Below are 72,089 nucleotides of genomic sequence, written 5' to 3' on the forward strand. Positions count from 1 at the left end.
AAAACGAAAATAGTATGGAGGTAGCACTACATTGTGGGGTGGAGTACCTACTCCTTTTTATTATACCGTCATAAAAGGCAATAGTATTTTCCCAACACGAAGAGGCGATGAACGGTGTAATAGTATTTTCACAGGTAAAATATGGCATTAGCATAGCTGAAGAATGGTGAAGTAACTATATTTTCCTATGTTGCCACCGAAAAAGACGGTAGTATTTCCTCGGGTAAAAGAAGTAACAAATTGTCTCAGTAGTATAGGCGACAAACAGTGGAGTAACTATATTTTTCCTAGGAGGTAGAAGGTAGTAGTATTTTCCCATGTAAACATAGGCAAATGGTAAGTACTTTTATTTCCGGACTTGGTACATAAGAAAGCAGTAGTATTTTTTCCGGCTGAAAGAGGCGGCGGGTAACTATATTATCCTGGGAGATAACGTAAAAAAGGAAGTATTATTTTCCTAGCTAAAGAGACATCGGACGACCGATTGTTTTTGTCGGAGTGGCTACAGAAGAAGGTCGTAGTATTTCTCTCGATTGAAAAAGACCGAAGAGTAGAGTGTGTCTCCCAGCTGAAAAAGAAAGAGGACGGTGGAGTGACTATATTTAGCGTAAATATATTTTTTCTAAGATGTTTAGAAGAAGGCGGTAGTATTTTTGTTGGGTAAAAGATGGCAGTACTATAAATGATAGACAGTGGAGCAAATATTTTTTTTCAAAGATAGCCTAAGTATATTTTTCCGAAGTTACCATATTAGAAGGTTGTAGCATTATCCCAAATAAAAGATGATAGAGTGTTTGTAAAGTAACAATATTTTTCCAAACACACCGTAGAAAATAACATTAGTATTTGCTAAAAATATAAGAGTCAACAAATGGTGCAATTTTTTTAATAAATGTTCATGTAGCAATTTTTACATGGTACTGTTCATGTAGAATGAACAGTAGGCTACCTACTCCTTTTTATTATACCGTCATAAAAGGCAATAGTATTTTCCCAACACGAAGAGGCGATGAACGGTGTAATAGTATTTTCACAGGTAAAATATGGCATTAGCATAGCTGAAGAACGGTGAAGTAACTATATTTTCCTATGTTGCCATCGAAAAAGACGGTAGTATTTCCTCGGGTAAAAGAAGTAACAAATTGTCTCAGTAGTATAGGCGACAAACAGTGGAGTAACTATATTTTTCCTAGGAGGTAGAAGGTAGTAGTATTTTCCCATGTAAACATAGGCAAATGGTAAGTACTTTTATTTCCGGACTTGGTACATAAGAAAGCAGTAGTATTTTTTCCGGCTGAAAGAGGCGGCGGGTAACTATATTATCCTGGGAGATAACGTAAAAAAGGAAGTATTATTTTCCTAGCTAAAGAGACATCGGACGACCGATTGTTTTTGTCGGAGTGGCTACAGAAGAAGGTCGTAGTATTTCTCTCGATTGAAAAAGACCGAAGAGTAGAGTGTGTCTCCCAGCTGAAAAAGAAAGAGGACGGTGGAGTGACTATATTTAGCGTAAATATATTTTTTCTAAGATGTTTAGAAGAAGGCGGTAGTATTTTTGTTAGGTAAAAGATGGCAGTACTATAAACGACAGACAGTGGAGCAATTTTTTTTTTCAAAGATAGCCTAAGTATATTTTTCCGAAGTTACCATATTAGAAGGTTGTAGCATTATCCCAAATAAAAGATGATAGAGCGTTTGTAAAGTAACAATATTTTTCCAAATACACCGTAGAAAATAACATTAGTATTTGCTAAAAATATAAGAGTCAACAAATGGTGCAATTTTTTTAATAAATGTTCATGTAGCAATTTTTACATGGTACTGTTCATGTAGCATGAACAGTAGGCAAATGGCTGAGAAGCCAGCAAACCCATCCAGCTTTTATATATAGTATAAATGTTCATGTAGCAATTTTTACATGGTACTGTTTATGTAGCATGAACAGTAGGCTACCTACTCCTTTTTATTATACCGTCATAAAAGGCAATAGTATTTTCCCAACATGAAGAGGCGATGAACGGTGTAATAGTATTTTTACAGGTAAAATATGGCATTAGCATAGCTGAAGAACGGTGAAGTAACTATATTTTCCTATGTTGCCACCGAAAAAGACGGTAGTATTTCCTCGGGTAAAAGAAGTAACAAATTGTCTCAGTAGTATAGGCGACAAACAGTGGAGTAACTATATTTTTCCTAGGAGGTAGAAGGTAGTAGTATTTTCCCATGTAAACATAGGCAAATGGTAAGTACTTTTATTTCCGGACTTGGTACATAAGAAAGCAGTAGTATTTTTTCCGGCTGAAAGAGGCGGCGGGTAACTATATTATCCTGGGAGATAACGTAAAAAAGGAAGTATTATTTTCCTAGCTAAAGAGACATCGGACGACCGATTGTTTTTGTCGGAGTGGCTACTGAAGAAGGTCGTAGTATTTCTCTCGATTGAAAAAGACCGAAGAGTAGAGTGTGTCTCCCAGCTGAAAAAGAAAGAGGACGGTGGAGTGACTATATTTTTCCAAAGGTAGCGTAAATATATTTTTTCTAAGATGTTTAGAAGAAGGCGGTAGTATTTTTGTTGGGTAAAAGATGGGACGGTGGAGTGACTATATTTTTCCAAAGGTAGCGTAAATATATTTTTTCTAAGATGTTTAGAAGAAGGCGGTAGTATTTTTGTTGGGTAAAAGATGGCAGTACTATAAACGACAGACAGTGGAGCAAATATTTTTTTTTCAAAGATAGCCTAAGTATATTTTTCCGAAGTTACCATATTAGAAGGTTGTAGCATTATCCCAAATAAAAGATGATAGAGCGTTTGTAAAGTAACAATATTTTTCCAAACGCACCGTAGAAAATAACATTAGTATTTGCTAAAAATATAAGAGTCAACAAATGGTGCAATTTTTTTAATAAATGTTCATGTAGCAATTTTTACATGGTACTGTTCATGTAGCATGAACAGTAGGCAAATGGCTGAGAAGCCAGCAAACCCATCCAGCTTTTATATATAGTATATAGTATATATTCACGCCAAGGAGGGCCTTTATCTTACTTATATGATGCACGAAGGCAAACACTTCATGTGGAATTTTACCAAGTACCTGGCAAGCAAAAGAAAAGAGGCCGATTGGGCCATGGGGCATCGGAGATCAATAACACAGAGCAAGGAGAAGCTTTACTAAATGAATTAAGACAATTAATCATACTACAGACATTACCGAGCACATCTGAGTCAATGAGAACAGAAGCACAGAGTGGTGAGGTCCGGATAAATTAAATGGGCGACAGGCGGACGACATCGCTAATGCATGGAGTGGTAACAGTGGTCCTTGATGACATGTTGAGATGGTGAGACGATCAGAAGCATGCGACCACAATCTCATCTTAGCACCCTTACATAAGCTAGATGACAGACATAATATGTGGCTTCCATTGCTCAGTGGTTGTGCTGCCTTTGAGATCTGGGTATATATAATTGTTAGTAGAACTGTGTAGATTGTAATAAATGGGAGTGCTGGAAGGGCAGGGGATGAGACACACGATTGGCATTATTGTTTCCATCGTCAGTTACTGGAGAGGAAAAGACGAAACGGACGCTGAGCAGACTATGATTACATTCAACAAATGGATTGAGGAAAAATCAAAGTTGACGCTGGGTGGTTCTTTTTCTAATCCTAAACGCTAGGTGGGCTGACGTGGAAGAATTGTGATGTGGAAGACTCGATGATGTGGACATCTTGCATGTTTAGAGAAATAGGTTAGTGGGGATGAACTTCTTAGTTATATAGGATACCACTGAAAGTTTTGGACTTAGAAAAATACCACCCAAAGGCTATTCCGTTGCTGCTTTCTACCATCACCGTCAACTCACCGTTTCTTTGCTCAAAATAACGTTTGAAGATATATAACAACACCATTTCAGCAGCCATTCATCTCCAATTTCAGCAGCATAACGCCTGTATTCCATCCTAATTTCCAGCAACGTTTCAACACCAAAATTTAGCAGCACTATAGTCAGATATAACAAGACATATGAACAGAACTTTCAGCACCACATTCGGATATATAAGAGCATTTGCACGGGGAGCCCAATAGCAATTTGAGGGTTGGTGGCAAAATTGGGCTCACACCGGCGCGTCCAATAAAGTGCCCGCCTTGTCGGCCCCATCACGCGGGGTGTCGAATGTCGGACTTCGTCCGTGGACCTGGTGGTACGACCACGACATCGACGGGCCGCTCGCCGCGTGCGGCCACGGCGTCGACTCGCCTCGCTGGCCGCTCCTCTTCACGCAGGCGCAATGCATGGCGGCGCCGCCTGCGCGCGCACCGACACGTGCGGTGTTAGGAGCTTCTCGATCTGGTTCGTCCGAGTCCGACTGAAAGTGCATGGAGCCCCCATGTGTGGTTTTGGTAATTAATGACAATCCCTATGGACTAATGTTTGCATTTGAGTTATATTTGTAGGAGTTGTCCATAGGCAATTCTTGAACCATATGTTGGCTTCAAAGTTGCAATAAGAAGAATTTGATGAAGGATATCAAGTGTCAAGTATGTCTTGAAGATGAAGATGAAGTGAGCCCTCAAGTTACTTCAAGACATCAACATGATGAAGAATGAAGAAATGAAGTGCAAGTTCAAGATGAGCCAACTCGAAGAGTTCATAAGCTTGAAGCTTGCCATGGAGAAATGAAGTGCAAGTTCAAGATGAGCCATCTCGAAGAGATCCTTTGCTTGAGTCTTGCCATCCATATGGTGATCATGGATATGTGAAGATGTGCCGAAGAAGAATCTCTCCCATGGTGGATTATGGGGGAGCAATCCACATGGTGGTCATGGTTATGTGAAGATGCGCCGAAGAAGAAGCTCTCCCATGGTGGATTATGGGGGAGCAATCCACAAGACTTCGTCAAGCAAGCACAAGCAAGAAAGGCGTTCCATCTTGTTGAGGTCAAGATCGTCGTCATCGAGCTCAAGTGGAATGCGCAAGTATAAGGTTTGCTCTTGATAGGGTTTCTTTCTCACCGGTCTCATAGTGTAGTTGGAGACTGGTTTATAGTTTAGTTGCCGTACTATCAAGAGGGCTCTCGAGTGAGTAACTCGATCGTATCGTTCGGAGAGAGCTCAAACCTTTGCATCCTTGCATCATCTTTCTTGGTTGTTATTGTAGGATAACGTTGCATAGAAAACAAAAAATTTCCTACCGCGAACACGCAATCCAAGCCAAGATGCAATCTAGAAGACGGTAGCAACGAGGGGATTATCGAGTCTCACCCTTGAAGAGATTCCAAAGCCTACAAGATGAGGCTCTTGTTGCTGCGGTAGACGTTCACTTGCCGCTTGCAAAAGCGCGTAGAAGATCTTGATCACGGCGCCACGAACGGGCAGCACCTCCGTACTCGGTCACACGTTCGGTTGTTGATGAAGACGACGTCCACCTCCCCGTTCCAGCGGGCAGCGGAAGTAGTAGCTCCTCTTGAATCCGGCAGCACGACGGCGTGGTGTCGGTGGTGGTGGAGAATCCCGGCGGAGCTTCGCTAAGCGTGCGGGGAAGAAGCAGTAGTGGGGCGGCTAGGGTTTGGGGAGAGGGGGGGCGCCGGCCATCTAGGTGGTGCGGCCACCTTGGTGTGTTGGGGTGGCCGGCCCCCTCCCCTTGGCCCTCATTATATAGGTGGAACACCCAAGAGTTGGTCTACAAGTCTTCGAATAAGACCCCAAACCAAAACCTTCCATATCACATGAAACCTACCCAAGCTAGGACTCCCACTAGAGGTGGGATTCCCACCCTTCCTTGGGAGGGGGTGGCCGGCCCCCTTTGGGGAGTCCACTTGGGACTTCTCCCCCTTTAGGGTTGGCCGGCCATGGAAGTGGAGTCCCTCCGGGACTCCGCCTTCCTTAGTGGTTTCTTCCGGACTTTTCTAGAACCTTCTAGAACCTTCCATAGAACCTTCCGGATCATTTTAAATCTTATAAAATGATTTCTTATATATGAATCTTATTCTCCGGACCATTCCGGGACTCCTCGTGATGTCCGGGATCTCATCCGGGACTCCGAACAAATATTCGAACTCCATTCCATATTCAAGTTCTACCATTTCAACATCCAACTTTAAGTGTGTCACCCTACGGTTCGTGAACTATGCGGACATGGTTGAGTACTCACTCCGACCAATAACCAATAGCGGGATCTGGAGATCCATAATGGCTCCCACATATTCAACGATGACTTTAGTGATCGAATGAACCATTCACATACGATACCAATTCCCTTTGTCACGCGATATTTTACTTGTCCGAGGTTTGATCATCGGTATCACTCTATACCTTGTTCAACCTCGTCTCCTGACAAGTACTCTTTACTCGTACCGTGGTATGTGGTCTCTTATGAACTTATTCATATGCTTGCAATACATTAGACGACATTCCACCGAGAGGGCCCAGAGTATATCTATCCGTCATCGGGATGGACAAATCCCACTGTTGATCCATATGCCTCAACTCATACTTTCCGGATACTTAATCCCACCTTTATAACCACCCATTTACGCAGTGGAGTTTGGTGTAATCAAAGTACCTTTCCGGTATAAGTGATTTACATGATCTCATGGTCATAAGGACTAGGTAACTATGTATCGAAAGCTTATAGCAAATAACTTAATGACGTGATCTTATGCTACGCTTAATTGGGTGTGTCCATTACATCATTCATACAATGATATAACCTTGTTATTAATAACATCCAATGTTCATGATTATGAAACTAATCATCCATTAATCAACAAGCTAGTTAAGAGGCATACTAGGGACTCTCTGTTGTTTATATATCACACATGTATCAATGTTTCGGTTAATACAATTATAGCATGGTATATAAACATTTATCATAAACATAAAGATATATAATAACCACTTTTATTATTGCCTCTTGGGCATATCTCCTTCAGTTATTTGGATCTTATCCATGTGATGATTTAGAGCTTGTGGTTATTCTCATGACAAGCTCTAGGCTCAGTTCTTTTGGCGGCTTCTCCGAGAAGCTGCCCTCCCCCCAGCTTCCTGGAGAAGCCGCACCAAAAATTTAGGGAGGCTTCCTGACTAGTCTAGCCTAGACCATTTCGGAAGCCTCTCAAAAATTTGGGGGCGGCTTCCCCAGGAAGCTGGGGGGAGGGCAGCTTCTCGGAGAAGCCGCCAAAAGAACTGAGCCCTAGTTCATCAAGAATGGTTTTTGCACGGGCAACTTGTTGCATTTTCAAGGTTGGAGGTTTTACCGGTATGTACTTTTTAGATAGGTCAAACCTTTCATCATTTGTTTCTATCCTCCCTTGTTGGACTATGATGGTTTCCTGCATGATCTTGTAGAGCTTGTTCCTAGCTTCAAAACAACCCCAAGATCATCAAAATCGGAGTCCGGATGCTAAAGTTATGCCCGTTTTAGTTTTGGTGTTTCTGCAGTTTTCTGGGGGGGCGGATAATCCGGCCCGAATGGCCAATTCTGGGCAAATATCCGGCCAAATATCCAGCCCAGTCCAGGGGCGATTTTTGGGGGGCGGATAATCCGGCCCGGGGGCGGATTTTCCGGCCTGGGAGGTCCCAAACGGTCATATTTCGTTGGGAGGGGGTATATAAGACCCCCTTCTTCTTCCTTGGGCTGGTTGGTTCACTTTCTCTCTCTCCCCTCCATTGTTGTCCTTCAAAGCTTGCCCTAGTTCTTGATTCCTCTCATGATTCTTGCATATTCTTGAGGGAAAAGAGAGAGGAGATCTAGATCTACATCTTGACCAATCAAATCCCTCTCTTTGTGAGGGGAATCCACTAGATCTAGATCTTGGAGAAATTTGGTGTTCCTCCTCTTATTTTTTTCTTCCTCTCTTATTCCCCCAATAGCTTTTGTAGCTTTGTTGGAATTTGAGAGAGAAGTACTTGAGCATCTTTGTGGTGTTCTTGCCATTGCATTTGGTGCATCGGTTTGAGTTTTCCACGGTGATTCGTGGAAGTGAAAGCAAGAAGGTTGTTACTCTTGGGTTCTTGGAACCCTAGACGGATTCTAGGCCTTTGTGGCATCTTTGTGGTGTTCTTGGGGACTCCAATTAAGTTGTGGAGAATCTTCAAGGGCAAGTCCTTTGTGGCATCTTAGTGGTGTTCTTGGGGACTCCAATTAAGTTGTGGAGAATCTTCAAGGGCAAGGCCTTTGTGGCATCTTAGTGGTGTTCTTGGGGACTCCAATTAAGTTGTGGAGATTCTTCAAGGGCAAGACCTTTGTGGCAATTTGTTGGGAGCCTCCAATTAAGTTGTGGAGATAGCCCCAAGCTTTGTGCGGGTTCGGTAACCTCCCTAAGGTTACATAGTTGTTCGAGGACATCCCTCTTGGTGGGAATTCTCGAGGAGAATACGGTGGCCCTCGTGCTTTTGGAGTGACTTGTCCTCCACACCGCTCCAACGGAGAGTAGCACTCGCAAGAGTGTGAACTTCGGGCTACATCGTTGTCTCCCGCGTGCCTCGGTTATCTCTATACCCGAGCTCCTTTCTTATGCACTTTACTTTGTGATAGCCATCGTGCTTGAAGTTATATATCTTGCTATCACATAAGTTGCTTGTATTGCTTAGCATAAGTTGTTGGTGCACATAGGTGAACCATAGTATATAGGCTTTGGGCTTGACAAAGTAAACGCTAGTTTTATTCCGCATTTGTTAAGCCCATCTCGTAAAAGTTTTAAACCGCCTATTCACCCCCCTCTAGGCGACATCCGTGTCCTTTCACCGACGGTCGGCAGCGCACCGCGCCATACGCGAGGCCATCCGGTGGCATCGTCATCTGCGACAACCCCCGAGGCAGCTCCTCTGCAGCGACGAGAAGGACAGCGCCAGTGAAGGAGGAACCTAGCACGCTTCCACGCGAGCGCCTCGACCTTTGCTGCCTCAAGGAGGAAGCCGTGCACCCGCCGCTAGAGGCACGCAGAAGTGGTGGGAAGTGGAGCTCGAGGCGCAGGTGGCCTACCGCGGCCCCGATGACCTGGAGGACGCGTCGGGGCAACACCTGCTCGTTGGCCGCTCCATCGACGAAGACTAGTGGACTACCGGCAGGTGACCTAGAGGGCCCGGGAGGCGGAGACGTGGTCCACCAAGGACTCTGGCAACTTTGTCGACCTCGCCGCCGCTGCTCCTTCTCCACCACCGGCGCCAAAAGAGGAGGAGGAGGACTGGGAGTTCTCCGGCGACGATGACGACGGCGGCGACAGCCTTCAACCTCTAGTTTAGTTTTTTGTATTACCCGTCTTAAACTCGCCAGAAAACTTATGAAATCCGTCGTCTTTTGCGTTTTTTGAATTTTTCATTTCTATTGCGGTCTCCATTTCGGGTGCGCCAGTGTGGATAAATCTTCCCCAAATGGAGCAAGGCGTGCCGGCGGCCCCGATGGTGATAGGGCACTGCCGGCGCCACTGTTGACGCCTATTTGGAGGTGTCGGCGGAGATGTTCTAACATCACCAAATTAGCAGCCCCGCAGCTAGATATATAACACATCTTGGACACAAAATTTAGCAAAAGTAACAGCTAAATGTTCGCAATTTGTCCAAGCCATCCTCAATGATCTACTCAGCAAAACTAACAGCAGAAGACCGCAGTTCATATAAATGTACTATCTAATCATCTGACGTTGATTCCTCCAGGTGAGGAGCCGCCGGGGAGGTACGCCACGGCGGATACGCGCGTCGCCTGGTGGTCTCCGTTCATCCTGGGCAGGGTGAGTTATGTGCGTGTGGGCTGCGTGTGTTGTGTGGTGGGATGGATTTAGTCTTTTTTCCTCTATATGTAACTTGACCGGTTTTTTCAGTTGACGTACAGTTGACGGTGGTGGTAGAAAGTAGTAACGAAGCAAGATTTGGATGGTAGTTTTCTAAGTCCAAAACTTTCAGTGGTATTTCCCTAAAGATCTGATCTTTTAATGGCATGAATCTAATTTTCCCTAAGGCTGGTGCCAATGCATCACCCCACTATAGCCTCGCCACGTCAGCTTTTCCCTCACTCTCACCCCACTCTCACCTCACTCTCACCCCACGGTGCCAGTGCACGGGCTATAGTGCCAGCTCTCACTTCTCTCTCCTCCCTACCACCTCCCTACCGCCTCCCTACCGCCCCCACTAGCACCGCTATCGCCTCCCTCTCGCCCCGCTCTCGCCTCCAACGCGGGCTATAGGCGGGCGGTACCACGCCCTTGTAAGGGTACATTGCCCCTATGTGTGGTTTTGGTAATTAATGACAACCCCTAGGGACTAATGTTTTTCATTGAGTTTATATGAAGGAATATTCCATAGGTACTACTTGTACTCCATGTGTTGGATTCAAGTATGGATGCCATGAAGATAAAGGTATTCCTTGTGTATTGGCATCAAGATCATCGGTATGAAGATATATATATATATGTGTGTGATATGATCAAGAAGAAGAAATGAAGATGGAGTTCTTATGTGGAACTCAATATTAGCCATGCTCTATCTTAAGTGAGTATGTGAAGATACAAGGTTGAGTTGGGCAAGTTCAAGATGAGCATCTCAAGTGAATCACATACTTGAAGCTTGCCGTCCATTTGGTAATAATGGACTAGTGAAGATGTGCATCAATGGAGCTTTCCCATCATAGTGTATGGGGGAGCATTTGTGAGTCTTCACGAAGCAACATTGGTCAAGTGAGGCATTCCGGCTTGAGTGAAGCTTGAAGAGTTATCATCAAGATCAAGCGGGATGCGCAAGGCAAAGGTATGGCCTTGCTAGGTTTTCCTTTTACCGGTCTCAAGGTGGATGTTGGGAGACCGGATTATATGATAGATAGCCGCACTATTAAGAGGGGCTTTCGGTTGAGTAACTTGATCACATCGTCTTAGAGAGCTCAATCCTTTGCATACTTTGCATATCCTTATTGCTTCTTGGTGTTTCTCTATGTGAGGTTCTTGAGCTTGTTGCTAGCTTTACAACAAGCCCAAGTTCATCGAAAAACGGAGTTCGCATGCATCTTCTATGGCGTTTTCGAGGTTGGGTAATTTTACTGGTTATTCATGATATAAGGTTCTACCTTTTATATTCATGATAAAATTCCCTTCTACAGATTCTTGAGTTTGCACTTTTTATAGGATAGCATTTGTCGTTATCTTCCAAACGAAATTAGTTTCATGTCAATCGGAGTTCGGGAGCAATAGTTATTAAAGAAAAAGGAAAAAGAGAAAATATAAAAGGAAAAAGAAAAAGTGGAGGAGGGGCCGCCGGTTGGCCGCCGGCTGCCGAGCCATGCGCGCCGGCCCAGCCGGCAGGTCAGGCGCCAACCGGACCGGGCGCCAACCGGGCCAGGCGCCGGCCCACCCGGCCGACCGGCCTCGGCCTCGGTCCGTGGCTGCCCGGCTGGCTCCCCATCCGGCCCGACCGGCGCCTCTGGCTGGCTTTGCCCCGCGCGGCCCATGCGGCTCGCACCGCCCACGCGCCCGCGCGCCTACGGGCTTTCCGCCGCCCAGCGGCTGCCACCGCCTCGTCCGGTCGGTGGGCAGGCCCGACAGGACGCTTTGACCGGCCTCCCCCAGCCAGGGCTCCGGTCAGTGAGCCTTTGGCCGGCTTGGCTGTGTTTTTAGCCCGTTTTTCTTCCATTTCTCTTGTCTTTTCCCCCCAACGGTTTTATTTGCTCCTCGCTATAAATAGACCTTTCTTCCACCTTGAGCAACTACTTCTTCCCTTTCTCTCACCTCCATTGTTGAATTTGAAGAAGTTGCTCTCTCTCTTGTTCCCCCCCATGATTCTTGCTCATACTTGAGGATTTGAGAGAGGAGATCTAGATCTACACTTCCACCAAACCAATTCTTCTCTAAGTGAGGGAATCTCTTGGGATCTAGATCTTGGAGTCTTTGGTTGACTTTCCCCTTGTTCTTCCTCTCCAATCTCATCCTAGCATTCGTTGCTTTGGTGGGATTTGAGTGTGAAGGACTTGAACACCTCCGGTGTTCTTGCTTTGCATCATTGCATAGTGTTGAGCTCTCCACCATGATTTGTTCGAGTGAGAGACCGTGAGCTTGTTACTCTTGGAGGGTGACCTCCTAGTTGGCTTGGTTGGTGTCTCGGTGATCTCTTCGTGGAAGATTGTGAAGGGGCCCGGGCTTCTCCTTCGTGGAGCTTGTGAAGTGGTTGTGGAGCTTGCCATCTCCGGAACGGAGGAAAAGCTAACCATAAGGAAAGGGCCATTATCCTTCGTGGGTGTGGTTCGGAGAATAGGGTGAGCCTTCGTGGCGCGGGGAATCCTTCGTGGGACCTCCACTCCTCCAAACGTGACGTACCTTGTTGCAAAGCAAGGGAACACGGGAATACATCCTCGTCTTCGCGTGCCTCGGTTATTTCTATACCCGAGCTCTCTTTCCTTGTGATAGCCATCGTGCTTGAAGTACATATACCTTGCTATCACTTGTGCTACATATATCTTGTGCCTATCTTGCTTAGCTCTAGTTGCTATTGTTACACTTAGTTGAGCTTAGCATATTTAGGGTTTGTGCTTGTAAACTAAACGATAGTTTAATTCCGCATTCTTACAAGACAAATCCGCAAGAGTTTTTAATTGCCTATTCACCCCCCTCTAGGCGACATCTCGATCTTTCAATTGGTATCAGAGCAAGGTCTCTCCTTGTTTAAGGCTTCACCGCCTTGAGAGTAAAGATGTCGGCTAGTATAGTGCACGATGACACAATTGTCTTTAATGGCACAAATTATCTTTTGTGGAGAAATTGCTTGCTTTGTCATCTTCGGACCTTGTGTCCACATATAGAGCAATTTCTAGATGTCGGTTTTTCTCCTCCGATGGATTCACAAAATCTATCTTTAGAGGATGAGAAAAACTTACATCTTGAAGCTCAAGTATCTAATGAGCTTTTATTTTCCTTGAGACCCGATTTTCGTAGGTTCTTGATATATATAAAGCGAAAATCGTCTCATGAGATGTGAATCAAGCTTAAGGAAATGTTTGGTGGATCCACTTCTAAAATGGTCGGTGGTGACTTCGAGGAGCTCTCTTCCCCTTCACATCATGAAGAGCTCCAAGTTGCTTCCACCTCCGGTCGTGATGAGTTATCATCTTCTTCCACTTCACCAACGTGTAGCAAGACACGAGGTAATGATATGGTGAGTGGTGAGGAAAATTGCAATGTTGATATTGTGCTCAATAGTGATGATTCTTCATCTCCATCCCATTGCAATGCTTCCTCTTTGGACTTAAACACATCTAGCATTGAAAATAATCTACATGCTTGTGTTGATAGTCCTTGCATATCATGTGTAAATTGCTTACATAGATCTCATGATGATATGCTTACCTTGTCTTGTTCCCATAATCAAAATGCTTCTATTCCCTCTAGTTGGTTGTTGACTAACAATGTAGAGGAAACCGAACACTCTATGGATCAAGACACGTTTTCAAATGAGGATTCAAGAATATCTTCATCTTCATTCTCCGGTTTGCACATGTGCCTTATGGCAAAAGGATCAAAGGTATCTCCTACTTTGACTCCTAACACATCCTCTAATGATGAGAATGATGATGATGAGAATGATGAAGAATATAATACCTTGGTGCATAATATGGCAATAGTATATGCTTCTCTTCATGGTAATAATGAAGCTCGTGCTAATCTAGAACACTCTATGGATACCTTGAATAAATATAGGGAAACCATAGTGGAGTTGGAGTCCCATGTTGAAAATGAGAAAATGAGATTCACTCTCCTCAAGCATGAGCTAAAAGATGAGAAGCATACTAATTTTATGCTTACACAAAAAATTGAATCCTATATGCATGAAAATGAGAAAACTATTATTTATGCTTGTGCTACTAACTCTAATTCTTGTGAAGCATCTACCTTAGAGGAGAATGTTGAGCTAAGGGCTCAACTTGAGTTGCTAACTAGCAATTATAGGGAATTGGAAGAAAGTCATAAAAAGCTCTCAAGCTCTCATGATGATCTTCTAATTTCCTATGATGGGCTAAAGTTAGCTCATGAGGCAAGTATCACTAAGGTAACATCTTGTGAGCCTCATATGGATGTTAGCACAATCTCTACTACAAATGTTATATTGCCATGTGCTAGTCCTTGTAATCCATCTAGTCAAACTAGTGATACACCTTGTGTTGGATTACTTGCTTTGCCTTGTTGCTCCAACAATGAAGCTTCTACTTCCTCTAGTACTTGTATTTCTACTAACCATGTAGAGGAAATCAAAGAGCTCGAGGCCCAAGTCCTTTCTTTGAAGAAAGACTTGGAAAAGCGTCATGAAGGGAAATCCGCACTTGACAAGATGCTAAGTGTGCAACAATCCCCCAATGACAAGAGTGGACTTGGATTCAACTCCAATAACAAGAACAAGTCCAAGAGCAAGAGCAACAAGAAGAAGGGCCAAGACAAAGTCAAGGATCCGGCCAAGTTGGTTTGCTTCAAGTGCAAGGTTGAAGGGCATCATGTTAGATCATGCCCATTGAAGAAGAAGAAGCACTTGAGTGAGAAACAACAAGGGAAACGGCCACAAGGTCAAGGTCAAGCTCATGCTCGACCTCAAGTTGAAGATAGGCCACTTCCCAAGAAGAATCAAGATATTGTTCCCCAAGAGAAGAAATCAATAAAGAAGAGAAAGGGGAACACTTGCTACTTATGTCGTGAGAAGGGGCACTTTGCTTCTTCTTGCTTAGGTGGTACCTTATCTAACCCTATAATTGTTGATAATGATTATTCTCTAGGGAAGGATAAGGATGGCAATGTGTTTGCCAAGTTTGTTGGAACTCAAAGTGGTTTCAAGAAAAGAACCATTTGGGTTGCCAAGCCTATTGTGACTAACCTCTTAGGACCCAACTTGGTTGGGGACCAACAATCTCAAACTTGATCGATAGGTACAAGTGGAGGGCATTGGAGACTTGGCTACTTCATGAAGAATTAAGGGATCTTCATACATTATATTTTTACCAAGCCAAGTCGTATGGATTATCATCTATATCTTATATCCAATGTTCCTCTTTGCGGTAACTTATACTTCAACTCTTCATGTTTATTGTAAGTTACTTGCCCCTTTGGATGTTTGGTTTTGTACCAAATATGTGTATGTATGTGTTGTGTCTTACTTGCCTATCTTGTGTATTCAAGTATGTTTGTTTGACTCATCATATACTTGTGTATTGTTTTGAGCCTAATGCATCTTAATGATATCTTATTTGGCTCTCTTTGAAGTGAATAATGGAACATCCCATTTTGGGGGAGTGATATGCTTTGTGCATCTCTCTTTCTTTAAAATATGTGTACATGAGTACCACCACTTAGTATTGATATTGCAAGATTATCTAGTCACAATGTGGTGTGTCATACTCATGAGAAATTCAAATTCTAAATATCCATTAATCATCTCTAGTTGAATTTTAGTTGCCTCTTATTTAGAAGAAATGTTTTATCACATTATGGGGGAGTAATATGTTTTGTACATATCACAAGCCTAGAAAATGTGAACATATGACGTTATGCCACTTAGAGTTGATGCTCTTAATTATCTTGTTCCTAGGTGGCATGTTTGCTCAAACAAGCTCCATTCCTAATAAAAATATTTTATTACTCATCTTGTGGGCTCTTGTTTGAATATGAAATTCTTGGTGCGGTTTTTTCTCAAATACATATCTCTATATCTTATTTGGGACACCGTTTGCTTCAAGTTATTCTAATCATTGCCGTGCGTGATTGTGTGAATAGTTGAAGTTATCAAGAATCTTCATCCGTGCATAGTGCTTAATTCTATATACTTATCCTATGCCTTTTATTGTGAAGTTGATCCTTACTATCATTGTCAATACTCCACCGGAAATTATTTCCAATATACTCATTGTCTTTGACAATTGATAACCTTGTATGTGGTTGAATTTTTGGATCATCTTCACCTTGGATTGTTTCTTACTTCCTTATTTTATTTCCAAGAAATCTTTATAGCTCCCATATGTCTTCCTTGTCCCTTTGAAAAATCTTTTGATAAATCCTCTTGATTCATATCAAGTGTTTGTTTTGGAATACATACCTTTTCTTTACGGTACATTGTGCCATTGTGAAAAGTGAGGGTTTGGTTTATTTGTTCGAACCTTGCTCTTTTGGGGAGTTTGCTATCTCATTCCTTCTTACATATTTTATTAGCTTGAATGAGATAAATCTTTGAGCATGTTTGCTTTATTTCATCCTTTATGCTCAATGGTTTCTTCTTAGTTCATTTGTTGAACTTTGTTGAACAAATCTTTTGAGATTTGCTTCTTAGATATAATTTGGACAACAAATTTATTTTGTAACACCTCTATGCCTTATTTAATTCTTTTGGTGTTTTGTCCAAAGTATATCTTTCTTGGATCTTTAAAAGTTTTGGTGCATGCTTATATGTAATTTGTTTATACTTGTAGCATGCTTGCTTTCTTTTGATCCATTATGTAGGATATACTCCATCAAATCCTAAATGGCTAAGATGTGCATGAAATTCAAATTTCATCTAAATATGCACATGTTTATATGGAGTGTGTCCTATATATTGTGGTTAGTCTAACCATATTGGACCCAATGAGTTTGGGGACCAAGATGTACTTGAATGATGTTTTAGGTACATTGGAGATGCAATGGAGGCTTGTCTCATCTATAAGGAAGGTGTTGTCACCATATAAAAATTGGAGTCAATTTAGGATGATCGATGAAGTCTTATCTACTACATCAAGCCATTGCTATCTCGGTAACAAGTATCTTATTCATGCACTCTCATATAGCATCCAACCTCTTGTAGGTTGTATCTTGGCATGATATTATTTATTTCGAAAATATTACGGTTCTTGAAAACCTTTTAAAGTAAAACTTCTTATTGGGCATTTGAGTAATTTGAGAAGATGCATATGATAGGTTATATATATATCATATTTTATGATTCACCTATCACAAATATGCCCTCTAGCAATTTATTGCATATCAATTCCTCAAAGAGCTCTTGTGTGCAATATTGATGTATTTGTGAAATAAATCCGTATTTGTGATACTTGTTGCATTTCTCAAAACACTCCAACTAGCTCTACTTCCCTTATTGTTAGTTGTGATGTTTTTGAGATCTAACTTGGTTGAAGCTCATTCATATACCATAAGTGAAAATTGGAGCCATAGGCTATATATGCTTCTTAAGCAAACATCCTTGGTATATTTTATGGCTTCATTTAGGATATCTAGTCTTACTTATTTTGTTAACCTCTTGTGTGTGCATGTTTCTTTATGGATCATTTTGTCCACTTTAGAAACTTATATACATAAGAGCGTTAATCCATCACCTTGATATCCTTGTCCTTTGCCAACCATCTTCTTATCCTTTTGATTTTAGTGTTATTGGTAAAGAAGATCTATGAGTGCTTGGTTTATTTGTTTTTCTTCATGCACTCATATCTCGTAATTGTTGGACTCAAGTTGTTCTTGATAAGCATATTCTCTTTATCTTAGTTGTGTTCTAAATGATATATAGGGAGTGAGGATTCCATGTTTGTGCATATTGTATTCAAATGCAAACATTATAAATTATGCACGAACCTTGGGGAGCTTTCTTATTTTATTTAGAGCACTATATCTCTCTTATCATGATATCTTTGTTTGTCCAATTGGATCCTTGATTGCTTGCTTTACTTGTTGAAGCTCATTTCACCATGTAAGCTTTATGCAATCTTTGATCCTCAATATAATTTGACTTCCTTCAAGTATTCATCATTGGATATGTGCACTTGATTCCACTCAAATTATGAGAAGTGCACACTTTGGGGAGGAACTCACATTATATTGGCCTTCTAAAATTTTCACCCATTTTGACAATCGATGCCAATGGGGGAGAAGTTTAGAGGGTTTAAGGGAATGGTTTTATACTTAAGTTTGGTTTGTGCTTAAGTGTTTTGTCCTCTCATGCATTTCATATTTATATGTCTTGCATGGTTGTATATATATAGTGGAAACTATCCCAAAGGTTAATCTTGACAATATATGCAATGAATTCATGTTCATCACACTTGCATACATTGTGGGGGAGTTTTCTCTATATATATTGGTTCTACTCACATCTCTTGCATTTGTTGTAGTTGTGTGAGTAGAGCCGGTTTTGATATGGGCTAGTAGCTTTGTGTTACTTGACTATATCAAATACAACCTCTTGTATACAACTTATTCTCGGATAAGTTGCGTACTTGTTTCTAATATTCATTATATAAACCATCTTATTGTGGTTGTCATCAATTACCAAAATGGGGGAGATTGTAAGGGTACATTGCCCCTATGTGTGGTTTTGGTAATTAATGACAACCCCTATGGACTAATGGTTTTCATTGAGTTTATATGAAGGAATATTCCATATGTACTACTTGTACTCCATGTGTTGGATTCAAGTATGGATGCCATGAAGATAAAGGTATTCCTTGTGTATTGGCATCAGGATCATCGGTATGAAGATATATATATGTGATATGATCAAGAAGAAGAAATGAAGATGGATTTCTTATGTGGAACTCAATATTAGCCATGCTCTGTCTTAAGTGAGTATGTGAAGATACAAGGTTGAGTTGGACAAGTTCAAGATGAGCATCTCAAGTGAATCACATACTTGAAGCTTGCCGTCCATTTGGTAATAATGGACTAGTGAAGATGTGCATCAATGGAGCTTTCCCATCATAGTGTATGGGGGAGCATTTGTGAGTCTTCACGAAGCAACATTGGTCAAGTGAGGCATTCCGGCTTGAGTGAAGCTTGAAGAGTTATCATCAAGATCAAGCGGGATGCGCAAGGCAAAGGTATGGCCTTGCTAGGTTTTCCTTTTACCGGTCTCAAGGTGGATGTTGGGAGACCGGATTATAGGATAGATAGCCGCACTATTAAGAGGGGCTTTCGGTTGAGTAACTTGATCACATCGTCTTAGAGAGCTCAATCCTTTGCATACTTTGCATATCCTTATTGCTTCTTGGTGTTTCTCTATGTGAGGTTCTTGAGCTTGTTGCTAGCTTTACAACAAGCCCAAGTTCATCGAAAACGGAGTTCGCATGCATCTTCTATGGCGTTTTCGAGGTTGGGTAATTTTACCGGTTATTCATGATATAAGGTTCTACCTTTTATATTCATGATAAAATTCCCTTCTACAGATTCTTGAGTTTGCACTTTTTATAGGATAGCATTTGTCGTTATCTTCCAAACGAAATTAGTTTCATGTCAATCGGAGTTCGGGAGCAATAGTTATTAAAGAAAAAGGAAAAAGAGAAAATATAAAAGGAAAAAGAAAAAGTGGAGGAGGGGCCGCCGGTTGGCCGCCGGCTGCACAGCCATGCGTCGGCCCGGCCCGGCCAGTCCGGCGCCAACCGGACCGGGCGCCAGCCGGGCTAGGCGCCGGCCCACCCGCCGACCGGCCTCGGCCTCGGTCCGTGGCTGCCCGACCGGCTCCCCATCCGCCCGACCGGCGCCTCCGGCTGGCTTTGCCCCGCGCGGCCCATGCGGCTCGCACCGCCCACGCGCCCGCGCGCCTCGGGCTTTCCGCCGCCCGGCGGCTGCCACCGCCTCGTCCGGTCGGTGGGCCGGCCCGACCGGACGCTGGCCAAACCTCCCCAGCCCGGGCTCGGTCGGCGGCTCTTGGCCGGCTGGGCTGTGTTTTTTAGCCCGTTTTTCTTCCATTTCTCTTGTCTTTTCCCCCCCAACGGTTTTATTTGCTCCTAGCTATAAATAGACCTTTCTTCCACCTTGAGCAACTACTTCTTCCCTTTCTCTCACCTCCATTGTTGCATTTGAAGAAGTTGCTCTCTCTCTTGTTTCCCCCCACGATTCTTGCTCATACTTGAGGATTTGAGAGAGGAGATCTAGATCTACACTTCCACCAAATCAATTCTTCTCTAAGTGAGGGAATCTCTTGGGATCTAGATCTTGGAGTCTTTGGTTGACTTTCCCCTTGTTCTTCCTCTCCAATCTCATCATAGCATTCGTTGCTTTGGTGGGATTTGAGTGTGAAGGACTTGAACACCTCCGGTGTTCTTGCTTTGCATCATTGCATAGTGTTGAGCTCTCCACCACGATTTGTTCGAGTGAGAGACCGTGAGCTTGTTACTCTTGGAGGGTGACCTCCTAGTTGGCTTGGTTGGTGTCCCGGTGATCTCTTCGTGGAAGATTGTGAAGGGGCCCGGGCTTCTCCTTCGTGGAGCTTGTGAAGTGGTTGTGGAGCTTGCCATCTCCGGAACGGAGGAAAAGCTAACCATAAGGAAAGGGCCATTATCCTTCGTGGGTGTGGTTCGGAGAATAGGGTGAGCCTTCGTGGCGCGGGGAATCCTTCGTGGGACCTCCACTCCTCCAAACGTGACGTACCTTGTTGCAAAGCAAGGGAACACGGGAATACATCCTCGTCTTCGCGTGCCTCGGTTATTTCTATACCCGAGCTCTCTTTCCTTGTGATAGCCATCGTGTTTGAAGTACATATATCTTGCTATCACTTGTGCTACATATATCTTGTGCCTATCTTGCTTAGCTCTAGTTGCTATTGTTACACTTAGTTGAGCTTAGCATATTTAGGGTTTGTGCTTGTAAACTAAACGATAGTTTAATTCCGCATTCTTACAAGACAAATCCGCAAGAGTTTTTAATTGCCTATTCACCCCCCTCTAGGCGACATCTCGATCTTTCAGCCGTAACGCCGGGCGCTCGCGCCACCGCCCGACGCTACCGTCTCGCCCCGCTCTCGCCTCCCTCTCGCCCGCGACGGGGCGGTAGCGCCCCTCCTAGCGCCCGCGTTGGCACCAGCCTAATAACAAACCCTCCCCGGCCGGCCCTGACCAAACCCTAGGGTTAAATACCACACGCACGTTTTGATCCCTCGCCTCTCTCCCTCCCCGGACGGACACACACACCCACCACCCTGCCCCATTCCCGAATACCTCGCGGCGCCAAAAGGAGAGACCATCGCTAGCTTGTGCTCTCTCCACCTGCAGCTGTCGCGCAGGCGGGGATTTGGTCCAGCCCCTCGCCAGTGGCCTGTTCCTCAGCCGTCACTGGCGACATGGATCTGCCCAACCTCGCCGTCGTTCTGCGCGGCGCACTGAGCCACGTCCCCGAGGAGCGCAAGGCCGCGGAGGAGAATCTCAACCAGGTGAGAGGCTGCACACCGCCTACTCCTCATTAAAACTACCGTCCCTTGGGAAATCCAAGCTCCAATTCGGTTATCGCCAGTCGCGCTTGAATTGCCATCCGTTTGGTGGGCAATGATCTGCCATAACCATAGAGCTGCTGCCTTTGTCGAGCCTGGTCTTCTTAGTTTATCCCCGGGTCTTGGAGTAGTGCCGATGGGCTCTGGTTTATTCTGACATGGTACAGTGCGTGCGGTGTCCAACTCGATAGGCAACTTATTTGAAAAGCTGACTCTTTTCGCGTACCCTGTTAGTGCCACAGTATTCTGATACTCTTATGTATTATTGTTTTAAATGCAAAATCTGTAACATTGGAGATATCTGTCACTCTTCTACTGTCTTTTTGAAATTGATGGAAATAGCAATATTTGGTTTATTCCTTCATGGTGCGATGCCAACATGTTAGCTTAATACTGTTCAATAAAGTAAACTATAACTAGTGAACGGTTCATACGCATTAATTGGCTGAAGTGCATGAAGATAAAATTTATCCTCACCAGTAGAAATTTCTCTGATTTCTGACTGTAATAGTAAATTTTATAACCAATCACCAGTTGTTCACAAGTTAGCTGGCACCCTGTGAGAGGGAGCTGTTATGGTTCTTCCTCAGATCGGCATGCTCTACATTTGGTGTTAAATTCAGTGTTTAGGCTTTCAAAGCTGTTGCCTAGGTGCCTTACAGAACTGGGTGAGGTGGAGGGCATAGACTCCTGGCCACGTAGGCATAGTTCCTTGAATGGCCTTGCCGCCACCCAGCTGATCCGAGGTCCCCATGCAATGCGGCCTTTCTTGCCACTAACTACTGCCACCAAAGACAAAAGCTTCCTTGCCTTGTACTTCCTTTTTAGACTTTGCAGAGTGCTTGTTTGAACTGAATGCACAATCTTGAGTTGGTTCACTTGTTGCAAAGAGTATTGTTTTTTTTTTTTTTGCGAGATGAAAGTAGTGTTTAATATCCACATGAAGGCTGGCTCGTTTGCTCCCTGTATTTACAAAGGAGCAGTCTACCTCAACTACTCGTAACTCTTGATTTTACTACTCTCAGTACAAATTAGAACTCAAGCTGGAGCCATGGGTACCAGGCTACCAGCACATACTTTTTTAATGTTTCTCGTAGTTTGTATGCACTTCCCCATGGTCTCCATTTTTCATTTGTTTTGATCACTCATGCTGATAGTTCTGCAATTCGTGCAGTTCCAGTTCACGCCACAGCATTTAGTTAGATTGTTACAGATCATTGTGGATGGAAGTTGTGATATGGCTGTACGACAGGTTGCAAGCATCCATTTCAAGAACTTTGTCGCCAAAAACTGGTCCCCTAACGATCCTGGTATGAGGTTGGTAGTTGACCATTGATTTTCTTATGCCTTTTAAGAACTTATGACTGCTGTTATTTGTTTGATAGATGAGTCCCAAAAAGTTTCCGTAAGTGACAAGGCCATGGTCCGTGAGAACATACTAGGATTTATTGTTCAAGTACCCCCTCTCCTAAGGTATTTAACACTATCATCTGACGTTTCTTATTTTGGTAATTGCATGCAAAGGATTTTGCTGTTTTAGTGGTTGCAAACTTGCAAGTGATGACACCTTCAGCACATTACTATCACTTCTTACCTATGTTTCATAGAAATCCTATTTTCCTTTTCTGAGTCTTCTTGCTGCACGAACATGACAACCCCATGATAACCCTTGATTTTGTTCCTTTTTGGCATGCACAATGAATTATCATAAACTGCATCACGATAACTTGAGAGTTGTTTTGGCCTAGGTAGCCAAGGTGCGCAGTCAATGTGAGGTACCTGATCACTGCCAGGACCCCTAGAAAGCATAACAGGGAAACATAAATGGGCAAGCAAATACATAAAGAGAGAAATGGTGGGACGTCCCAGCATCCCTCCAACGAAATATCTTGAAATCCCGTCTTGTTCTACTTTCTCAATCCGAGCTGCCACTGTCTCTATCTTTACCACCCTGCCAATGGTGCCACTATTTTGTGGTCGGCGAGGCTGATGGCTAAACGCAAAGGTTGACGGTGGCAGCTACAATGCCTTTTTAGAATCTTGATTTTCCTCTCTGGGGGCAGCAATTGGTGATGGGCACCCTCTGCGAGCTGCCTGGACGATTGTTGCCACAAGTATTTATAGGAATTAATTTGCTATCCATTTAATTCTGGTCCACAATGATGATATAGTTAGGATCATTTTCCTATTGCTGCGGTGTATGTAGAATCTAGTTAGGTTACATGATACTTGCTGGTTTGAGTAATGTTTCTCTGTTATGGACAAAATGCTTTTGATGTCATATCCAATGCAACATGTCCTGATGATACATGTTTAACTAATGCGCCCTTCCCGTACATCATAGATTGAAAGGGATGTGGAAAATTCAGTGTAATGCCTGATTTTGTTTCTCAAGGCAATTGGGTTTCACTGCGTAGTAGAAGTATCGTGCAAGCATTCTTGAATTAGGACACTCTGTTACCTACTTGCACATCTCCCTTAATGGATCTCGACTGTTGGAATTCTGTGCACTCTAGTGGTCAAAATACTACTTGTTTTCTTATATATGAAAGCACTTCCTTGACATGCTGAGGTTATTTTGTAGAGCTCAGCTTGGAGAAAGTATCAAAACAATAATACATGCAGACTATCCTGAGCAGTGGCCAAGTCTCCTTCATTGGGTTACACATAATCTAGAATCACAAAGTCAAATATTTGGAGCTTTATATGTGCTAAGGGTTCTTACCAGGAAATACGAGTAAGTGACTAATTATGCACATTGCTTTGTAATTACATTTATTTTTATTTGTATTTTCTCAGGTGAGCTAGACTTAGTCGGAATAAAACTGTTACTCCTTAGTTTGACTGCACAATTTTAATATACGTTTGTTCACTGATGCATCCAATCTTCATGTTATGTTGAAGGTTTAAATCTGAGGAAGACCGGATACCACTATACCACATTGTAGAAGAAACATTTCCTCGCTTGTTGGGCATATTTAGCAAACTTGTTCAGATCGTCAATCCTCCAATTGAAGTAGCTGACCTGATCAAGCTGATATGCAAAATATTTTGGTCTTCAATTTATGTATGCTATCAAACGTTTCTTATCAATTACTGTTCACTGTACTTGTTTAAATATGTAGCTGTTTTCATGGTTAATTTTTTTTCACAGTTGGAGATTCCAAAGCAACTCTTAGATCCCAATGTCTTTAATGCATGGATGATATTGTTTATAAATTTATTAGAGAGGCCAGTTCCAGTGGAAGGCCAACCTATAGATCCTGATATCAGGAAATCGTGGGGCTGGTGGAAAGTTAAGAAATGGACAATCCATATCTTGAACCGTTTGTACACCCGGTCAGTTTTCAATTAAGCTCCATTTTATCTTAGCAATCATTTTATTCATTTATCTTTCCGTTCACTGGTTACAGATTTGGTGACCTGAAGCTTCAGAAATCCGAGAGTAAAACATTTGCTCAGATGTTTCAAAAGAATTATGCCGGACAAATTTTGGGTTGTCACTTACAGCTTCTGAATGCAATTCGTACTGGCGATTATTTGCCAGATAGGGTTACCAATCTTATTCTTCAGTACCTCACCAACAGGTTTGTGTTCTGGAGATGTGGAAATTTCCATGTTAAGCAGTGGTTTGCGTCGGTAGCGTCTCACTTACTATGCTTCCTGTGCTTGATCCTTATCGTTGCACATGTTTATCTGCATGCAGACAATGCTGAATATTTATTTGCAGCGAGTTCAGCTCCATAAGTGCACGTGATATTCTCGCTCATTGTTTCGACTTTTTACTCGTTTTGTATATCTCAAGTACTGGATTAGATTTGCTTGAAATTTGGATGAAACATGTAGCTTTTGACCAGAGATCGTTTGGTTGATTTGACTAGATAGGCATTTGTTGACCTTTGTTTGGCATTGCCAAGAAAATGTGTCTGACAGTGTCCTCGAATGCTTACTTAGCTGGCGAGGCTAGTGATGCAAGGTCGAAAGCATAAAAAATTCACACAATTTAAAGCTTCTTCCCATAAGGTGATCAAGTTTTTTTCATATACATGTAAAATGGAACTTGTTACAAGAGTCACATTTTATCAATTAAGGCAAACTCTTCTGCAAGGAAACCCGGAAGAGTAAATTCTGCCTTGCTCTTAAAAGCTACCGTCGAAAGAACTAAACCTTGTAGGTACAGCTTTGCTAAGATGGCCTCTTTTGCTGGTCTGTTCATGCCTTGCCTTGGAAGATATTCTGAGGGTCATTTTTGTTGTGGTTTTGTGGTTTTCTAGGGCAGTTGACATGTCACCATTATTCTGCTGGATAACTGTAAAGTTTGCACAAGCCTGACTATTGTTGTCTATATCCTGCTTTTGATCTTTAGGTACTTGACTTGAATAATTTATTGTTTTATTGAAAGTCCTATTAAACTGTATTTTTTTTTGCAGTATTACAAAAAACAGTATGTATCAGATGATGCAGCCTCAGATCAACATCATTCTTTTTGAGATAATTTTTCCACTGATGTGCTTCAATGATAATGACCAGAAACTATGGGAGGAAGATCCTCATGAGTATGTTCGAAAAGGCTACGGTAAGCTTACATAAGCTTTTTATTTATGTATCAACTAGAGTTGCTATTTACTAGAGATGACTTATTGTTTTTTTTTCTCTCTGTTCACTAGCATAGTTGTCATGTCGCAGGGAGCTTAAGGGCCCTGAACTGGATATTAGGTTGTAGGGGTGTTTTAACAGGAATGTGGGGTCTGGCCCTCACAGCCTTCCTGCCATGAGGGTAGATCAGCAATTGGGGTGGGGAATAGAAGGGACGGAGGGAGGTTGACAATTCTAGCATGCCTATTGAATGGGGGCCAGACATCATCTAGCCGGCTTAGCACCAAATATTTGAGGATCAAGGAACTCTTAATACCAAGAGATCAATTCACGCTGTACCTTCCTAAGATAGATATATCTCTAGCCTCCTTTAGGAGTTAGTGTTGGCTACTGCTGCCGCTGTAGGCTGGCCCCTATGCTTGTAGGTCCTGCCTCACATCAGTGGCGAAGGACGGAAATAATCTGAGGTAGGGCGAACTCTTAGAAAATGATGCAAAAAGCAAAATAGTCTCGAGTCATTAATGCTATTCTCCCTCCGGTTCAAGGCTTAAGGCGTAATTTTTTTTTCCACAGGAATTAAGAAAGTTGTTAGAGCGTGCAATGTTTCCACCGTTGCCCCTCATCACGCATGTACCTCTCCTTAAATTTCTCTGCCCACAACTCCTCGTTTCTTGCCTTAATTTTCTCTCTCTCCCTTGGTTCCATACGAATAACTGACATGCAACCAATGAGCTCGCCTGGTCCTCCAACGACCTCCTGCATGCCTCTTCGTTACTCCCTCCCATTAATTTTGTTCTGCTGTTAAAAGCCTGGAGACGCATGCATAGCCAATTGAAGCGACATGCAACCGGTTTCAAAAAATAAAAGCTGCATGCATGTTTAAACACAGAGGGGTAAATTGGGAAAAACCGCACTAAGTCTGTACCCATGCCTTAAGCTCTGGTGAAAAATGAAAAAAAAAATATGCGCCTTAATCAATGGGACGGAGGGAGTATAATAGAACCACTAAGAGGAATAAAAATAGTTTTTTCTTATTATAAGTAGAACCTACAAACATATCGATAATGCCAACTCAATGGCAAAGCGTTACCTTTTCTTTTGAGAATATCATGTAATTCTATTGATCAAGACTTCTGAATATCCCTCGCTCAATGTGCAACTTGATCTTGATGATTTTTTAGCTGGAAATCCGTTTCAATTGTTATTGTTGCCACCGGTAAATGCAAAACTCAATGAGGTGATAATGTCGCTGGAGGAAACTTGATGTGCCTTTCAAATAACAAGAAATCTCTTAAGTCTCCAATGCTCAAGGTTATCTTGTAAGATCCATGATAAATATCTGTAAGACAAGCAATCTTACACACATTCAACCTAAAAAAATAGTCTATGTTTTGATACCTAGTCATGTTCTCATTTTGAGGTTAGTTTTTGCGCAATTTTCGCTAAAACCAAGCATAACTTTCTCATACATAGTCCGTTCTCAGAAAAAAACATGTGCATCTAAATGTATTCACCAAAAATCAAGGTAGAGCGGCTGCCCTTACCTTGCCCTACTGGGAGCTTCACCCCTGCCTCATAGTCACATGACAATAGGCTGTTCATCTGTTATTTATAATATTGTTTTTGTGGTACGTAGATATCATTGAAGATCTGTACAGTCCCCGAACAGCTGCTATGGATTTTGTGAGTGAATTGGTAAGAAAACGAGGAAAAAGCAATCTCCAAAAGTTTATCTTTTTCATCGTGGATATATTCAGGAGGTAAGTTTAGCCTGTTATGCATCATTTTCGTCCACTGCATACAATTCCTAACTGAGGAAACACTTAAGTACAGATATTATGAGGCCTCAGCTGAAGTCAAGCCATATCGCCAAAAAGATGGGGCACTTCTTGCTATTGGGACATTATGTGATAAGCTGAGGCAAACCGATCCATATAAAGCTGAGCTAGAGCGTATGCTTGTCCAACATGTCTTTCCTGAGTTCAGTAGCTGTGTTGGGCACTTGCGTGCAAAGGTAGTGTACCTTGAAGGTTAATTTTGCTTGTTTATTACTGTGGGTGCATTTCTGTGTGGTGAACGAGTACTTTTAAACATTAAGTTTTTTCAGTTGTGTTATGGGCCATTTTGAAGAAATATAAGTTGCTGAGTTATCCATGGACAATAACTCATGCTGCAAAAGATTGAACTCACTCATTCAGCTTAGAGTATGATATACACAATTTTGAAGTTTTCTTTTTCCATGGTGGATGCTAAATATGCAATATTCATAAGTTTCAGTGGTATATAATAGTAAAAAATAGGTCTAGTTTTGAGCTAAGTGCTCTCTCTCTCTCTCTCTCTCTCTCTCTCTCTCTCTCTCTCTCTCTCTCGGATCAACTATTTTCTCCATGTGGACTATCTGGATGCTTTAAGGTGGTTCTTGTGTGCTGGTGGAGCTTAAACCCACTTTTCTGTCTGTCCTTTGTGGCATTAATCTGACCTATTCTACCTAATAGGCAGCATGGGTTGCTGGGCAGTATGCCCATATTAACTTCTCTGACCAGGACAATTTTCGGAGAGCTATGCATTGCATTGTTGCTGGAATGTGTGATCCAGATCTTCCTGTCCGGGTTGATTCAGTGTTTGCACTTCGTTCTTTTGTTGAAGCATGCAAAGGTAAACTTTTTTATTCATTACGTACCTGAAACCTCCTTTCTAGTCTTGGGGGATTACTGCAGACAATTAACCAAAATTTTCCTATGCAGATCTCAATGAGATACGACCTATACTTCCTCAGCTCCTTGATGGTATGCATTTTTTAGAACTTGTTTAACCTTGCAATCTGAAGGTAGCTTAGTCTTGTGGCTCCTCACATAATTTGCAGAATTTTTCAAACTGATGAATGAAGTTGAGAATGAGGACCTTGTGTTCACACTTGAAACCATTGTTGATAAATTTGGTGAAGAGATGGCGCCGTATGCGCTAGGATTGTGCCAGAATTTGGTCTGTCAACCTTTCTTTAGTTTTAGCTTTATATCGGTGTGTGATTTCCTTAGTAAAACATGTTCTTATTATTTTGATAGGCTTCTGCCTTCTGGAAATGCATGGCTAGTTCAGAAGCTGATGATGAAGCTGATGATTCCGGTGCTTTGGCGGCTGTTGGATGTTTGCGTGCCATAAGCACAATTCTGGAGTCAGTCAGCAGTCTCCCACATCTCTTCACCCAAATTGAGCCAACTTTGTTGCCTATAATGCGCAGGATGCTGACTTCGGATGGTCAAGGTATTGTATTATTTGAGGATAGGAGTGTCTACAGATGCTACCATTAGTATCATTGTAGCCTGTAAATAATTTAATATCCAACTGCAACCTATTGAATAGCAAAAGTTTCTGGCATAAACAGAAAATGCCTTTTCTAGACTTTCTAGTGGATAATTTTGGTGGCAAAACATTGTTGTGGTGCATATATTTTTTAAGGGACGCTAATCACTGTAATTGAGGATCAATTAAATTAGTTCTTTTGATCAATATTAACAGAGAACTAGCCTGAACCCTGGAGCGTGGACGTGAACTGTAACTATGTTCGGTTGGAGGCCTATGCTTGGTTCCGCGGTGCCGCTGGTGCTATGGCGGATAGAGAACTGAAAATAAATTGCCAAGCCCTTGTCTGTACAGGCATTGGAACCATATTCCAACAAACCAATAACTAATTTAGATACGAAGGCAAAAATTAACTAAAAGGAAATCCCCAAGATAAATAAAGACATCAGTAAGATACCCCAGCCACTCCTGAGCCGGCGGTAGTTACTCCTGGCTCCCCTCTATGATCTCTAGACTGGCCCCATAGACCGGCACAAGTCTTCCAGCACACCTTGTCCTCACTTCTGTTCACCCTAGGAGTCTTCCGAGGAGGTCACACATCCCAATATTTCTCCGGCCAAGCATGTTTAACCGAAAGTCCATTTGGAGAGGAGCTTTTCTGGAAAAGAAGGTGCATCTTGTTAGTACGAGACTATGAGTAGTACATCAATCATTTTCAACCTTTGGCCAGGATGTCACTGCCTTGCTTAACATCAAAGATGTGGCTGTCGTACCCTGAGGCTTCTTTTCCCTTGCAGCCTGTCCTCCTATGGTGCATCGTCTGTTGCCATATTCCATTGTAAAAGTTTACTGTTAAGTCAAACAACCAGCCCACCATTGCCTTCCAGGAAATAAGTAATCAGCATGTGAAATTTTCTATCCAAAAACTTAAAAGCTCATGTATCGGAGTGCAACTATCTGTGACATATCTACATACTCTGTTGCCATATTCCATTGTAAAAGTTTACTGTTAGTTGAACAACCAGTCCACACCATTGCCTTCCTGGAAATAAGTAATCAGCTTGTGAAATTTTCTATCCAAAAACTTAAAAGATCATATATCGGAGTGCAACTATCTTGACAGTTCTGGAAGGGGGCACATGTATTTTATGATAGCTATATTGAGAATGATATACATTTATGTAAATTTGCAACGAGTAAACTAGTTGTACCCAGATTTGGCTACTTGGCTTGTCTAGGCATTTGAACTAAGATAATGTGTTCACCAGAGTTACATGGTCATGCGTGCTTATGCTGACATTTTTTTCGGAATAATTATTTCATATGATACATTTTTTTGTACACTTACTAGCCCCTATTTCTTCGCAGATGTTTATGAAGAAGTTCTGGAAATAGTCTCCTATATGACATTTTTTTCACCAATGATTTCGTTGGACATGTGGAGCTTGTGGCCCTTGATGATGGAAGCACTTAATGACTGGGCAATAGATTTCTTTGAGAGTATGTTACCTTTAGTACAAATATACATTTAATAGTTATTGTTACCGTTTAGAAGAACCCATTCATCTAGATTTTCAGATGCATTCGGTACGTGCTTTTGCATCACTGCCGTGTGTGTTTACTCATTATCTTTTTGTGACCAAAATGTTCTTCCGCAGCTGCTGCATATGTTTGCCACATGAAAAAGTTACATGCATTGGTTTACATTTGTTGAAGAAATATTTTTTTTGTGAAAATTTGCTACAGGACACCGTTATTTTCCGGTCTTCGCTAAAACACACCGTCGAAACATGTCTTTGCCCAGTAGCATTATAATTTTGGGGTATATTTGCTAAAAGACACCACATACCGAAAGTGGAAAGTTTTACCACTTTTAATCGTGAAATTACCCCACCCTTGGCATATGTGCCTAGAATCACTGGTTTAGCTCTAATTATAAGAAAACAAAACAACCACTAGTTTTTTCCCCATACGCCAGTACACCATAGCGACGAAGGACCCGCATCCATCAACGACGAGTCGTAGCAGGTGTCGCCGTCCTCCACTACGCCAGTCGCCAGGTTTTTTTTTCTGAGACAACCTGCTAGAACTTTATTGATCATTTAAAATGTTTACATGGAAGGAACACCAAGCCAAATGTGGCGGCCTACTCCATGCGATAGCATAGTTCTAGCTAGGTTGTGGGCTTCAAAATTTGAGACCCTACTTTCATACGAGAAATTACACTCCTGGAACTGAAGCGACCTGTTCTTGATTTCAGAGATAATGGATCCATGCTTCCTCATGCTCCCCTCTTGGATATCTGAGACAACCATCTTACAGTCTGATGCAACGAAAAACTTTGAACAATTAAGGTCATCTGCCAAAGCTTGTGCTTCACGGCATGCAAGAGCCTCCAAGATCACCGGATCTGTTATACCCCGAAAAACAACAGCTGATGCCCCTAGGTAATTCCCGTGTACATCTCGGCAAAACGCAGCTGCAACTCCGCGGGCTTCAGTTTTGGACACCGAAGCATCCACATTAAACTTCACTATATCTTTGGGAGGCGGGATCCACTGCGCTTTAGCACGTACTGTTGAAGCCTGAGTATTGGGGTTATGTTGTGGTTGTGCTAGGGATCGTAGTTCTCCCATGTAGGAGTTGATAATCCATGGGTAGATAATGGACTTTGGAATATATCCTCGTGGATTGCCTTCCTCCGTGCAGTCCAAATAGCCCACAAAGTTACTGTCATCCGAGTAAATTGATCTTGCGGTAATGACTCAAGCAAGTTGAACAGCCAATTTTTCGCATTCGGTTCCCCAACAGCCATCATGTGCTCTATCATCAGTTCATCCGAGAGTGCCCAGACACTTTTTGCCATATTACACTCTAGTAACGAGTGCCTCCATGAATCAACATCACCACATAGAGAACATCTGCTCGTGACTGACATATGCCGGTGTTCTAGCAAGTCAGCTGTTGGAAGGGAGTGTTGAGCTAACCTCCACAAGAAAACTCTGATCTTTGAGGGCACTGACGTTTTCCAAAGTGAGGACCACCCCTTCGATTCTGCCTCACAATTCGACGACCAGCATTGCCTTCAAAGTAATTTTGCCTATTGAATTTTGTATTGGCTAACATGCGATATGCCGACCTTGCTGAAAATATGCCGAAGTTGCATCTATCAACTCACTAAACATTGACGGTGGATTAGTTTTGAGCACCACAATTGGCTTCATTAAGTTATCTCGAGGCAGCCAATTGTCGGTCCATATATTCGTCTTGCTCCCGTCTCCTATGCGTCTCCTATGCGTCGGATTATCCCTGGACTAGAACATCTCTACCATCAAAATTGATCTCCATATCCAGTCGCCAGCTGCCATCCCGCTTCTCACTAGCGGTGAGCCCGCCTACCTTGTCCCCAATGAGCTTTCTCTCCCTGCGTCATCCCCACCTTGTGTCTGCAACATTGGCGATTGGCCGCAGGGACACAAGGTGCCGCGCTTCCCAGGAGGGATCCGTGCCCTTCACTGGCAATCTCGGCTGCTCTCACCGACACCCTTGGCCGTACTCACCCACACCCACACCCTCGTGCTCGACCAAGATCTGCTGGCGGCCACGGATGGCTTCCTGGCCTGGGTGCCTGAAGGGTAAGCTTCTGCCCAGATTTTTCCCAATTATATGTAAACTAATTGCCCAGATTCCTTCCCAGCAAAGTTTAAAATAGCGGGTGCTTCTTAGCGGTGATAATTTCTAGGCGCTAAGGAAGCTCTAGCTAAACTATAGCAGATCGAAGTCATTTAGCGTTTTTTTGCAAAACAAGAAAACTCCTAGAAAAAGTAGGCATCAAACATTCATATGATCAATAAATATGACATGAAATTCAACAATACAAACTTGTACTAAAACATCATGATGATTACAATGATAAAAGTAGTGCATAAATGCATATTACATAAGTAGATCTAACTTCTAAATTTAAATGTTAAAATATTTTGGCTTAGCGGATAAATAGCGCTACCTTTAGCCCATTTAGCGTTTTAGCGTGATTTAGCGAGCTATCAGCAGAGATTCTATTTAGCGCTAAAAGTGCTTATCTTTAGCGGGAGTGTTGTGAATCCAATATAGGGACGCTGTAGCGAAGAGATAGCGCGCTATTTATAACTTTGCTTCGCAGGGAAGAAAAAGGTTCAAGATACATACAGACTACTAGAGGCCAAGATTTTAATCACACAATAAAACTGTTCAAAACCGGACGGTATCGTCATTGTAAGAAAAGAAAATCAAACTTTCTTTTTTGGGTTATACCATGTGTTTTTACAAATGTGTCACCAAATTGTAGTGGTACTGGGCAAAGACAAATTTGGGTGGTTTGTTTCGGCAAAGACCGGAAAATGACGGTGTCTCCTAGCAAATTTTCCCTATCTTTTTTTGTTCTTAGATTCATAAATGTACTCTAGTAGCTAACGCACCTTTATATTATATGGAGTATTTTCCCTGTTTCATATGGTTGATGGCAAGGGCACATTGGGGTTTACCCTTGTTTGATGTGTGAACATGGTTCCTGAACTAAAGTTTGTTTTGCTAGAGCCTATGTTTTGTACATGCAATTTGGCTCTTACTTGCTTGGCTAGTTGGGTTTGTCACTTGCGTCCCTGAATCAACTGACCGCATATTTAGGTTCCTAAACTTCGACAAGGTGAGTCATGGTATGTCCACTGACCAAACCAGACTTAGTTAGCTTAGTGATGGATTGATACTTGGGACCAGTTTGGTTGCTCGCATGCCCGTTTCTCGCATCCAGCGGGCCGGAAATCGGCAGTTTAGTTAGTTGGGTTGCATGGAATATCTGCGTCGCACAAGTATTAAAGCAGCCCAAAAGTTGGCCCGTGAGGCACGCCTGATTCGGGCGTTTCTGGAAGGCTAGGCTCCAGCGGGCGCAACATGCCGCTCCTCTACACGCGTGAGAATAACCACGTGTGTGAAGTGCGGGAGATGGGACGTTTCCCCTTAACTCCTCACTCCACTCCCCTCACCGCTGAAACCCCCACTTGCTTGCCCCTTTCGGCGTTGACCTCCATGCCCGGCGTTCCTCCACCTCTGCTGCGGCGGCCCCTCTCCGTCCGCTAGAAGTTGGTGCAATAACTTTGGGCGGCTAACCAGCTTGACAAGCTGGCGACCGACAACGAGCACAATTTGGCAGGTAGTTTTTTTAGGGCGGTTATCAGCGGTTGATTTTGCATCTCGGCTGGAGTTCACATTACTAGTTTGGTGCAGGTGCGTGTAGATTTGATGTAGATTCGTCTAGATTCGAGTTCATCTGGACATTGTGGATTTGGCATTGCCACTCTATGCATGTCCGATTTGTGCACTGCACAAACTGGGAAATGCACTAATTGTGCATGATCTGTGCATGTTCTATACTAGTTGTACTTGTGAAATCCTTTTACAATGCACTATCTTTGCATTATTCTTGTACTACATTTGTTCTAGTACTGCATTGGCATGCTCTACTTGTACATTGCGCTGGCATGCTCTACTTGTGCATTGCATTTTTTTTTGTTCTAGTACTTGTACTGCATTTGTTCATTGGCATGCTCTACTTGTACATTGCACTGGCATGCTCTACTTGTAAATGCGCTGGCATGATCTACTTGTACATTGCGCTGGCATGATCCACTTGTACATTGCGCTGGCATGATCTAGTTGTGCATTGGCATGATCAACTTAACGTCTTGATACGGTGGGGAGGGGCTGGCATCGTCCACCTAGGTACCAGGACCAGCTAGCCTTGAATCATTGAATGAAGGCGCTGAAGCCAGTGGTGCTGGGCAGGGTACATGCAGCGGCTTTGCCATCGCAGACCCATGGCTGTCAGCCCAAGCTCGGGCACATCCCGAGAGCCCTCATTCCTCGCTGTTGCTAATGCAGCTGCGACGAGTGGGTGCAGGTCACCTATCATGGTGGCCAGATGGTGCTGGGGAGGAACTGGCCAGGGATCGTCCACAAGTACGATCTCCAGTACAACGACATGGTGGTGTTCAAGAGTCAAGCCTTCGTCCTGAAGATGAAGATCTACAAGACAACTCTACCGCCAGGATGTACACCTGCCCTGACCATTCCGATGTTTATCTGTCTTCGTCTATATGTAGCATTCCCTCCATCCCATACAAGATGTCTTAACTTTGTCTAAATTTGGATGTATCTGGAAAATATTTAGTATATAGATACATCCAAATTTAGACAAATCCAAGACATCCTTTATAGGACGGAGGGACTTATGAACTAATGTGGAGGCTTTTGATTAGGGCTTCAACCCCAGGGGCATCTTGATAGTTGTTTTTGATCAGGGGTGTTTCCCTCTAGCACATTTGAAGTAGGTAACCAGAACAAAGATTTGCGCATAGCCAATCACCTTAGTTTCCCTCTAGCACCAAATTAAACCACTTACGCGGTCAAACAAATGGGCCGAAACTGCACCAAAACACTAGTGGGCAATCAAATGAAATGCTGAAACAGGTCCAGGCTTAGAGCATCTCCAGTCGCGTCCCCAAACCGTCGCCCAAAGCGATTTAGGGCGCGCCGGACAAAAAAAACGTTCCCAGCCGCGTACCCCAAAGCCGTTTTTTGTCCGGTGCGGCCCGATACGGTGTCCGGCGCATCGAGCCTGTCCCCAGCCCACATGGGACGCTCCGGGCACGCCGGACACAACGAAAAGCGAGGCGAAGAGACGCGGGCCCGATGCGTCAGCGGCTCGTAAGCCTAAAACCCCGTCGCCCTACCTTTGGTCAAGCGACATTAATGGCGTCCCAGTTTTCCCAGGAGATGCAGGGACGCGTCTCGTCGTGCATGGCCGCGTGGAACGTCCGTGCCGGCGTTATTGCGTGCAACCACCTGCTGCCGCCACTGTACATTAAGAGGCCCTGCGGTTCGTCCCAATCTCTCGCCGCTCCCAAATCTTCTCCTCGCCGCCCCAAGATCTTCTCCTCGCCGTTCCAAGCAATGTCGTCGTCCTCACGCAAGATCGCCGCGGCAGCCTCACCGTGAAGGAGGCGTGGGCGCTGTACCACGCGGGATATCCCGTCCCGCCGGACATGCGCCTGCCAAGCAGCGGCGGCTGGAAGATGGCCGTGAACGGCATTGGTGTCCCGCCGCCGCGGAGCGCTGGAAGGACGCCATCAAGGCTCAGCGGGCTGAACTCAACGCCGAGGAGCGGGCCGATCCGACCTGGGCGGCCAAAAACAACGACGCCTGGTGGGGCACCTACTTCCAGGCCAAGTACGGCATGGAGATGCGCAACACCACCGGCCTCGTCGGTGGGCCGAATAGCTGGAACAGGGACGGGCGCGCCCTGTTCTGGGGCGTTCCGGGGCGCACCCTGCAGAGAGTCATCCACGGCATCCGCAACGGCGCTCCAAGGTTGGAGGCGCCGTCCTCACCGCCACCGTCTCCCGCAGCGCAATGGCAGCCGAGGAGGACGTACTCGTCCTCCTCCAACTCTTCCTCCTCAGGACCGATCGACGCCGTCCTCGTCATACCGCTCGGCGCCCTACACCGTCCCCAATCGCGTGGTGACGGAGGAGCCGGCGACGTCATTCCGAGGCGCGGCGGCAACGGCAGCCGGCGGCAGCAAGAGAGGCGCGGTGGCGCCCTCCTCATCCCGAAGCCGGAGGTGAAGGAGGAACCGGAGGAAGCGTCGAAGGCGCAGCTGCTGGCGGAGTACAAGCGGCAGCAGCGGCTCATCGCTAGTAGCGACGACACCGAGGACTGCCTAGGGCTACGAGCGACGTACTTGGCCTCGCTGAATGACAAGGACGCCTGGAGGGGCGACCTCGACACGGCGATCGCCATGTCCATCCGCGACTACGGCAAGCCGCTCGTGGACCTCACCGACGATGGCGAGGCAGGACCAAGCGGCCTGGTGAAGGACGAGCCCGTCGACGAGCCCGACAAGCGCGTCAAGCAGGAGGTCGTCACCGACGACATGTACAACTTCCACCAGTACTACGATGCCTCTGGCCGCCGCAAGTACTTCTAGATTAGGTTTAGTTGGGGTAGCACCGATTGAAGAGAAGCTGGTCCAACATCGTCTTAGATGGTTTGGACATATCCAACGGAGGCCTCCGGTGCATAGCGGATGGATAAAGCGTGATGAGAATGTTAAGAAGGGTCGTGGTAGACCAAACTTGACATGGGAGGAGTCCGTTAAGAGAGACCTGAAGGTTTGGAATATCGACAAAGATTTAGCCATGGATAGGGGTGCGTGGAAATTAGCTATCCACAAAGATTTAGCCATGGATAGGGGTGTGTGGAAGTTAGCTATCCACGTTCCGGAACCATGACTTGGCTTCGAGATCTTATGGGTTTCAACTCTAGCCTACCCCAACTTGTTTGGGACTGAAAGGCTTGGTTGTTGGTTGGCTTGTTCGAATCTATGTAATATATGCCAAGTTTGGATGAATTTAATTGAATCACGCTCAAGTTTAAAAGTTCTGAAATTTTGTTTGGGGGACGCAACTGGGGAGCGACGTCCCCCAAACGCGGCACGAACAAAACACGTCCCCCAAACGCTCAATCCGGCGCCATTTGGGGGGGGGGGGGGGGGGGGGCATATGCTGTGAACTAGCCCCAACAGGTGTACTAATGGACTAAGCAACCTGGACCGTCAGATGTAAAATTTGCAGTTTCCGGATTGGCAGCTATCACCCATGTGTAAATGTTACACGAAGGTCCTTATTTTGTTGTAAATTTTTGGAAAACCACAGTAGATCACGCACTCTCACTGTCCGTCTCCTGTTCCTTGCGAGAGATAGCCACCCCAGTTCTAACAAGCTCCACCGCCCCCGTCCCCAATGGCGGCCGCGCCGCCGCGGCCCAACATCCCAACCCAGATCCCTACAGATTTGGGCCACGCCATCGTTAGTGGCGCCATGGCAGGTGGTTGTCCCCGTGCCATACTGCCATCAATCATCGGCTAAGCTTGTGGAATGTTCAGATCTGCATACGATTGCATTTCGGCGACAATCGAGGACCGAGTTAATGGAAGGCAGTAGCTGCCCGCCGCCGTCAGCTGTTGGGTCTGTTCCTACAAGTCCACGAAAGTACTCTGTACCATGTACGAAATTGATTAGCTACAAATTAGCCCAGCATTTTTCCTGATGTGGAGGCTATCTGAACACAATTTCATTCGGAACATGATCTGGTACATAACCTCGTGTATGTGTGCTTTTGTCCAGAGACATGGAGCAGATCCGCTTCCATCAGGTATCAAGAATCGAGATTAACAGGGGTTGGAGACAGCGCCAATAACAGGAACGGATCTGCCTGGAGAGGAGACAAGGACGGGTTTTTTTCTTTCCCGAAAGGTGCCAGGATACGTTGAGAAGCAGGGTAATCCATGGGCTTTTTCGCAAAACTGACAGGGCTGATACTTCCGTGTTAATCAAGACGCTTGGTACAGAATCGGACGAGCAGGAGGTTGCCTAGTTCATTAGTACACCTGCTGTGGCTAGTTCACAGCATATGCCCCCCCATTTGGGGGACGGTTTGGGGGCCGCGACTGGAGATGCTCTTAGTTTCCACTCAAGCAGGAATGCAGGATCTGGCAGGCCAAAAGCCCGAAAAAGGGGAAAAACCCATGCGAGCAACCAAACTCACCCTTGGTTTCAGTGGCCCCAAAATCTTGGTGTGCAAGACCTATCTGTTTGTACCATTTATGTTTTGCTCTGTTGCTCTGTTGTTTTGTACTCCCTCCGGCCCAGATTAATGAGCGCAGCTCAGGAGTACACTTGTACTGGACATAGTATATGGATGTGCCAATTTATTTGGGCCGGAGGGAGTAGCTCTTTTCTTTCTTCTCTTGTTACTAACCCAATTGCCGGAGGGAAACATCTACTGGGCAACTACGAACAATTGCGTTGTGCTGTCCTATCGTCTCGCCGAGTTGTTGGCCCATGGCCCACATTTTAGCATCACATCGACTGGCTTAGCAACTGCATTAATTGCGCTCTCTCCAGCCAACTTGCCAAGTTTTATTGAGGAAAACCACAGATCTATGATTGCAACATTCTTTTGCGCTTCCACACTTAGTTACATCTTTCCTACCAATGTTATTTGTTCATACCCTATATACCAGGGTTGAAAATTCACATTGCGGTCTGTTAAGGTGGGCCCTTGCATGTGCTTTCATACTGATTCCCAATAATATGTAAAAAGTCTTGGTTGAAGTTTATTTCACTTCTCTGAGCCAAAAGTATGTTCCACCGTTCAGTATATTTCTTGTATACTTTCAAGTTGTTTAAAGGTTCCACAATCTGCAAATCAAAACCTTAAAAAAACCAGTTCATTTACGTACAGGAGAAATTCTTTGCAGCACTTCAGTAGACTCATTGTTTTTGATCTTTGCCAACAGATATTCTTGTTCCATTGGACAACTACATTTCACGAGGCAGTGTTCACTTTCTTGCATGCAAAGACCCTGATTACCAGCAAAGCTTGTGGAATGCACTATCATCTGTGAGTGGCTAAAAGCTGACTGTGAAGTGAATATGCAGGTGCATTGGTACTATCTTTTAATTATGATTGTCAATACTTGTAGATTATGATGGAGCCAAACATGGAAGATTCTGATATTGAGCCTGCTCCCAAGCTGATAGAAGTGCTTTTTCAGAACTGCAAAGGCCATGTAGATATATGGGTTGAGCCTTACCTCAGGCTCACAATTGATCGGTTGCGTCGAGCAGAGAAACCATATTTGAAATGTCTCCTCTTACAAGTGGTAAGGTGCTTTGTGAACACGTTCCCCCTGTTGCAAGATGTAACATTTTGATTGGTTAAGACAAGGCTTTGACCAGCAATTACTCAGTTAGTTTAGTCATGTGATACAAATTCACAATTGTAAGTAGTTTATTGCTGGTCAAAGCCTTGACTTAACTTATCAATGCCTTAAAGTTGTCATTATTTATTATTGGACCTTCTGAATTGATTATTGCTGTCATTTATTATTAGCAATGTTATTAAGTTGGTTTTCTTAACCTTAACCTTAACTGTACAACTTGTTTTTGTATAGCAGTTGGGTTAAGTGTTATTGGCAATGCCAACCGGTTCCTTAGCATTGTTGTCTTCTTAGAATTTTAAAGGTGTGACTGGACTGCTGGACTGTCGTGTGATTTCTTAAAGATTTGTCCGTATCATGGTTCAGTAATCCTCCCTCCGTTCCAAAACAATTGAGGTTAAGTTTGGTCAACTATAATCAAAGTCATAGTACAATATATTCTGTACAACATCAAATCTATATAGTACGGAATATATTGTATGATGAATCTCATAAAACTAAATTGGTGTTGCAGTTGATATATTTTTGTGCAAACTTGGTCAAACTTAAAATATTCTGACTTACGACAAACCTTTAACTTTAATGAGCAACTATTGCCGTACTCAGCTAAACTTACTCTTGAAGAAAAAAGCACGAGGGACACAATTTTTCTGTAGACATACTTGTGAGTCACTTCACATCTATGTATCACAGCAACCAATGTAATTCTTGTTGCTGTTCTATTAGTAACGAAAGTTCCAATATATATATCATCTCCTTACCAATATTCATCATAGGCTAGGGACCTTACTCTGTTTTTTGTGTTCTGTCCTGAGATATCATTTATTTTTGCATTTATGTTCTGAAAAATTAATTTGGAACTAGGGCTACAGGTAGCTCTATACTTCCAACATTAAATAGTATCATTTTGAGACCTCAAAAAATTCCGAAAAAATGCATGTACACATAAATGCTCTTTAAAGATCTTTTGCGGATATGTAGAACACATCTATATATATCCGTAGAATTTTTTTTTCTTACAAATGCTGTATTTGATTTTTTTTGGAAATACGAGCTACATATTGCCTGGGTTCAAAATCGCCGCTTTCATGCAAGATAGGATTTTACTCACCTAGGGCTGAACCTTATGTGCTCTATTTGTGTTACACGTGTGCCTAAGAACCTTCATGTGCTACTTGCAGATTGCTAATGCGCTCTACTATAACCCTTCATTGGCACTTGCAATTTTACATAAACTTGGAGTTGCAACAGAAATATTTAACCTTTGGTTTGGTATGTTAAAAGAAGTAAAGAAGAGTGGTATTCGAGCAAATTTCAGAAGGTATGATTTCCCCCTAATTTTTAAGGTATTATTTCTTACTTGCTGCTCTTGGGTAAACTGATACTGTTGTATTCGTGTATTTGCAGGGAGCATGATAAGAAGGTTTGCTGCCTTGGGCTGACTTCACTTATCGGCCTTCCAGTAGATCATATTCCAGCAGAAGTTCTAGATCGCATTTTCAAGGCAACACTTGAGCTGCTTGCTTCTTACAAGGATCAAGTTGCAGGTGGAGTTAGCGTCTGTTTTAGTGCATCTTGTTTATCTGGGTGATTGCCTTGGGATATTGTTCTTGAGTACTTCAGAATTGACTGTTGTAGATATTTGGAGGATGTCCTTCTAGGTTGTAACGGGCTTACACATAATATGTGTAGGCTTCAACTTCCCTGGATTATTTTTGTGATTTTTGATATTTTTTCATAAGCAGAATCAAAGAAGCAAAATGATGATGCTGGTGACGATATGGATGGCTTTGATGCTGATGAAGATGACAATGACGATGAAGAAGTTGAATCTGATAAGGAGATGGGTGTTGATGATGAAGATGGTGATGATATAAACAGTCTTCATCTTCAGAAACTAGCTACAGAGGTCTGCTGCACAATCTTTGATTACTAAAATGCCCGCTTGGCATGTATAGTTAAAAATACTTGACCAGACTGGCAATTAGATGTGAAAAAGCTGGAATCATTGACTGGGTGTCAAGCTTTGTGCATGACTTTTCGTCTAGTCAAACCATCTGCTTATATATGCTAAACTGGCAGTTGATCGTTTGCACTCCCTTTTAACGAAAATACTGTGGGGACTCGAGATGTGGGATATGCTGGAAAGGCTCTCCCACAGTCTACATGACCAACTTACGCAAGTTGGTCAGCTCAATTGTTGAACTGAGTTACCGCCCTGGTCATGTGGTTTTCAATGCCATGATTGACTGGGCTCTCAAAATCATTCTTTAATTTCTTAGTATCATTTATGTGAATATTCCTTTTCCTTTTCAGATTGGTGGTTTACAAACAAGTGTCAGATCGTAATATTTTCTTGATATATTGTCTGGTCAAATTCTGAGATTTTCAAATCTTGCTGATGATGCAGGCAAAAGGTTTCCAGGCAGCTGAGTCAGATGATGAGTCAGATGATGATTTCAGTGATGACGAGGAGCTGCAATCGCCTATTGATGAGGTGGATCCGTTCATTTTATTTGTTGACAGTGTCAAAGGTAGAGTTGACATCTTGCTGTAAAGTGCTCCTTTTTGTACCTAGAAATGTCGGCTGAATATCCTCACGTTGCAACAGGTTTGCAAGCATCTGATCCATCCAGGTTCCAGAACCTCATGCAAACTCTTGATTTCGGATACCAGGCGCTTGCTAATGGCATAGCTCAACATGCTGAAGAAAGAAGAGTTGAGATCGAGAAAGAGAAACTGGAGAAGGGAAATGCACAGTGACGAGTCATGATTGTGGTTTGCGTTCTGTAGCATTGCCAGAAGCGGCGGGTCAGTATCCTGTGAGTTGGAGGTCACAGGTAATGAGTTTTGGAGCCTTAAACATGTCGCTTTGAGGCAAGCCAGTATTGGGCTCGCATCATTTTTTGCTGTTGCGAGGGGCGAAGCTGGTGATGAGGCTTGGGCAATCTGTCACCGAAGTCTTCTCTTGGTGGTCCATTATGGGTGTCTCCGTTGTGCACGCAGTGAAACTAAAAGTTCCTTCTACTGAGGACACATGCTTCTTGGGCCACTACTTTTTTTCCCCCTTGGCTTATATGAGCATTTGTAAGGACAGTTTGTACATGGTCTGGCTGGATGTCTAAGAATTACTGTAAGGTTCCAATGGTGGGCCGAGTCATAATTTTTGTTTTCTTCAAATTGGTGATGTAACTCATTTTTGTCTGTTTATTTATTTGAAAAATAAAAGAGCAAACAATTTCTCATTGGCACAGATAACTTTGAAAGGCAAACATTAATCTTCATTTCACATCCAATTATATTGCAAAATTATATTCATTGGGCCAAATATCGTGCCAGAGCCATGAGCAGTTAGTTGCCACAAATTAACTAAATTAACTAAGGCTGTTGCAATTGCAATCCCTGTGCTCTTAGCGATTGGACGGTGCGTTGGGCCAGCCCCGCTTTTACTCGGTTTGAGTCTCAAACCTCTCTTCTCTCTTCATCCGAGTCCACTTTCTCTCAACCCTTGTCGATCTCCTCAATAAATCAGCCTCGTCGGCGGCGAGCGACTGCGTGGAAGCTTCGGGGCGGTCCTCCTAGTACGGTGCAGGCTCTGATCGGATCTGGCTTACAAATGAAGCTCTGATCCAAAGTTTGGTTATATTTTTGGGTTACGTACAGTTTTTTACATCCCACAACGATCATTCCTCCTAAACATCTATCAAAGGCTGTAATTTCTGCACAGATTCGTCATCTTTTACATTCATATGGAATGTTTTCTTTTTGCATAAATCTTTCAATTGGGTTACGTACAGTTTTTTCCCCCTTCCGGTAGTCATTCTCCAATTAATTCTTAGCTGGTGTATGGTTAGTGGGTTGTTGTTTCTATTCCGGTCTTGCCTGATGGTGTTGCGTCTGTTTGATTGGGTTGTGCTGATATTGATGTTTCTTTTCTGCAGGTCTGTTGTCAGCGCGTTGGTTTTGGTTGAGCGCTTTGCATGTTTTGCTGTTCATGTGGTGTTTTGTAGGCTTATCAGCTGAGCTATTTTGGTTGTGCGCTGCTGATGGTATGGTTGTTGTTGTTTAGCTTTGCCATATATGTTTGAACTTATGATATCACTGATTTCTATCTGTAGAAGATTGTACCTTGTAAAATGAGCAAACTTGAATGTGTAATGTGTTGATCCATGTCTAGGTGATGGTACACTTCCTGTTTAAGTCATTGTCGCGCCGCTAGAAATTGAGCAGACGGTTTCTTCACAATACGCAATGATGTGTTATGCACTTTAGCTTTGCTAGTTATCATTTTTTAGGTTCTTGAGTAATCTTATCTACCTGATATCTCGGTAAGAAAAAAAATGTCTGATTCACTGGGGAGAACTGAGAAATTTAAAGGGCTTGGAGCTCGTGGATTTGTTTGTTCATGTAGAACTAGCCATCCTTTTATGCATTTTCATTAATGTTGCAGTCACCCATCTACATATAGAAACAGGCTAATATGTATTGGTAGAAGACATATTCAGAACCTGTAGACCAAACCACTCTTCACTCTTCAGGTTCAGCTACATATATATGTTCCGATAATGGATGCCATTCTTTTGAAATTTTTGTGGTATTAACAAGCTATTCATATTGCACTTTATTAGGTCAGCATGGTTGTGGAAGCTGGCATCTGTGCCAGCTGTCATGTCGATGCTGCAGGTAGTTGCAGCTGGGACTGTTGAGCAGCTCAGTGAAGAACCAGCCCGCACACTACATTGGTTTTCAGCGGTTTGTCTGCCATGATTTTTGTTCCTTTTCATTCTTATCCCCTCATAAGTTACTGCAGAATCAATATTACTCATCTATGAGTTGACACTTTTTTGGGGGGTCAAATCCCCTTATTTTCAGAGTTCAAATGGTGTTATAATGGGTCTGTTTGATGAGCTCAGGCAGTGGTAGGCTGCAGAATTTGTATTACTCATCTGTGATCTCAGGCAATAAATTCTGTCCGCTCTTTTTAATTTCAGAATCTTGGTTTCACTTCATTAGCTCTGATGGAGATAGGTTTACTCGAAACGTTAATGTGGTGGATTCCCAATATCCTCATATATCTGAAAGGTTCTTATATTATTCCTGTTTGTCATTCTACATCTGCTCCCTAAATATATTATAATGAATAATGCAAAAAAGCACTAACTTAGCATATCTGATTCATCAGGTACAGAATAAGATTTTTCTTAAGTTTCATGTATTTTTCTTCATTAAATTATTCTGTACTCGCAGTCATCCTCTGTACTCAACATAAACTCTGGATGTGGAAAAAACTTTGTTTGGTCAGTTTAGTAATACTTCTGTCGAACAAGATTTAATAATTGTTGCTTATAAAAAAAAATTGCAGACTATTCATTTCATTTGTTCGGAAGAAAGACATTGCTCCAGTAACAAGGGTATAGAAGATCGGATTATAACGTGCTTAAGAATAAAGAATAATGTTTCACTTGGAACGATTTGGGTAGATATTTCCATGTTGCTCGCATCTTTTTGGAGAGATATGAGAAAAACTTAATTGCTACGGAGTAAAGCTTACATTGAAAACATTTTCCGTTTTATTTATACCGTTTTCGAAAGCTTAAACAACTTTAGAGCAATGAAACTTCCAATTCAAAGAATAATGAGATGGATAAAGCAAGAAAAATAGTGGCAAGGTTATTGTCAACTAATCCCGTGTATTACATGTAAATGTTGAGTCTGAACCTGCTCCCAGGTGAGGCATGGCCAGGCCATTGTCACTCGTCCAGAGTCCAGCATATGTCAATATATATGATAGCTAAAGGTGTGAGTTGTGCTTCTCATGGTCAATAACATTATTATACCCCATGCATAGTCCAGACTTCTATTATTTTGTGTTAGGTTTCTTTTACTTTCTGTGGTTTCATTTACTTTCTGTGAGACCAAAAAAAGGAGTTGCCATCTTGCTATGCAGGTATATGGACCTTTACATGTGCTGCTAGAAGTTCAATTGGTGGGCTTATGCATCCACCAAATGTCGGTGAGTTGGTTCCTCTCTAGAGCATAACGCTTCCAAGTTATTGACCGTATTATATTGTGAGAATTTGTCTCAGTAATCACATTCAGTGTTCATCATAAGTCATTATCTGTACAATCGACCTAACAAAGGACCCATGTATAGTTTTTCCATTTTTGTGAAGTTATGTCTTTTTGTCCTTAGAGTTTGCATCCACCTGCTTATATACATGCATCGCTGTAGACTATGAACACCTGATGGTTCCCCATACCATAGCACTAACTTTGGGTTTTAGAAACCCCCTGTCTACCAAACTGTATCATAACCACGTTCATGCGAACCGGACGGCGACTTTTGAAACCTTGGCGAACGCGATGCTTGCCGCTGCTCCAAGCCTCCAATGTCGATCGGCTGATGTAATCTCAATGTCTACCCACAGGCACCCCGTGCATGCGAACTCCTGGTCTATATTAAACTGCTTTGTCCCCTATGTCCCGGGGCAATTAAACACTGCTGGATGATCCATTTATACTCTGTTTCAGTGACGTGTGGCAGCAACCAGAGATGTGCGACCATTAGTGATCAGGCATACTAGAAGTTTTAGGTGACACATACATATATTCAGGGTGTATGAAATGTGAATCGAGTAGCAGTGTGTGTGGTTGTATGAAAGCAATCAACAACTTGCAGATCCACGTGTTGCTTATTGTTTTCTTGCTAGAATATTACTAGGTATGCTTTTCATTTATTCAGTTGACTACTACTTACTTCACAAAATGAACTTAGTAGCCTTAGATGATGATTATGTTATCTGAAATTCAAGTTCCACCCGAGCTATAGAACAAGCCATGATATGTTCTATAACTTTTGTTTGCTGCCCTGAAGCTCCGCTAACTTCCTGTAGTTAAATTCAGGTGGGCAGCCTTTTAAAACGTATAACTTGTCTGAACCAAATAGCATATTGCACTATAGTAGTCGATTATCCAACTAAACCAACATTCATTTTGGGTATTGACAGCCATTTAGTTATACTTGCATGACAAATGCTGATGAGATTACTAATTTGTAAATGCAGTGTGCAGACCATCTGGACCATATAGTCTCTGCAGCTACCAAGCATACTAGGCAAGATGAATATGAGGCATTTATTTGGCTGAAATATTCCTACTGAAGTTCATATACCATGATGTTAATATGGTTGGAAGATGCAAAATAATAAAGATATGGAAAGAGGCAAATGAGGAGGATCAAAATATAAGGAGCAAGAAGTGAAGGTACTATATATGAAGAATGATTTACAATTTGATGTACTAAAGCCATGTAATGGATGAGAATTCATGGAATACCAGATTAATTCGCCTTGATTTGTGACAGTTTTGATGGTTGTTAAACTGCTACAGAACATTGAACTTATTATGTATTTAAAGATTTTCTAGCAACTATTTTTTTTTTTTGAGGAAGATTTTCTAGCATAGATGCATGATTAAATTGCTTGCTATCGCACCAATGTTATGCTCAGACCTGCACTAGATAGCATCAGACATTACAGTTTATCAATTTATTGGTGTTCTTGCTGTTACATGAGCAATCAAGAGCCACCGTCAAAAAATTCGGGAAACTTTAGATGTTGATCTATTGCGTACATGCGGTACAACTTTGATCTAAAAACTGGACAAAAGGCAATCCGAAGCCACTTCTCATAATTGACACCATTAGTGAGAAAGCCATTGGTTGATAGCCATGGATAGATTTGGGGGAGATGATCTAGAACCGAAAAGATTTGGATAGATTTTGGGGAGACGAGTCAAGAACCGAAAAGATTTGGGGGACCGTAAAACGTGTGCTTAGGTGATGGGTTTTTTCCAAATTTTATAGGGCTAGCATAGGTTCCAAATTTTATAGGGCTAACATAGGTAGAACGCGGACATGAATCTGCAAATGTTGCCTATTGTGTGAAGTGTAATCGGTATAAGGTCAACCAGATTTGGAGGCCTGCAACTTACACGGAAAAAAAGAATCTGCAATTGTACCATACCGGCCATGCTGTGATAGGATGGGATGCAGGCGGCGAGGCGAAGCTCGCCTGTTCACCTAGTAATATTGAACTAGCTTGAGTCATTGGTCCACTCAGGGTACTAGGCGGCCTTGATGAAGTTTGAAGGGTCTAGGAAGTCGGAATTCTCTGAACTCGTCCAAGTTGAGTCCCATTGATTCGGGAGCTCTCTATAATCGAGTCAGGTAAAAAGGATAAAGTTCACTTTTGGTCCTTGAACTCTAGTGAATGTTTACTTTTAGTTTAATCCTTGAATCTCAAAATTATTCACTTTTAATTTTTATTCTGGTTGAGCTAGGCAAATATCTAGCACGGGTGGTGAAAAACTCAGTGCAATAGTGCGAGGGCAGAGAGGCATGCACTGTCCTTCATGCCGCAACACTTCAAGAGAGTTGAGTTTCAATTTTTTTGCATTAGTATGTTGGGTTCCACATCTTAGCTAGGTAGTGCTTGATCTGGTTCAAAACCAATTTTGTTGGTTGACTGTTTTTTCTTTTCACGTTAGCGATTTCCTCAACTCAACCGAAAAAGTATGAAAGTGGACAATTTTGGAAGTTTAAGGCCGTTTAAAACAAAAACAATTTTTAGGATGAAATATGAACTTTCCAAATAATTCAAGGCTGGGAAGTGAACTTTCTTCCCTAAAAAAGACTCGGAATTCCGGATTCATTCTGACTAACTTAAAATTTGCTTGGAATTCCGGCTGAAATCTGGGGTTGCATAACATGCCAGGTGAACTGAAGGCATTTTTCATGGTGGGTCTATGACTTCAGCGTCTCCATCTGTGAGTTGTAGGCGTTCGAGTCTTCGACATTTGAGGGACGCTTCTATCTCTTGTCCTTGTTTCTTCTCCATGGTTCATGGTTGCACCCATCGATCTTGAGGATTGTACCTAATAACACGTAGCATAATAGAGTCAAGTAGCGTACCGTTCAAGAGAGTGTCGAACATAGAGAGGGGTGAGTTCATCTTTTCTTGTATTGCTTTGGCGCGAGCTCGATTCATGGGTATGGAACTTCTTGTTCATCGTCCATTATGGTTGACGTGGCCGTCAGCGTGAGTTGAACCGCGCTTGTATTATAGAACGCGACTTTGCGGTGCCTTTGTCATTGCCGAGTGATTTGTCTTAGCCATCGTTACTAATGCCGAAGAAATTAAGTCATCTTTGCAGCGATGCAAACATGACTCAAATATGCGGCACGTTTTCATCTCCGTGGACGCTGCGCGGTCGTGCAAAGTGACCACATTGATTGCATCCGGACCCGCTAGACAGTGGCTAGGTAAGCAAAATATTCCTTCATTACTATTGATTGGCCAAAAGGACCATCTTTACGGAGATGGTTAGTCGAGTTAACCTAAAATTACAATGGCCGTACATACTCGCCGTCGCGCGGCCTACCACGGCTGGTGTTACTCGTAGTCGCGCATCCTACTACTGGCCACCGGAGGGGCCGGCGCCGTCGTTGAAGCGCGAGCGCTTGACACACTCTTTGGGCCGCGCACGCCGGCGATAGAACATCTCATCTTGCCGCCTCCGGTGTTCGAGGGCCTTGGCCAGAGAGTGAAAGGACGAGATGTCGCCTAGAGGGGGGGGGGTGGGGGGGGGGGGTGAATAGGCGTTTAAAAACGCTTACGGATTTGGCTTGTGAGAATGCGGAATTAAACTATATTTATTCTACAAGCACAAACCCTAAATATGCTAGGCTCAACTAAGTGCAACAACAACAACTAGAGCTAAGCAAGATAGGCACAAGATATATATGAGCAACAAGTGATAGCAAGATATAATAGACACTTCAAGCTCGACGGCTATCACAAGGAAAGTAAGCTCGGGTATAGAAATAACCGAGGCACGCGGAGACGAAGATGTATTCCCGTGTTCCCTTCCTTTGCAAGAAGGTACGTCACGTTTGGAGAGGTGGGGGTCCCACGAAGGATTCCCCAACGCCACGAAGGCTCACCTTCTTCTCCGAGCCAAACCCACGAAGGATAATGGCCATTTCCTTATGGTTAGCTTTTCCTCCACTACGGAGATGGCAAGCTCCACAACCACTTCACAAGCTCCACGAAGGAGAAGCCCGGACCCCTTCACAATCTTCCACGAAGAGGTCACCGGGACACCAACCAAGCCAACTAGGAGGTCACCCTCCAAGAGTAACAAACTCATGGTCTCTCACTCAAACTAATCGTGGTGGAGAGCTCAACACTATGCAATGATGCAAAGCAAGAACACTAGAGGTGTTCAAATCCTTCACACTCAAATCCTACCAAAGCAACAAATGCTAGGATGAGATTAGAGAGGAAGAGCAAAGAGGAAATCAACAAATGACTCCAAGATCTAGATCCAAAGGGGTTCCCTCACTTAGAGGAGAAATGTATTGGTGGAGATTGTAGATCTAGATCTCCTCTCTTAGATCCCTCAAGAATGAGCAAGAATCATGGGGGGAATCAAGAGAGAGAGGGTAAGTTCTTCAAAGTCAACAATGGAAGAGAGAGAGTGGAAGAACTTATCTAGCCCAAGGTGGAAGAAGGCCTATTTATAGTCTAGGGAGAAAAATAACCGTTGGGTGAGTTTCAGCTCAGCATAGTCGAGGAGGCTAGTCAACCGGGCGTGGGGCCGTTCGGTCTAGGTGCCGGTCAGACCGGGCCACAGGCCCTACCCGGCCGGTCCAAACCGGGTCTGTGACCGGGCCATGACCGGGACACTTCTGTGTCTTACAGTACATGGCCCCGGTTGGCATCAGTTGACGAGGGATCACCTCGGCAATGCCGATGTTTTGTAGACTTGGGTTTTGGGAGAGAGCGACGATGGAGATTCCGGGAGCGAGATTAGGCACACGACGTACCCAGCTTCGGGTCCCCTCGGTGGAGGATCCCTACGTGCTGCTAGCAATCCAGTATATGATCATATGTCTGTTTACAGGGTGCCGCCATAGGCGGAGCTATGTTGTCCCTTCTCCTCTCGGGTGCCTGGCTGGTTTTATATATGCAACCAGCCTAGGGTTTTACAAGAGTCCTAGTCAACTACTTCTCCGGGTTGCCTTGTTGGGCCTTCTCCATATTGGACCGAGCCGAGCCAGGTATACTAATAATGGGTACTCGAAGGGTATACCCATGTCAGTAGCCCCCCGAGTGTCTAGAGAAGTCGAAGACTTGCGTAAAGACTCAAAGCATAACCATCTCCGAAGTCGAAGAAATACAAGGCGAGGTCCATGTCGTAGATGATGTCTCGAAATTATTTTTCTATCGGGTGCGCGGCAAGCGCTCCCGATGGGAGTAGCCCCCGAGTCTATGGGCAAGTGCTTACACTTGGGCATAGACTCAAGTTGTACTACTCGATAAAGAATTTGACTATATTTCTGGGCGCAGCCCCTCTTTTTATCGACTCCTGTTAGATGACTTAATAAAATTCAGCGCTCCCGATGGGAGTAGGCGCCACTCGAGTCGCAGAGTCGAGTTGAGTCTACAAACCTTTATATATTTACCTGCAAGACAAAAGCACGAAAACTAGGGTCGAGTAAACTATTTTGCTATCTTGTCTTATTTTGATATACATTTTTCTTCATGAAGCCGAAGCTTTGGGTAAACAACTTTGCTATATTTATTTGAGTCGCATAATAGGATGAAATCTCCATACTTCATTTCTTTGTTTTTCATATATTTCGAGCGCACGGAAACACTATATTTTTGTCGACTTCTATATTGCACAGGGATATTGGTAGGTTCATCCGAAAGCTCGGGTACCAGTTAATGCACTTGTGGCAATCCGTATAAACCTACTTCAAACTCGCGTCCCCGGACATGAATTCGGGATACTGGCGTAATTCAGAACGTGCCGCTTTAGGACTTACCAAAACTGAATTCCAGCAAAATTATCGGATCCACAGCGCGTCCGCTGGGTTTATTTATTCACATATGTTGATATGGATAAAGTGGTAGAGCTCATTCTGTGTGCGATGCCACGCCACGCAGGATGGATCCTGGGGTCTTACCTTCGTGACACTTTTACAAGTCACGGCATTCGGAGTTTTTACCGCGGCGGACGCACTCCGAGAATATATTGTCGAGTGCCTTTTGTTCGGCTGATGGAATGCTCCATTCTTCGGGTTAAAACATTTATTCGGGTTGCTATCTTTTGTCGAATAGGATCTTGATGCTCCTATATTGCCTTGCGATATTGAATTTTATTTCTTCGGGTGCGCGACCAGCGCTCCCAATGGGAGTAGCCCCCGAGGCTATAGCCGAGTGTTTGCACTTGGGTGTAGGCTCAACTTTCTTTATCAACTTCCTTGAAGTATGTTTTTCCTCGAATATGCAATTGGAATAAATGACGAGTATATGGACTCGAAGATTTTTCCTTTTTTTTGCGTTCCTCCTTGAAGAAGATTTCGTCGGGTCCTCCATGAAGAAAATTTCGTCGGGTCCTCCCTGAAGAAGATTTCATCGAGTTCCTCCTTGAAGAAAATTTCTTTGGGTCCTCTTGAGGACAATTCTTTGGGTCCTCGTTGAGGACAATTCTTCGGGTCCTCCTTGAGGACAATTCTTCGGGTCCTCCTTGAGGAAAATTTCGTCGGGTGCGTGGCTAGCGCTCCCGATGGGAGTAGCCCCCGAGGCTATGGTCGGGTGCGCGCATCCGGACATAGGCTCAAGAACTTATATACTTTGAAATTTGCTTTCTCCTGCACAAATAAACAAACTTTTTCTATCTTTTCCTTGACTCTCTTTTTGCATGCGGTGTCAGATGCTCGGATTCGATGATATGTAAAGTGAATATATGCCGCGCAGCCCCCGTGCGTCGGGTACGGCGAAAGTAAATGATAATCAACTTTATGTGAAATAAAGGAACACTTAGCTTATTGAGCACGACGGAGTCAATGCGCGATGTAGTCTTCGAGTGCAGCGAAAAAGTCGAGCCGAAGTAGATACCACCAAATAGCGAAAGTGGATGCCACCAAATTGTTGATGAAGAGATAGCCGAGCCCGCGAGCAATCCGTGACACCGAAAGAAGGCCATTAAGGATGAAATACTGAAGATGAATCCGAGATGAAGTACTTTAGATGAATCCATATTAAAGATTACACCATCAAATATGAATCATATATTGAAGATGAATCCGCCGATATCATAGAGGATGAATCCATTGACCCGAAGAATCCAGTAATAACCATAGAAGATGAATCCGCTGATATCATAGAGGATGAATCCATTGACCCGAAGAAAATAGTTCCAGTAATAACCATAGATGAATCCATTGACCCGAAAACGCATCGGGTAATATTGTATAAGTGAACCAATTATTAACCAAAGAAAACCAATCCAGTAATCCGAAGAAATTAACTCCACTGAGCCGACGAAGATAAAGCCACTAAGTCGAAAAATAATTCCACTGAGCCGAAGAAAATAATTTTACTGAGCCGGAGAAGATATATCCAGAGCCGAAGAAAAGAAATTCACCAAGTAACCGAGTATATTTGTGGTAACGAAGTAATGGCGTAGCCCCCAGTGTTTGAGTGAATTTGCTGTAATAATGTAATGGCACAGCCGCGGAGTATTCGGATCTGGCGAAAGTAAATAAATAATTGGATCTTGGAGGAAAAAAGGAAACTTAGATTTTTAGTGGGTGCAGCGAAGCCAATGTGGACGCAACTCCTGCCTCAGATGCAATCTGTAGTCGCGCGGCACCTAGCCGGAAGTAGTCGATGTGTCCGTCATAGTCGATGAAGAGGACGCAGTCGATCCGGCGGATCCACGACAGGTGAGCACCCGAGGGTGTTGAGTTCCCGGGAAGCAAGTTCCCGAGTGTGGCGACTGTGTACGGCAAAGCAGTCGAACCTTTTTTCGATGGTGGAGAGTGCTAGCAGATGTCATGGGTAAAGAAGCTTGATCAGTTCTTGAATTTGTGAAGAGCTTGAGCGTTTTTTTTTCTTGGGACTTGATCCCGTATGGAGTAGTAATTGGCACTCTAGATTGCCTTTTTTTCCTTCAAGCTTGCAATCTGTCGGCTGTCAGACCAAGCAAACCATGTCTTCACTTGTTTTTTCTCGAAATCTTGGCCAGCCAAAGCCTTGAACCTGCGGTTGCCGGAATCGCATCGCCTTGTGGTCTAATTACCCGCTCAGCCTTGTAGTCCACGTCTTCTCATGGCGTGATTGCTGGTGGATTTCTCCTATGTGCTTGCCAAATCACGCGCTCAATACGTCGGGCATGCGAGCTGAACGGCCAAGGAGATTATAGCTAGATTGGATCTAGGTTGATGATAAACTCTAGGTTCTTGCACAAAGTTGAAGTAGATGATCTGCGGAGATGAGATCTGTTGACGATGATGAACTCGACGGATCTCATCCGGATAACAAAATCCAATCGTCGGAATCCCCACGGTTGGCGCCAATTAACGAGGGATCACCTCGGCAATGCCTACGTATTGTAGACATGGGTTTTGGGAGAGAGCGACGATGGAGATTCCGGGAGCGAGATTAGGCACACGACGTACCCAACTTCGGGTCCCCTCGGTGGAGGATCTCTACGTGCTGCTAGCAATCCAGTATATGATCTTTTGTGTCTGGACCCGATTGACATGAAACCATTTTTTTTGGAAAGATAACGACGAATATGGAGACTCCTCACAGGATATTTTTAGATATTTTTAGAGAGGGAGTCTCCCACCATCAAGAAACGGTGAAGACGTCCAAACTCGAAAACGCAATAGAAGATGCATGCGGATTCCGTTTTCGATGAAATTGGGCTTGTTGTAAAGCTAGCAACAAGCTCAAGAACCTCTCACAGATAAACACTAAGAAGCAATAGGGATATGCAAAGGATTGAGCTCCCTAAGACGATGTGATCAAGTTACCCAACCGAAAGCCCCTCTTGATAGTGTGGCTATCTATCCTGTAATCCGGTCTCCCATCAACCACCTTGAGACCGGTAAAAGGAAAACCTATCAAGGCCAGACCTTTTCCTTGCGCATCCCGCTTGATCTTGATGATAACTCTTCAAGCTCCACTCAAGCCGTAATGCCTCACTTGATCATTGTTGCTTCGTGAAGACTCACAAATGCTCCCCCATACACCATGTCCATTATCACCAAATGGAAGGCAAGCTTCAAGCATATGATCCTCTTGAGATGCTTAACTTGAACTTGCCCAACTCAACCTTGATGACGATCACCACTTGACGTCATCCTCTCATGGGCTATATGAGATCTCACTTTTGATGCATGCCCATGGAAAGATACCTAACCCACATAGACAACACAAGAGAACATATATGATGGGTTAGTTCATAAAGCATGGTGGCACATTCTTCATGCTTCATGTGTTGACCAATCTTGAATCTATTCTTCACTCTTTGTATTGGTCAACCTTGTATCTTCTCATGCTCTATCATACTATCTTGAGGTGTATAAAGAATTCTTCATTTGTTTGCATGCTCTAAATCTTAGATAGCTCAACTTATGAGACTATCATGACACCGACTTAGAGCCATAACTTTGAATTCTTTACTTGGAATCAAGCACTCAAGATCTTGATCATTCGTTGCTTATCACATAAGCTAGAGCATGGCTAATATTTATTTCCACATAAGAACTCTATCTTCATTTCTTCTTCTTGATCATATCACATATATATATTCAAATCGATGATCTTGATGCCAATACACAAGGTGTCGTCGTGGTGAACAGACAGATGCCATGGGATGGCTTATCTTGGGGCCGAATGGGCGCTAGAGGATTCGGGGGAGGGTTTTTGATGTGGATGGTGAGGTTTCCGGATGGATTCCTCAAGAACTTGGCCTTGGCCGAAGGAAGAAGACGACGAACTCAAGAACAAGGATAGCACTAGATCTCTCTATTTCTTCTTCATAAGTGCTTACAAGTTTCTGTGTACAAGTCTCGTAACCTAGAATCACGTCGTGCCCGCGAAGGGCTGTGCCCCCTCTCCTTATATAGGGGAGAGGGTGGCTTACAAGGGAAGGAACCCTAGAAACCCTAATGGGATCTTTGACTAGACAAACTACTTTACAAAGCTACTTTAGCTACCGGTGATGCCGGTATGCCTTTAATCAGAAGCCGTGACATCCTTCGGCACCTTTTACGTCATCCTTTGCCTTTGGCGTCATGGCTTCGATTAAAGCTAAAGTGCTTCGCTCATCTTTGTCTTCTAGCTCTGGAGAGCATCTTTGACTGGTCCTTGCCGACGTGCTACAGTGTATCATGTTCCGGTATTCCGGTACGCTCTTAGCTAGTTCCGGTATCCCCCTCCTTGGGATGCCGGTATGATTCTCTGAATCAACTTTCGCTATCTGGAACAACCTTTAAACCGGTACTTTGATGGCCTAAACCATCCGGTTTGGCATGCCTTTGGCATACCGGGGGTCATCCCCCCAACATTAGTCCCCGAAGCTGGTATAGTCTGGTGGATCCTATCCAACGGACCATGCCAGGTTTTCCTTTCTCAAGGTACCGGTTTAACCCTTCCGGAATCCGGATCAAACTCTTCGGCGTCCTTGCCGAACTTATGTATTTGTACCGGTTTTCTCCGGCATCTCTTGTCATTTAACCTCTCCTCGACGAAGTCGAGAATATCTCGAGTACCGTGCATGTCAGTGACATGCGCACTGTGCCTGGCGCGCGACAGTGTCAGTGGTCACTTCGGTTCGTCTTCTGTGCCAGCATTTATGGCGCCGCACCAGATCCGCGCTGCCGTTCCGGATCCGTGTGGCCCTCCCTGTGCTTTCTATTTTCCGCACGTGTATCTGCGCACCACGTGGCGGCCCACGAACTGAACCGCCGCGGCCCAACGGCTATCGGCCCTTTACCCGCTCTCCCTATTTAAGGGGGGAGCGGTTCCTTCTTCTTCCTTTCCGCACTTGCCTCTCCTCACGCACCGAAGTTCTTCGCTTCCTGCGCATCCGCCGTCGCCGTTCGCCGCCAGAGCGTCTTGCTCCGACGAACTCCTCAGCGACTGCGCCAAGCTTCGTCGCGTAGGCATCCTTTGCAGCGCCACCGCCACCGCCGCACCGGGTGCACCTCTTCGACCGCTGTTCTTCGCCGTTGTTCTTCTTCCTCGCCTGCAACCTTTCAGCCTCTCCGGCGAGCAACATCCTCGACGCCCTCTGCCGCCTAAGGTTAGTCTCAAAATCCCAATCTTTTTCTTGTTTGTCTTGGCATTTCAGTTCTTGGGGCGCTAGGGTGTTTATCTCCGCTTTTTTCTTGCTTTTTCCCCCTTTTGTAGATCTTCATACGACGCTAGAACTTGGGAAATTTGTTTGCGGGTAGCATCCGGCATCCTTAATCAAATGTCAACCGAACTCTATCTTACCGAGTCTACCGGTAGCAGCCGCCACGATGAGGCTTCCGACGGGCTCACGACAGATCTCGCCCAGAGCGAGGTTGGTACCGGTAGCTCAGTTCCTGCTACCGGTAACCAAGGGGAAGCCGGCAGCTCCAGCCGGAGCACCGGAGTTGATCTGGACTCCTACACGCGAGGAGCTTGGATGGGCTCCGATGTGACCCAGGCGGAAATTGACTGGCTTTATCGCTCCCGGAGGATTTCGGAAGAGGTCTGGTGCCGCATCCCCGGGAAGGAGCGCCAGCCTAAACCTCAGCCGGGTGAGGTCGTGGTCTTCGCCGCTCATTTTGAGCGCGGCTTAGGCCTTCCAGCGTCGGACTTCTTCCGGTGCTTTCTAGATTTCTATGAACTTCAGCCCCACCATCTTCCGGGCAATGCCACCTTCTACCTTTCTTCCTTCACCGCCTTCATGGAGGGATACTGTGGTATCACCCCTTCTGTTGATAATTTCTCTTTCTTTTACTATATTCGGAAGAATTCTATCCAAGATAGGAAACTTCCGCAACCCAAACCCTTTGTCCGGTGTGGGGGCTGCATCTTGTCTCCCCGCTCCGGGAGTAACTTCTACAAACTCTCCGGTCTGGACTCTGTCCGGACCTGGCAGAGGACCTTTTTCTACGTCCGGAATGGCGGTCCGGAAGACTTCTTCAATCTTCCGGTATATGTTCCCGGGCCGCCCTCCATGAAGAACTGGCTCCACAATCCCAAGGATGACAAAGAGTCCATCCGGATCGCCGGCTTCATCGACACCAACCGGGAAGAGACCAACCTCTGTGCGGAGGACCTGGTCCGCGCCTTCCTTGCGCGCCGGGTGCTGCCCCTTCAGCGGCGCGCCCACAAGATCAGCGAGATGTCGGGGCCAATGGACCTGACAAGGATCACTACCCACCAGCTTAGCCCTACCGACTTGGTCCTTAAAGCCAAGCAGATATGCCAGAACCCGCTGAGTTCTAGCAGAAGATACGGGCTGGCCCCCTACAGTCGTCGCAACTCTCCTCCGCGGCGAGTAAGGCCTTGGGATCTTCGGAAAGCTCCTCCTGATATAACTGCTTGAATTTCGCTCTAACATGTTGTTTTCGTTTCAGAACTTCCGCCGGATCAGCCAGGAGCATCCGGCTTCCTACGCGCCGGACCGGATCTTCCTGGACGACTCCGACGCTGATCCCTACGTAAGGGGAGAGCAGCAGATGGGTCACACCCACACTCCACGTCCCGGTAAATTTTCTGGCCGGGGTCCGGTCCGGATGACGAGGTTGTTATACTTTAGGTATTTTGCTCTTTCGCTTTCTCATCCGTCATTTTTTCTGTAGACCCTCCCTCAGCGGGAACCAAACCACAGGTCGTGGAGCACGCCACCCCGTTCCAGGCAGAGGCTGGGGAAGAGTTCCTCGAGAATCTCGCCTCCGAAGGCCGGAAGAACAAGGCGCCCGCAACCGAGGCCGGTCCAAGCCATGCTCCTCCTGCCAAGTGCTCCCGGAAGGAAGTTGTTGGCGGGAAAGAGGTTACCGCCAAGCACTACCGGAAACGGAAGATGCCGGTTGCCTCTGGGTAAGCTTCCATTTCTTTCGCTTCGCGGTTCTTTTTCCGGTTGCTCTTTCTCAACATTATTTTTTCTTTTATCTTTTCAGGCCTGCCCTCAAGATTACCAAGAGCGCCTCTGGCATGAGGCCGGAAAGCTCTGAGGATACGCCCATGGCCTGACCTCCTCCTCAACCAAGTCCGGTACCATCTGGTGCCGACAAACCTTCTGCCTCCCGCCTGGGGGCAGCACAAGTACGGGGCGCGCGGCCCCTAAACCTCCACAGCACCGCGCGGGGGGGGGGGGGGGGGGGAAACCTGTTTCTCCTCCAAAGACCCAAGATACCGGCGCCAGCAACACCGACGCCGGCACCGAAGATGCCGGGCAGGTGGAACCTCTTGTTCCTCCTGTCCCGAAAAAGAAGAAGAAGAATCCTGCTTCCTCCCCCTCCAAGGCCGTGCCGGATCCTTCTGCGCCGGCAAGCTCTGCCTCAGCAAAGGAAGCTCCTGGAGCTCCTGCGCCATCCAAGGCTCCAACGCCTCCACCGGCCGGTCCTACCGGCGGGCCCGCTCCTGCACCTTCTTTGCTGGTGCTGCATACCAGCCGCGCCGCCGTCGTGGCCGGAGAAACAGTCTCAGCTCAGCTGGGCCGGATCACCGAGCTAACACGCGGAGGGTGGAACTGGGGCATCTTGCTGATTACGCTAACAAGTGGAATCAGGCGGATCTGTCCCCTGCGACCCGCGGCCTGGGGAAGGACAAGCTGCCGGTTGCTGACCCTGCCGGCCTCCGGAGCACCGTCCAGCATTTTGGCCGGTTGCGGCGCGTTGTCAAAGAATTTGATACCGCGTGGCACGACGCCAACAACAATGTGGTGGTAAGCTGCACAAACTCAAATTCTTTTACATCCTTGCTGGTTTTACTCTTTCCGGATTATATATCTTCCCAGTCCCCGAGTTTCGGGTTGAGAGCGCAGCTCTTAGCGCGAAACTTTGCTAGAAACACAAAAAATCGGCATAGCCAGTCCCCGAGTTTCGGGTTGAGAGCGCATCACTTAGCGCGAAACTCTGTTAGAAACACAAAAAACCAGCATAGCCAGTCCCCGAGTTTCGGGTTGAGAGCGCAGAACTTAGCGCGAAACTCTGTTAGAAACACAAAAACCCGGCATATCCAGTCCCCGAGTTTCGGGTTGAGAGTGCAGCATTTAAGCGCGAAACTCCCTTTTAATGCCGACGTCTTCTTACGGGAATTTTTCTATTTTGAACAGAGCACGCTGGACGCCCGGAAGCAGCTCTTTGAGGAGCTGTTGTGGGAGCACCGGGAGCTTTCGGAAGCCCACAACAAATGCCAAGGTTAGCTTCTTGTCTCCGGCTTCATTTTACCGGTTGCCCCTTCCTTTAGGTACTTATAAAATTTTCTACACTTCAGCTGTCCCGGGAGCCACCATCGAGGCCCTGTCTTCCCAGGTTGCCGCGCTCCAAGGTATCATTTCTTTTCCGGTTGCCTTGCGTCTTTCCATTTTACCGGAGTTATTTTTCTGTTAATGTTTCCCTTCCGGCCTGCAGCTAAAAAGGAGCGGCTCGCCAAGGAGCACCAGCAAGCTCTGGATGTTCAGAGGACCAACTTCTCTGAGCTGAAGGAACACCTCAGGGCGGCTGAATCCCGGCATTCCCGGGAACTCAAGGAGGTCCGGGCGGCAGCGGAGGCCAAGCTGAACGAATCTCTGGAGGAGTACACGAACTCCACCGCGGTGCTGCGGGCTGAGCTGGAGGAGCAGACCAAGGCTCGGGGGAGCAGAGCAAGGCGCGGGAGACGGCTGAAAACCAGGTTGCCGCCCTCATGATGGAGCAAAAGGACTATGACCGGCTGGTCGTACAAACCAACACGCCGCTCCTCAGTAAGCCTTTCTTCTTTCCCTTTACTGCTTATAAGCTTATGTCATCCGGTAGTTTGTCCTTATCCTCTTTCTTTTCTTGTAGGGCTCTTTCCGGATTCCCAGGTGTACGCCTACCAGAAGGTGGAGGAGCGCAGGGCAGAGCTATCTTTCCGCGACCGGGAGCTTCCCTGGGATGCATATGACCACCTGGTCGCGCTCTCCGCCCGGGTTCAGCATATGCGCTCCGTGGACCGGCACCTGGTCGATCTGCCAGATCATGCCAAGGAAATCTGCAACGTGATGTGGCCTGAGGACGCTGTGCCGGAGAGCGTAACGCTTCTCTCTGACCATCTCAAGGATGCCTGATGGAGGATCCGGGAATGGAGATGCTCTGCGGCTCGTGCCGGAGCAGATGCGACACTGCGCATCGCCTGCTCCTGTTATGAAGATCTGGATCCGGATGCCTTTCCTGCCCTTCGTGACGAAGCACGCACAAACATGGATCCGGTCTTGACCGCCAGCGCCAGGATCGTGCCTACCGTGATGTGGTCTAAGACCCCGTGTGTGGCCCGATCTCGCGGATTGACTTCGAAACCAAGAGGGGAGATGGGAAAACGCGAGGAACACGAAGAACACGATGAACACGAGGAACTCCGAGACTCACGCACGCACACCAACCCGATACACCCGATACTTACCCCCGTGGCTCGATGGACCACGCCAATAGAATCACCCGGAAGAGGCACGCGGCAGAATTCCCGGTGAGAGATTGGTGTTGGAGAAAAGGGGATTGGTGAGGGAGAGAGAGTAGCTTGTACTAGAATCTCACTCAACAATATCCAAATCAACAACAAGGATGGCCTTGATTACAGAGGGATGATACCCAAGGGAGACTAAGCTCAAAATTAGGTTTGAGTTCAAAACAAGTCTGAAGAGCTAATGAGAGGTCCCAGCTACTTATATAGGTACACATGGCCAGCAAGGGCGAACAGGTACGCGAAGGGATAAGTTAAGGCAGTTTGGTGGGGCATTCTCGTCAGGTCCGGTTTGGGGCCGGTCTGACCGGGCCTGGGACCGGGCTGTCCGGTCATGGGTCCGGTCGACCGGGCGCCAACCGGGAAACTGCGAAGTTTCCGGTCCTGGGTCCGGTCGTCGTCCGTGCACGAGGGAGCTGGCCGTTTGCGCCGGTCGACCGGGCCTATGACCGGGGTGTCCGGTTGTAGGTCCGGTCTGACCGGGTCTGGACCGCCAGCGTCCGTCTCTTCCTTGGAGCGCTTCGTGCGACGTCGGCTTCGGCTTCATGATCATCTCCATGTCCAGTTGCTTCTCTCCTTCCCTTGACCTTGGCGTCTTCTCCTCTCCGTGGTCTTGACGCGCCCTGTACCTAATGACACATAGCACGTCGGCATGAGGTAGCAATCCATCCAAAGGGGTACCAAGATCAAGGGTGGTGAGGAGCGAGTTCACCTCATCATGAAGAGCTTTGACTCGGGCTCGTGTCATCGGTCCACTAGGGGGACTTGTTGGTCTTGGTGTAGCGACGTCGGTGACCGGGGCTACATCATCTCCCCCCCCTTGGGAAAGAGTCGTCCTCGACTCTTGCACCTCCTCATCTCCATGATAGGGTGACAAGTCCGAGACGTTGAACGTGTTGCTCACCAAGTACTTGGATGTTGGTATGTCGATGACGTAAGCGTTGTCATTGATGCGCTTGAGGACCTTGAAGGGGCCATCTCCTCTTGGCTTGAGCTTGGAGTTGCGCTCATGGGGAAACCGGTCCTTCCGGAGGTGGATCCAAACGAGGTCTCCTTCTTCGAATATCCTTGCCTTCTTCTTGGCGTTGATGTGGTTGGCTTGACGAAGAACATGTGCTTGTATGGTTGCCCTTGTCTCTTCATGTAGTTTCTTGACGGCGGCGGCGCGCTTGTCGAAGTCCATGTTGATGCGCTCGTGGAGGGGAAGCGGAAGTATGTCGAGTGCCGTGTAAGGTTCGAAGCCGTAGACGACCATGAAGGGGCTCCTTGATGTAGTCTTGTGCTTGGCGCGGTTGTAGGCGAACTCGGCGTGAGGAAGGCACTCCTCCCATGACCTCAAGTTTTTCTTCACGAGGACCCGTAGGAGGGTGGAGAGGCTTCGATTGACCACTTCCGTTTGGCCGTCCGTTTGCGGGTGCGATGATGATGAGAACAAGAGCTTGACTCCAAACTTCGCCATGATCGACTTCCAAAGATAGCTCATGAACTTGACGTCTCGATCCGACACAATGCTTTGCGGTACTCCATGTAGGCGAACGATTTCCCTGAAAAACAATGAAGCAATGTGTGAAGCATCGTCGCTCTTATGGCAAGGTATGAAATGAGCCATCTTAGAGAATCTATCCACTACAACAAATATGGAATCATGACCATGCTTAGTGCGAGGCAAGCCTAGAACGAAATCCATGCTAATATCTGTCCATGGTGCAAAAGGAATAGGCAATGGCATGTAGAGACCATAAGGGTTGGAGGTAGACTTAGCTTGTAAGCATGTTGTGCACCGACGGCAAAGGCGCTCCACATCTCGCTTCATCTTTGGCCAATAGTAGTGGGTTGAGAGCATGGCATATGTCTTGTCACGGCCAAAGTGACCCATAAGACCTCCTCCATGAGACTCTTGCAAAAGCAATTTTCGAAGCGAAGACGCGGGAATGCAAATCTTGTTGGCTTTGAACAAATAGCCATCATGCAAATAGAAATCATCCACTCCTCGCTCAACGGAGCACTTCTCAAAAATGGGAGCAAAGAAAGAATCGGAAGGATAGAGTTCTTTGATCTCTTCAAGTCCCAAAACATGAAAATCCAAACGAGTTAGCAAAAGGGTGTTTTTGCGGGAAAGAGCATCCGCCACAACATTGTCCTTGCCCTTCTTGTATTTGATCACATATGGGAAGGACTCAATGAACTCGACCCATTTTGCATGTCGTTTGTTCAAGTTGTGTTGGCTTTTCAAATATTTCAAGGACTCATGGTCGGAATGAATGATAAACTCTTTTGGCCAAAGATAGTGTTGCCAAACTTCAAGAACACGAACCAAAGCGTAGAGCTCCTTGTCATATATAGGATAGTTGAGGCGTGCGCCATCTAACTTCTCACTATAGTATGCCACGGGTTTGCCCTCTTGCATAAGAACACCACCAATACCAAGCCCACTTGCATCACACTCAATCTCAAAAGTTTTTGCAAAATTTGGAAGAACAAGAAGTGGAGCTTCGGTAAGGCGTTTCTTCAACTCATCAAAAGCATTTTGTTGGGCCTTGCCCCAAAAAAATGGAACATTCTTCTTGGTAAGCTCATTCAAAGGGCAAGCGATGGTGCTAAAGTCTTTCACAAAGCGGCGATAAAACCCGGCAAGTCCATGGAAGCTTCGGACTTGGCCAACATTTGTAGGGGTAGGCCAATTATGGATGGCCTCCACCTTGGAAGAATCAACTTCAATCCCATTAGCGGAAACCACAAAACCAAGAAAAACCAATTTGTTTTGAGCAAATGTGCATTTGGGGAGGTTAGCATAAAGCTTTTCATGGCGCAAGATGCACAAGACTTCTCTCACATGTTGCACATGGTCCTCGAGGTTTTTGCTATAAATAAGAATATCATCGAAGTAGACAACCACGCTCTTGCCAATGAGAGGACGCAAGATGTGATTCATGAGGCGCATGAAAGTTGATGGAGCATTGGAAAGACCGAAAGGCATAACGAGCCATTCATAGAGACCAAGTTTGGTCTTGAATGCCGTTTTCCACTCATCACCAATAGCCATGCGGATTTGATGGTAACCACTACGCAAATCGACTTTAGAGAAAATCGTGGCACCACTAAGTTCATCTAGCATGTCATCTAAACGCGGAATGGGATGGCGGTAACGGACGGTAATGGCATTGATGGGGAGACAATCCATACACATCCGTTGCGTCTCATCCGGTTTAGGCACAAGGATCACGGGAACCGCACAAGGGCTAAGGCTTTCTCGGACGTACCCTTTTGCGAGGAGATCTTGAATTTGGCGGTTGATCTCCTTGGTCTCTTCGGGGTTGGTGCGGTAGGCGGCACGGTTTGGTAGCGGAGCGCCGGGTATGAGGTCGATGCGGTGTTCTATGCCGCGGAGTGGTGGTAGTCCATGAGGGAGCTCGTCGGGGAAGACGTCTTGAAATTTCTGCAAAAGAGACAACAAAGACGGAGGAATGTTGGTTAAGTCGTTAGTCTCCGACGAGGGTCCCTTGCATATGAGCACATAGTGCAATATGGTGGATGGGTTCTCTTGGAGCTCTCTCCACTCACTCTTGGTGGCTAGAAGGACACTCTTGGGCTCACTCATATATGGCTTGTGGCGCTCACTCTCTTTGTGGTGGGTCGCTCCCTCTCCGCTCATCTCACTATGGGTGCGGAGTTGTGCCCTCGCTAAAGCCTTCGCATTATCGGCGATGATTTGGCTAGGAGTCATCGGGCGTTAACTCGAACTTCTTGTCATTGACCTTGAAGGTGTATGTGTTGGAGAGTCCATCATGTATAGCCTTCTTGTCATATTGCCAAGGGCGGCCAAGCAACATGTGGCACACCGTCATGGGTACCACGTCACACTCGATGGTGTCCTCATAAGGGCCGATCTTGAAGTTGACGGTGACGGTATGTTGTATCTTGACGTTGCCCTTGTCACTCAACCATTGGATATGGTAAGGGTGAGGATGCTTGCGGAGAGTGAGGTGGAGCTTCTCACACAACTCGGTGCTCGCAAGGTTGTGGCAACTTCCACCATCGATGATGACCTTGATAGACTTGCCACCAATTCCGGCACGGGTTTGGAAGATGTTGCACCGTTGTTCTTCCATATCATGAGGTTGTGTGGTTAGCACCCTTGTGACCACAAGTGAGGGACTTGGGTCATGCTCACATAAGAGAGGATCTTCTCCACTTTCTTGCTCATAAGCTTCTTCACTTTCCACATCGGCTTGCACAAGGGCTTCATATTCATCCTCATCAAGAGTCTCGATGTCACCATTCTCCATAGTGATCATGACCTTGGTGTTCTTGCACTCAAACGATTTGTGACCTTGGGTGCCACACTTGAAGCAAGTGACACTAGAGGGTCCCGTGGATGCCTTCGAGGAGGCGGTGGAGGAGACCGTTTGCTTCATGCGACTTTGGATAGTCGGTCTCTTGGATGGTGTAGAGGATGCGTCGGCCTTGGCACTTGTAGCTTGAGGAGTTGATGTAGTAGGAGGAGTCGATGTTGCGAACTTGGAGGTGAAGTAGGTCTTGGCCTTGGAGTACTTGATATCCTCAATCACTTGGCGCTCGGCCTTCGATGCTTGGTGGACTAACTCAACCATGTTGGAGTAGGGTTGGAACTCGACGATCCTCTTGATGGGGTAAGAGAGGCCATTGAAGAAACGAGCAATGGTTTGCTCTTCGGACTCTTGGATGTTTGCTCGCATCATAGTGAGCTCCATCTCCTTGTAGAACTCCTCAACGGTCTTGGTGCCTTGCTTCAACTTTTGGAGCTTGTTGAAGAGGTCGGTCATGTAGTGTGCGGGGACAAAACGAGCATGCATCTCCTTCTTCATATCTTCCCAAGTGTCGATAGGAGGTTCACCCTTTTCTTCGCGAAGAGTGAGGACTTGCTCCCACCAAGTGTTGGCGTAGTCTTCGAACTCGAGTGATGCCATAGCCACTTTCTTGGCACCGGAGTAGTTGTGGATGCGGAAGATCTTGTCCACCTTGAGTGCCCATGAGAGGTAAGCTTCAAGGCGTCGTCTTCACCTTTGAACTTGGGCATGTTGAACTTGAGCTTGCCATACATGTTCTCTTCATCCTCCAAGTTTCTTCTACGAGGAGGGGCGCCGTCATCTCTTGCGGCTAGAGGTGGAATAGGAGGTCTTCTACGGCCAACCATAGCATTGGGTTGGCGTTGGAGTTGAACGCTTGCTTCACTTGGTTCACGGTGAGGATGTGGTTGAAGATCTTGTCGCGGTTGAGGACGATGCTCAATGTTGGGTCTCTCATCTTGATCATGGTGAGGCTCTCCTCGGCCACATTGGTCATGGTGAGGGTGGCGACGAAGATCTCGCCGAGGTGGATCTTGAGGATCTTGGTCTTGGGGATGGCCATCACGCCCATGGTGGGCATGGCGATCCGCTTGGTGACGGTCTTGTTGAAGGTCTTGAGCTTGTGGAGGACGCTCATGTGGACGAGCATGGTGATGTATTTCTCCACGCCTAGAGTTGGAGCGGGAGTCTTCATGACGAGCATGTGAGCGATGAGGTCGATGATGGTCTTCACGCCTTGAAGAAGAGCTTGGGGACGAAAGGCCACCATGAGAGTAATGGTCTTCATGCCTTGAGGAAGAGCTTGATGAAGAGGAAGTAGAGCGGTGTCGACGATGGCGACCCAAGTTGGTGATGGCGCGCTCGAGGCTATCCATGCGCCGCTCCATGTTGGCATCATTGGCCGCCATTTGGCCATTCAAGTTGTCCGTAGCTTCACGAAGAAGGGCCAAGTCGTGGTTCACGGTGGAGAAGTTGTGAGCCACTTCATCGTATTGCTCATCGATGCGTGTCTCGAAGAGGGAGAGTTGCTCCTTGAACTCTTGTCGTTGCGTCCATAGGTTGTGTTGAGTAGCCAACCTCTCGGTGTTGCGAAGGATCTCTTCATCCCTATTGGTATCTCCGTTCCTATCCATGATGGAAAGACAAGAACTATGTTGTGTATGTTAGTGGAAGGAGACTACCTCGCACTCTTACCAAGGTAAGATAGTATTGAGGTAATCCACCAAACCGAAAGCAAGATCAAGTGTATCGGGAACACACGCAAAACCACACGCAAAAGCTAGCAAATATGGTGTTAGGCGAGTGTTGTGGAAAGCCAAACGACAAATCCAAGATCGAGTATGTTGTGAAAAGTGGGTGAGGTCCAAAAATCCAAATGTCAATGTGAAGATCACTATAAACACGGAAAAAGTTGTGGAACACACACACGAGATAAACGGGGTTAGTGCAACCAAAAGTGAGCGGAAAAGTGTATGTATAAGTGCTCGGTGTCACACTAACACAAGGAGAGCCAAAGCTTTGGTTGCAAAGGAAGAGACAACAAGATTCACACGCGGCCTCTCTTCTCCTATCTCTCTTTGCTTAAAAGCTTTTTCTCTTTTGTATATGGCGGCACTTGCACTCGTTTGTATCTTTGGTGGTACGTGGACACTTTGTATGTATAGGCGTATGGATGTATGGATGTATGGTGCTACTCGCACTCTTTTTGTGTTTTTGGGGCTTTTTGACACACTACGTTAGCGTTAGCCTCGCTTTTGCTATCTTGCCACACGAGTGTTTGCTTGGGTGCCTTACTCAACGCGACACACACACCTCACAATGCGGGGCCACGTGCAATGTCTCGCAACACTAAACAAGCAATGCTCGATGGGATAGATCGCAAAAGGAAGAGGGGTTACAAGGTGACCTACAAGTTATACCTGCGATGATGGTGGTGGTGGTGGTGGTGGTGGAGATCGCCGGAAGACGAGGTCGAAGGAGTGGCGCTGCGTCGCCCGGTCGGAGGCCCGGTTGGACCGGGTTCTAGACCGGCTTGCCCGGTTCGCCGCCCAGTTGACCGGGTGCTGGGCCGGCTCGGCCGGTCGTGGGCCCGGTTGACCGGCTGCTCAACCGGATTTCGCGGGATGAAGCTTTCTCTCTCCTGTTCTTCACGAAAACCAAGCCAAATCGACCAAATCGAGGGGAAACGATGGAATTGGAGGCTAAAAGTTGGGGAAATAGTAGATCAAGCACAACAACACCAGATCCACGGACCAAAACCACTCAAAACGCAACCAAATCACAGATCGGTCAAGAGGCAATTTAGGGCTATTTTTGGGGATTTTTTGGAAAATTTTCTAGGGACGAAATCGGGTGGGTGGGAGGTCAAATCCGCGGTAACCAAGAGCTGCTGATACCATATGATGTGGTCTAAGACCCCGTGTGTGGCCCGATCTCGCGGATTGACTTCGAAACCAAGAGGGGAGATGGGAAAACGCGAGGAACACGAAGAACACGATGAACACGAGGAACTCCGAGACTCACGCACGCACACCAACCCGATACACCCGATACTTACCCCCGTGGCTCGATGGACCACGCCAATAGAATCACCCGGAAGAGGCACGCGGCAGAATTCCCGGTGAGAGATTGGTGTTGGAGAAAAGGGGATTGGTGAGGGAGAGAGAGTAGCTTGTACTAGAATCTCACTCAACAATATCCAAATCAACAACAAGGATGGCCTTGATTACAGAGGGATGATACCCAAGGGAGACTAAGCTCAAAATTAGGTTTGAGTTCAAAACAAGTCTGAAGAGCTAATGAGAGGTCCCAGCTACTTATATAGGTACACATGGCCAGCAAGGGCGAACAGGTACGCGAAGGGATAAGTTAAGGCAGTTTGGTGGGGCATTCTCGTCAGGTCCGGTTTGGGGCCGGTCTGACCGGGCCTGGGACCGGACTGTCCGGTCATGGGTCCTGGCCGACCGGCGCCAACCGGAAATCGCTGCGAAGTTTCCGGTCCTGGGTCCGGTCGTCGTCCGGTACGAGGGAGCTGGCCCGGTTTGCGCCCGGTCGACCGGGCCTATGACCGGGGTGTCCGGTTGTAGGTCCGGTCTGACCGGGTCCTGGACCGGCCAGCGTCCGTCTCTTCCTTGGAGCGCTTCGTGCGACGTCGGCTTCGGCTTCATGATCATCTCCATGTCCAGTTGCTTCTCTCCTTCCCTTGACCTTAGCGTCTTCTCCTCTCCGTGGTCTTGACGCGCCCTGTACCTAATGACACATAGCACGTCGGCATGAGGTAGCAATCCATCCAAAGGGGTACCAAGATCAAGGGTGGTGAGGAGCGAGTTCACCTCATCATGAAGAGCTTTGACTCGGGCTCGTGTCATCGGTCCACTAGGGGGACTTGTTGGTCTTGGTGTAGCGACGTCGGTGACCGGGGCTACATCATACCGGATCGCGGAGTTCACCCCCTTCCACACCTTCATCCCTCCCCCTCCCGAAGTCAAAGATGCGCTCTCTGACGACGAGGAAGACATCGAGGAGGAAGAAGAAGAAGAAGCCGGAGAAGGTGATGCTCCTTCGGAAGAAGGCGCTGCTCCCCCGGAAGCCCCTGAGGCCGGTGCTCAGCTCCCCGTTGCCTGAATCTCCTGTTTGTTTTTACCAGACCTGTTGCCTCAAAAACTTAAGTTCGTTAAATTTCATCCCGGTATGCCGGGGTTCATGGTGTAAGATAAAACTTAGCATTTCTTTTGCTTGTGCTACAACAATTGTGCCGGTATCTCTTTACCGGTAACTATTTAAGTTAAGTTTTATGCGCTAACTTAGCATTTTGCATATCGTTTGCTTTGATCTTGCACTGTGAAGATTCCGGAATTGTTTCGGCATCCAATCCGATGCACACTTGGTTCTTTTGCTTTGCCTCTGCCTACCTCTCTGGGTTTTTTGGCGTATGAGTCACAAAGTTCTTTTGCCAAGCAAGCACTTTCTTGAACTTAGAAAAAATTCAAAATTTTTCACAAAAAACCGGTATAACCGGGGTTAGTTAAACTTTTCCGGATTGATTGTTCCCATTTATCCTCTTCGTGTTTCACGTGCTTAGTTCCTACCGGTTTATCTTGCTTGCCATGAAGCCGGTCTGCGGACAACAGCATAGTCGAAGACTCCGGTAGGTTTAGCATGTTACTAAACCGGAAAGAAAAAATGTTCACCAAGCAACCGGTAAACTGAAAAAATAAACACATTGCATGCAATTTTCGGTAGAGGCAGTCCCCGAGATTCATTCGAGGTGCCAGCATCTTTATTCATAGCATTTAAGGTACAAAAAAGAACTTCTTACAGCACAACTTCAGGAATAGAAGGGACGCAGTAATGCTATGTTCCATGGGCGCTTGGTTTCCTCTCCGGACCTGTCCGCCTTGCCTTTCTTCGATTCATGTGCATCGATTAAGTAGTAGGCATCATTGTGCAGAGCTTTGCTCACGATGAAAGGTCCTTCCCACGGGGGTGAGAGCGTGTGGCATCCCTCAGTGCGCTGCACTAGGCGTAACACCAGATCTCCTTCTCGGAAAACCCTCGGGTTAACCTTCCGGCGATGATAGCGTCTGAGGTTCTACTGGTATATGGCTGTTCTTGCCAAAGCCAGCTCTCTTGCTTCTTCTAGCAAGTCCACATCGTTTTCTCGGGCCTCTTTTACCTCTTCTTCGGTATAGAGTTAAACCCTTGGTGAATCATGTATGATATCGGTTGGGATTACGGCTGCTGCCCCATAAACCATGAAAAACGGAGTGTATCCGGTAGACCGGTTCGGTGTCGTTCTGATGCTCCACAATACGGATGGTAACTCATCCAGCCAACACCCTGGTGACTTTTCAAGTGGTTCAATCAGCCTTGGCTTGATACCGGAAAGCACCAGAGCATTTGTCCTTTCAACCTGGCCATTGCCTTGCGGGTGTGCTACGGAGCACAAATCCAACCGGATATTGTTATCCTCACAAAACCTTTTGAACTCACCTTGAGCAAAGTTTGTGCCATTGTCAGTGATGATGCTATGCGGGTATCCATACCGCAAGATCACATCTTTTAAGAAATTCACAGCCGTATGCCCATCACACTTTGCGATAGGCTTCACTTCCAACCATTTGGTGAACTTATCCACCATTACCAGCACATGTGTCATGTTACCCCTTGCGGTTTTAAATGGACCTACCATATCAAGGCACCAGACAGCAAATGGCCACGTCAATGGTATAGTTTTGAGGCCGGACGCTGGGGTATGATTTTGCTTGGCGTACCGCTGGCAGCCGTTGCACTTTCGTACCAAGTCCTCAGCATTTTCCAGAGCTGTGGGCCAATAGAACCCATGCCGGAACACTTTTGCCACCAGAGCCCTGGATGAAGCATGGTGCCCACATTCTCCTTGGTGAACTTCTACCAGCATTTCTTTTCCCTCTTCCGGCTCCACACATCTCTGGAGGACACCGGTAACACTTCTTTTGTATACCCCGCCATTGATGATAGTGTAGGCCTTGGATCTTCTCTGGATTCTTCTTGACTCGTTTTCGTCAACCGGCAAGGTGCCGTTGATCAGGAATTCCTTAATAGGTTCAACCCAAGCTGGTGCTTCACGGACCAGGAATATCGGTACGTCTATCTCCATATTGTCCACCAGCATAGCTTCTTCCGGTTTTGACACTGCAGTCCCCGGGTTTACCGGAACAGTCCCCGGGTTTCCTTCATCAATGTCCATTGGCACAACGTGTGACTCCGGTACAAAAATTGACTCTGATTCTGGACACAGTTTGATCGATGGAGTCCTTAGGTGAG

The 72,089-nt window shown here is 45.4% G+C and overlaps 1 protein-coding gene across 2 annotated transcripts; it reads left to right on the forward strand.

The window, feature by feature from the left end:
* Window positions 1–20,855: 20,855 nt before the first annotated feature.
* LOC127325941 (importin beta-like SAD2) lies at window positions 20,856–43,161 on the forward strand. Of its 2 annotated transcripts, none has more exons than XM_051352763.2 (22): window positions 20,856–21,144; window positions 22,376–22,511; window positions 22,587–22,674; window positions 23,786–23,938; window positions 24,106–24,268; window positions 24,356–24,540; window positions 24,615–24,788; window positions 25,632–25,777; window positions 27,434–27,557; window positions 27,631–27,811; window positions 28,293–28,452; window positions 28,542–28,583; window positions 28,661–28,779; window positions 28,860–29,058; window positions 30,466–30,597; window positions 39,494–39,597; window positions 39,680–39,859; window positions 41,098–41,237; window positions 41,324–41,463; window positions 41,662–41,825; window positions 42,327–42,450; window positions 42,528–43,161. In XM_051352763.2, exons 1-22 carry the CDS (start codon window positions 21,055–21,057, stop codon window positions 42,677–42,679), a joined length of 3,096 nt encoding a protein of 1,031 aa, XP_051208723.1. In that variant the 5' UTR covers window positions 20,856–21,054; the 3' UTR covers window positions 42,680–43,161. The 2 variants fall into 2 exon arrangements, with proteins under 2 accessions (XP_051208723.1, XP_051208724.1); XM_051352764.2 differs by having other exon boundaries at window positions 22,454–22,511.
* Window positions 43,162–72,089: the final 28,928 nt, after the last annotated feature.

This window comes from Lolium perenne, chromosome 6 (assembly GCF_019359855.2).
Source record: "Lolium perenne isolate Kyuss_39 chromosome 6, Kyuss_2.0, whole genome shotgun sequence".
In the NCBI taxonomy this organism is placed as follows: Eukaryota; Viridiplantae; Streptophyta; class Magnoliopsida; order Poales; family Poaceae; genus Lolium; species Lolium perenne.

Excerpts from the sequence above, each read along its gene's own strand:
- LOC127325941 (XM_051352763.2), top strand. The coding sequence starts at position 21,055 with ATGGATCTGCCCAACCTCGCCGTCGTTCTGCGCGGCGCACTGAGCCAC. Across the intron at positions 22,512-22,586 it reads CTGGTCCCCTAACGATCCTG|ATGAGTCCCAAAAAGTTTCC; the intron begins GTATGAGGTTGG and ends TTTGTTTGATAG. Across the intron at positions 24,541-24,614 it reads TTGAACCGTTTGTACACCCG|ATTTGGTGACCTGAAGCTTC; the intron begins GTCAGTTTTCAA and ends CACTGGTTACAG.